General features: G+C 35.1%; 2 protein-coding genes and 1 long non-coding RNA gene across 4 annotated transcripts; 1 reads left to right on the top strand and 2 right to left on the bottom strand.

Moving 5' to 3' along the window:
- Window positions 1-5,561: 5,561 nt before the first annotated feature.
- Window positions 5,562-14,012, bottom strand: LOC111916470 (uncharacterized). The gene is made up of 4 exons (XM_052771250.1): window positions 13,788-14,012; window positions 6,330-6,522; window positions 6,051-6,223; window positions 5,562-5,990 (listed from the first exon to the last, which is right to left on the bottom strand). The coding sequence occupies exons 1-4, from the start codon at window positions 14,010-14,012 to the stop codon at window positions 5,562-5,564; spliced, it is 1,020 nt and encodes a 339-aa protein (XP_052627210.1).
- A 38,973-nt stretch (window positions 14,013-52,985) lies between these two features.
- On the bottom strand, window positions 52,986-54,688 carry LOC111916476 (ATP-dependent RNA helicase eIF4A). Of its 2 annotated transcripts, none has more exons than XM_023912143.3 (7): window positions 54,533-54,688; window positions 54,363-54,411; window positions 53,901-54,038; window positions 53,586-53,810; window positions 53,464-53,503; window positions 53,261-53,358; window positions 52,986-53,154 (listed from the first exon to the last, which is right to left on the bottom strand). In XM_023912143.3, the coding sequence occupies exons 1-7, from the start codon at window positions 54,583-54,585 to the stop codon at window positions 53,137-53,139; spliced, it is 621 nt and encodes a 206-aa protein (XP_023767911.1). In that variant the 5' UTR covers window positions 54,586-54,688; the 3' UTR covers window positions 52,986-53,136. The 2 variants fall into 2 exon arrangements, with proteins under 2 accessions (XP_023767911.1, XP_023767910.1); XM_023912142.2 differs by having other exon boundaries at window positions 54,335-54,468; window positions 54,533-54,674.
- A 3,267-nt stretch (window positions 54,689-57,955) lies between these two features.
- Window positions 57,956-59,069, top strand: LOC111916463 (uncharacterized). Its single transcript, XR_002858527.2, has 2 exons — window positions 57,956-58,153; window positions 58,537-59,069. It is a non-coding gene; the product is annotated as an uncharacterized LOC111916463 (long non-coding RNA).
- Window positions 59,070-72,089: the final 13,020 nt, after the last annotated feature.

Below are 72,089 nucleotides of genomic sequence, written 5' to 3'. Positions count from 1 at the left end.
AGGATGTTAGTCATTGAATTGTTAGTGTATAAACCTTTCTAGCTTTAGCCAAATATGTAGTTAGCTCAGTTTTGGCCCAAGGCCCTTTCGTGTAATGTGTATATATGTTTTGGGTTTTACCCCTTTTAAATCATGTAGAGGTTTATTCTCCATAATAATGGCATGACATTTTTTAATGTATTTTTTTGGGCTTGTGACTTAAAATTCCTTAAGTTTATCTGATTTTGTTGATTTTGTCCCTATGACGATTTTTTGTTCGTTAATGTCCAAAATTTTCCAAGTTTTTATTTTTCATTTTTGCCCTTGCTACCTATAATAGTAGGTGTCTAGGGACAAAATCGACAAAATTTAACAAACTTAAGGACTTTAATGTCAAATTTGGAAAACATACATATGATAAAAACATCTAAGATGTATAAACTTGAGGGTTTTTTTGCAAATTTGAAAAACATACTTAGAGTAAAAACATAAAAAATTTGTAAAAAGGACAAAAATGAAAAAAACTTGGTAAATTTTGGACACTAACGAACAAAAATGGTCACAGAGACAAAACCAACAAGACCTGACAAACTTAATGACTTTTATGTCATAAACCATATTTTTTTGTATAGTGGTTGGTGATTATTTTTTCATTTTATGATGTAATAACCCTTATAAATAGTGATTAGTTAGCTTAGTTGGCTTAAGCTTCATATAACTCCTAATGTATATCTAACATTAGATATGGTAAGAGTTATCCAAAAGTACTCAATTTTCGTATGTGGTTATTGGTCGTATAGTCTTGACAACCATACTAAAGATTAGTCTCGGAAAAAATTCCGCTTGAGAACCACCATTCATGGTTGCGTCGACAACCAAGAGGAGGAGGGTCTGAAATGGTACAATGGATTGGCACGGAAAAGCTTATGTGTCATGTTGGCTTGACTGCCATTGATGATAGATGGCATTGGGAGTTTGAAGTATTGGGGACTTTCCCTTTGGATTCAGCTAGAAACGTCATAAATCATAAAAACACGTTAATAGTAGAAGAGTAGCCTACTAGATGGAATAGAACTGATAAAATCAAAGTCAATATCTTCATTTGGAATATATTGATTAATAAACTTCCAACTATGACAAATTTGGATAAGAAAGAATTAAAGTTGACATCACAATTTTTTCATTTTTTTTGTTGTTGTTTGATAGAGAGACAAAGTTAAAACCGAATTCGGTCGGATTTTCACAACATTCTATGTTAGTTATTTGATTATTTGCAGATAATTTTGTTTAAAAAAATTTATGCGGTTCCAAAATATATATATATATATATATATATATATATATATATATATATATATATATATATATATATATATATATATATATATATATATATATATATATATATATATATATATATATATATATATATATATATATATATATATATATATATATATATATAATATAATTTCCTTTGTTATGGACTGAATTCAGAATGTTTTATTTAACGGCTTTCAAGTGTATACAATCTTTTTATTTCTTAAAACATTATAATTCGAATTTATCATTTTTAGAATGATTATATCGTATTTTATGAAACTGATTGTTCTTAACAATTTATTTTCTGCGTCTTTAGAAAACCAAATAAATGAAAATGACAGAAAAATAGGGAAGTGAGAGCGTCGTCAGATATAGAGCGAGGTCACAGTATCACAGTTTCTAAAATTATGAAAGAAAAACAACTGTGAAACTGTTTCTGAAACCGTAGTTTAACATTTTCTTTGTTTTGACTTATTTACTTAAATGGTCCTTGTATTTTCACTGTAATTTCATTTCAGTTCTGACAATATAATAATTGCATATTTCATCCTTACAACAAGGCATCCTTAATGAATTTGATGTTAGTGTTATTCGTTTTGTTAAAAACTTAAAATGGTGACATGTTTATCTACTCTTTGAGATGGAGTTTCTTCTTTTTGATGAACTGAAACTGATTTATTGCAATCAAGTATAGAAATTATATTTTTGTATGAATTGTTAAAGATGAAGAGTATGTATTATTTTAGAAATTAAATAAGAGTAATGAAATACAAAGAGCAAAGAGCAAACATCAGTAATTAACTCGTGGTTTTTCGAGGCACAAGTTCTTAAACTAAATCTTAAAAAGTATATTGCAATTATTTTTTAATGTTATTAATTACTATTTTAGACTATTATTGGAAGAATAATATATTTTGGACTAGACTTGTAAATTGAGGAATAATCAACTCACAATAATCGCAATTTATTTTAATAAATTCTAGTAAAATAAAGAGTAAATTATTAAAAGTGTCTCCATAGTTTAGTCAACATTATGCGTTTAGTTTATAAACTTTTTATTTACTCGGACCGTCCAAGAGTTACTATTTTGTTATGTTTTTTTCCATATAAAACATAAACATAAAACATATGAAGAAAAGAAACAACCTTCAAAATAATGGTACTTGAAGTTTGATAGTTTTATATAGAAAAGTGACTTTACAAGCTCTAATGTGGGATATATCATTGCTATAATTGAAAAAAAAAAAAACAAAAAAAACAAACTAGCTCCTGTATCATCACCACCTTATATCATCATCACCTTATAATATGTTGATGATATGTTGGTAACTAGATCTAACATACATGAGATCAACATATTGAAAAATAAGTTTTCTAGAGAGTTCGAGATTAAGTAATTGGAACTTCAAGACAGATTTTAGATATGAGTATACTTAGAGACTAACTTATTGGTACTTTAAAATTCTCTCAACAAAATTATATTAAGAAAGTCTTACGAAAATTCAACAAACATATGCCAAAACTAGAAGCACGCCTCTTACAGCCAGCTGAGGCTATAAAAAATCACAAAAGATAGATGAAGACAAGGAAGAAATAGGTAAAGTTCCTTATGCCTCAACAGCTAGCAGCTTGATATATGTTATGGTAAGCACTATATCAGATATTGTTCATGCAGTATGAATTGTTAGCATGCTTATGTTAAATCTAGACAAAGAGAGTTGGAAAGGAGTCAAGTGGTTGCTATGATACAAGAAAGGCACTTCTAAGGTTGCCTTATGTTTTAGAAGAAAGAATGTAATCTTAGAAAGCTTTGTTGATGGAGATTTGGGAGGTTGTATAAATTCAAGGAAAAGCATCACATGCCATTTGTTCACCATTATGGGTACAGCCATCAGTTGGATGTCCATATTACAGAAGAGTGTTCTATTAACCACAAAAGTTGGGTACATTGTCATTACGGAAACTATAAATGGCCTTATTTGGTTAAAGAGATTTCTATTAGAGTTGAACATGAAATAAGAAGATTGTCTGCTTTATTATGAGAACAAGAATACAGTTCACCTGATGAAGAACATAGAGTTCCACACCATAATGAACACCTGCAGACGAGGTACCACTTTACTAGAGAACTAACAAACGATGGTATTATGTCCTCAAGAAATATCCTTGGTAGGAAGAATAAGACATGTTTACCAAGGTTGTGACAATATAGGAGTTGATATATATATATATATATATATATATATATATATATATATATATATATATATATATATATATATTCTATTAACCACAAAAGTTGGGTACATTGTCATTACGGAAACTATAAATGGCCTTATTTGGTTAAAGAGATTTCTATTAGAGTTGAACATGAAATAAGAAGATTGTCTGCTTTATTATGAGAACAAGAATACAGTTCACCTGATGAAGAACATAGAGTTCCACACCATAATGAACACCTGCAGACGAGGTACCACTTTACTAGAGAACTAACAAACGATGGTATTATGTCCTCAAGAAATATCCTTGGTAGGAAGAATAAGACATGTTTACCAAGGTTGTGACAATATAGGAGTTGATATATATATATATATATATATATATATATATATATATATATATATATATACTGATCAAAATATATCTAGGAAACCTAAATGCAATCAATAAAACTTTCCTTATAATGCATTCCTTATTGCTCAAGGAAATACTAGGAATCCTTGGATGAAACTTCAAGACTTGGATAGCACTCAAAGTAAACGAAAATCTTGACCAAAACATGCCATTAGCCACATGTGTTCTTAGATAATTCACCAACAATCACCCCCATGAATTTCTGAGTCAAGGTTAATTCTTGTATGCCAAGTAACGCTCTCATTTTCGTGAAACTTATCCGAGTTAAGACCTCCGTAGGTGGATCCGCATGTTTCTTGTCTTTCGAAACATGTTCAAATGTGACTTGATCATTTTCAACACAATCTCAACTAAAGTGGAATTGAGTGTGGATGTGTTTTCTTCTTCCATGAAAAACATGATTCTTTGATAGTGCTATTGTTGATTTGTTGTCTATAGGAATCAGCACCTTCTGTTTCTTCATTCCTGTCCGCTCAGCTAACAACTCCCTTAACTAAACTGGTTGAAACTGGTTGGCACGCAGCTGTAGTAGCAGCCATGAACTCAGCTTCACACGAGGAAAAAGATATTGTATCATGCTTCTGGGAGCACCAACTTATAGGTGAGTCACCAAGCTAGAAAACATGTCATGTCAAGGGCGTAGCCAGGATTTAAAGATAAGGGGGGCTTATATAAAAATTTAAAAAAATATTCGAATAACATAATCGAGTCTACAAAATTGAAAGAGATACTGACAAAGAAAAAAAATCGTCTAAATAGGAACTATATCAATCTTTGCAAGAACGCATCTTCAAAAGTTTTCAAATGATCATAAGCACCGATTCTCATACATTAACCTGTTATTATTTAAAGAACGACTTAGAACATAGATATATATGATATTATCTTCAATTGAGAAGAATACAATTAAAAAAATTGTAAAAGTATAAGAAATAGTACATTTCTCACTTTAAGTTGTGCCCGTCTTTGCTTTATAGAAGAAAAAACATCTATAAGTTTATCTGTGGAAAATGTATCAGCAATCTCTCTCTCTCAGTGTTAATAATCAGACAACTTCTAAGAAAATCATCATCCATGGTATTCCGAAGTCGCGTTTTCACGATTTTCATTGCTGAGAATGCTCTTTCAAATGCCGCAGTAGAAACGGGAAGCGTCAATATAATGTGAATCTATCTGTCAAACAAAGGATAAGTACCAGCCTTTCCAGTTTCATGTAGACCCCTACACAATTCCGAAAGTGTAGAAGAATTTTTCAATTGTGGGTGACTGCACACATCTAACTCATAATGTCGTAACTCAAGTTTCAACAAATGAATTTCGTGCTTTGTAAAGTCCAAAGGATAATAAGTTGTTACCAATTTACATATATCTTAAACATTTAAGGACTTTTTTGGATCTAGTGCAACACTGAGACGGAGAAGCTCTGTTATAGACTCATTAAATCTAGAATTCAACTGTTGCAACTGACTGTCAATAGCAGCAATAAACAATTCAACTCGGTAGTGATGCTCTGCAGTGATATTGTTTTTATCACACCTTGTCCGAATTACATATTTGTAAGTTTCATTCATATTAGAGACCAAAATGTCACTTCTTTTACAAAAACAAACCATTTGATCCAAAAGTCATTGCCAACCTTCATCTCTCAGTTTTTGAAGAAATATTTTTGTTGTGGAAACCAAGGCCAATGCATTAATAATATCTATAGATTTTTGTTGTAAAGATTGGCAAAGCTTGTCAGATATCCCCATTATATCTTTCATCATATGCAAAACAATGACAAAATCAAATGACATTGCATGTTTAAGTGCAAATATTGCAACACCTTTTTGAGAAGAGATAGAACCTTTTGTAGCAATGTCAGTCAACACTACACAAGATGGACCACAAAGTCTCATCAAACTACATATTGATTTGAAATGAGAACTCCACCTAGTATCTATAGGCCTTTGTAGTGATCGTATTTGATTTTTTCCTTTTCCACTCTCAATCTCATCAACTTGAATTAAATGAGAAATTTCAACAATTTGAGCATCTTGCAATTGATCATTATGCTTGCAAGAAGAACTTATGACATTAACTATAAAGTTTAAAGTTTTAAAGAAGTTATGTACCTCGGTCACATCTTTAGACGCTGCAACTAGAGCGAATTGCAATTGATGAGCAAAACAATGTATGTAATAATAATAAGGACATTCCTTTAATAATAAAGCTTGCAACCCATTCCATTCTCCACGTATATTAGTAGCTCCATCATATCCTTGACCCCATGCAAATATCTTGGACACTAAGATTATGATAAGACAATGAACACATTATCTCATTTTTCAAGCTCGATGAAGTTGTATCTTTGACATGAATCAAATCCAAAAATCTTTCTTTGACATGTCCACCTCGGTCAACAAATCTCACAACAATAGTCATTTGTTCTTTCTTAGATTCATCTTGAGACTCATCAACTATCAAACAAAATTTTGTAGTCCCGATATCATCACGAATTACTTTTTGTACATTTGTAGCTAAAACACATAATATTTCTTTTTTGGATATCCGGTGATGTGTACTTTGCATTTTAAGGAGCATTTTCTAAAACAACATCATCAATAGTCTTGTTATAAGAAGCAAGCAACTTTATAAGTTCAAGGAAATTCCCTTGATTTCTTGAGTCAGGTCCCTCATCATGACCTCTTAAAGCACGTGCTTGAAATGTTTACTATGTTTGTATATTACCCCAAAAGATGTTGTACCACGCAAGTAACAAAGAATTTTCTTAATAGCATGTGTCATACCCCCAAACCGGATAGTAAATTCGTCTGGGGATGGAACGGAACGCAGTATCACAATAATTGAATACAGCAAAACAAAAGTACAGAAATAATCATCATACATTATAATTAGATAAGTTACATGTTCCAAACGTTAATTGTTTCAAATCTAATTAGTGTATGAAAAAAAAAAGTAAACAAATGTGGCGTCTTCGCGTCGCTTCCCAAAAGCTTAGTCCCTTCTGACTAATGATTACCTGATAATAAAAGTGATTTTGAAAGTGTGAACATTACGTTGGTGAGTTCATAAGATTTTGTAATGAGAAAACTAAGTATTTCCTTTATAAAACCAGTGGTGTTCATAACAGGAAAAACAATATTTTTTTAATGTAGATGTAGTTTTAAAATCATAAAATCATAATGTAATAGTAAATCTTTACTTATATCGAGTATGAAAATGAAGTTTCATATTTGTGTAAGACTAAAGAGGATATTATTAAAACAATAGTTTTTTTGTAGTTATTTGTGAGTGATTATAAGCTTGATATCGATTATGTTGTGTGCTTGCCTGACGCTCTTCAAGCGTCGTGATATGTTAAGACATTTGTCACCCCAGACCCATATGTCGTAGTTATAGTGAACAACTATAGGTGGGGATTGTCAATCTCATATAGATCTATATACAACTATCCCATTCATTTAATATTTTGGTTACAATCCAGGAGTTACCCGGTACTTGTTTAGTACTATGAAGAAAATGTTTCACATAACCATTCAATGTAATCTTTGTCATTGTTTTCTAGTATTATGAAATCTCCTCTGCATTTGTAATTATCAAAAATGTAGTTTTAGTTATAGTATGTAATAATTATATTTTTATATAATTAGTTTTCATATATTTGTCGTATTTTCGTCGTTCGTTACATAAATTATACTTATTATAATTTATATATGTGCTTTCGTCGTGTTATCGTATTTATGCCTAAAAGATATTATTTATATATATATATATATATATATATATATATATATATATATATATATATATATATATATATTTGAAGCAAGTAGTTTTTTACATCTAAGACATTAAATATAACCAATAAAGCAAACAAAACAATTTTTGTAATAAGTGACGACACCTTACTAGTTTGTCATTTTATAAAAGTGATGCCAACATTCAAAATCTGGTCTTTTTGCCAAAATCATATGGTGCACTTTTTATAACTATTTTTACCAACAAAGTAATATTATGTATTTTTTTTGTTGGTGATATTGAAGTGTAAGATTTTTATATGTTATTTTCGCAAACTAAACATGAATATTAGCTTATCATGACACATTGTTCATGTAAAACACTTTTATAGCAAAATAACAAAACAAATTCGACAAACTATATTTCGAGACCAAAATAAATAGTTATAAGACTTGTGTCCCCCCCCCCCCCCCCCCCCCAAAAACATTTTAAAAAGTAGGAAAATAAGGGGTATGAACTCACCTTTTATGTTTTCCCTAGAAGATGGTGAGTAAGAGAGAAAGATTTAGTTCTTCTAAGCAAACATCTTCTCGTCTTTCTTATGAAAACTTGCCTAGGATTTTTGGTTTAATATAATGATATGGAAACTTGAAAGCTGCATGGAAATTTAACAATAATTCTTGCAAACACTTGGAAAATCCTTGAAACAACTTGAAAAGCCTTGGAGGGAACTTGAGAGAGTATGAATGAAGTTTGAAGATGAAATGGAGGTGAGGGTGGGCACTCTCTACCGTAAATAAGAGAGGAGAGGGGGAGTGGGTGGGTTGCATGGGGAAGTGGCATAGTAAGGCCTTTTGAATATAAAATTTAGGGTTAAGGCTTATAGAATATTAAATTTAGGGTTAAGGCTCTTAGGGTTTTATATTCTAATGTATTATGTAGGGTGGTAAAATGTGTTGTGTATTTGTATAACTTTGAAAGATATAATTACTAACTATTAAGTTAATCAATATTGTTGAAAATAATATTAATAAATGCGTAATTAAATCCTTTCCCAATCCGTTTTGTAGAAATATGAGCGTCTAAACGCGATAAATTTCCGGATTTGGAGTATTTGACATTTTACCGGAAAAATAAATGGAGTACAGAATTAAATACTAAATTGTATTATGTTCTGTAAAATGGGTTCCTACATTTTATACTTATTGTTTATGGCATGCTGTAGTAAGTTTAGAGTCGATACCGGTGTACATGTATCGTTTTTTGCGACTTAATCGTCGTAACTTTTGAATCCAAACTTTGTTTTAGATGTTCTATATGTCTACGGATTCATAACACAAATACATTGTTTTATGAATATTGCTTATATCAAAATAATATTTGTGTGAGTTATCGAATTTCTATGCTATTGTAGTATGTTATTCATAAGTAAAGCGTTTATTTAATAACTGATTTAAAATGGCCTATGTAGAGTTATAGATCCAATAATACATTAGGAAGGTTATGAAAATTACATTTCACCATTTTAACTTAGGTTATGCTTCAGCGGACTTTTGTTCACTACTGTTGATCAAAATTAACGGGTGTCACATGATCCCCCCGTTGAAGAGAATTTCATCCTGAAATTAGTTTTAGGTACCGGGCTCCTAGGGACTTTGAAATAGTTGGGGATATTTTTGTTTCATTTGGTCATCAGGTTCCCAAGTAAACTCAGGTCCCCGCTTAGCGTTCATGCTGACCTTTACTATTGGAATGCAACTTTGTTTCGTTTTATTGACTTCAATTATCCAGGATTTCGATCGGTTCTTCAATGAAATTCAGACTTTCATTGACCTCGATCTCGTCTAACGGAATGACAAGAGTTTCTTCGGATAGACATTTCTTGAGGCTTGATACGTGAAAGGTGGGGTGTATATTGCTAAATTCTTGTGGAAATCAGAGCTTCTAAGCTACAGGACCTATCCTCGCAAGGATCTCAAAAGGTCCTATATACCATGGATTAAGTTTACCTCGTTTTCCAAATCGTATCATCCCTTTCCATGGCGAAACTTTTAACAGTACTTGGTCACCAACCTGAAACTCCAAAGGTTTGCGTCTCTTGTCAGCATAGCTCTTTTGCCGATCTCGAGATGCCTTCAGTCGTTCCCATATATGAAAAATCTTCTCGTATAGTTTATGGGCCAGTGAGTGTGCTATTCGTCACTTGACCCCTACCCAATTGGGTATTGCCAACCTCAGCCCAATATAACGGTGATCTACACTTGCGTCCGTAAAGAGCCTAAAACGGAGCGGTCTTGATGTTGGCATGGTATCTATTATTATAAGAGAACTCAAGTAATGGTAGGTGAAAGTCCCGTGTCTAGAAGAAATCCATCACACAGGCACGTAGCATATCTTTTAGTGTTTGAATAGATCGCTCACTCTGACCATCTGTTTGTGGATGGTAAGTTGTACTCATATTAAGTCGGGTACCCAAGGATTTCTGCAACAATTGCCAGCATAAAGTGAACCGACTTTCTCTATATGAGATAATAAAAATTAGCACACCGTGCAGTCTCACAATCTCTTTGAGATACGTCCTTGTCAGCTTTTCCATCTTATATGTCTCTTTGATTATTAGGAAGTGTGCGAATTTGGTTAGTCTGTCTACAATCACCCAAATGGTGTTGAGCCCACCAGCAGTCTTGGGTAACTTTGTTATGAAATCCATGGTAATTAGTTCCCACTTCCACTCGGATATTTCCAGTTGTTGTAACAGACCTGAGGGCCTCTGGTATTCTACCTTGACTTTAGCACGTGTTCAGCACTTTCCCACATCAGTGGCAATCTCAGTTTTCATGTTTGGCCACCAATATAGCTTTTTCAGGTCCAAGTACATCTTGTCTAACCCAGGGTGATTAGAGTATCTCGTCTTGTTTACTTCATTTATAATCAATTCTCAAAGGCCACCGAGCTTTGGCGTCTAGACTCAATTCATAAGGTACTAAATCCCATCATCTCTGAGTTCAAAGTTCTTACCCATTCCCCATAGCACTTCATTCGGGGCGTTTTCAGTTTTCTAGTCCTTGAGTTGAGCATTCTTGATTTGCACGAAAAGATGTTAGTGTATGGTCATTGTTAACGATTATACCTGGATGGTAATGAATATCACATTCATAATCGTTTAACAACTCGACCCATTTTCGCTTCCTCGTGTTAAACTCTTTCTAGTTGAGGATATGTTGAAGGCTCTTGTGATCAATAAATATCGTACACTTGGTATCGTACATATAATGTATCCAAATCTTCAATGCAAATACCACAACACTTGTTTCGATGCGTCACAATACACAACAAAGTCCTCCGTGCCTTTTGGGAGGGACAGGATTAGGGCACTACACAACACTTTCTTCAATGTCTGAAAGGCATCCTTTTGTTTGCCATCCCAGTCAAAATTCACCCCTTTTGGGTTAACTTTGTGATGGGTTTAGCTATTTTAGAGAAGTTCTTGATGAATCTCTGATAGTAGCTAGCAAGACCCGAGAACTGGTATACCTTTGTTGGTGTCCTTGGTACTTCCCAGTTCACTATTACCTTCATTTTGGATGGGTCAGCATGTATTTCATCTTTGTTGACCACATGGTCTAGGAATGCATAATACTTCTTATGCAAGTACTTTTGTGCTTTCATACATGAGATGATTTAGAGGCCCTTGCCTTGTTTGCCACCGTACACAATGAGAGTTTTGTTGTTTGGCAGATTGAGTTGGACGGCTTTCTCGTGACACATGATGTTTGTTAGATGAGGGTCTAACCAATCCATACCGACTATTACATCGAAGCGCCCAATAGTCATTGGCATGAGGTTGATTTGGAAGATGTGCTTGGGGGTTCGCTTTTAGTAATTTTGTGAACTTATGACTAACACAACTTCTTTAGACACCACTATCAAAAAAGTATGTAGGCATAATAGTTATTGACAAGGAACATACCCATCATAGCGGTAGGCTCCTGCATGGCTTCTTTCGCTGCCATTGCCAAGACTCTGCCTTGACCACCTCCACTTGAACTCTTAGCCTTTGGAAAATCCCTCTTGTAGTGTCCATTTTCTCCATATCTGTAACAAGCACAAGTTACCCCTAAGTTGGATGCTTGATCGGTCCCTTGTGTCGAGGTCTTATAGACTTTGGAAGTATGCCCCTTTTGTTTGTAGTTGAAGCAATACACATCCCTATATGCTCCAACGCGATGATAAGTGCACCTGTCACACCTCGGAATATTTCTGGCATATTGCTTTGGTTGGTTGGTGGCGGTAGGAGTGGTAGCGGCAAGGACTGCCACCATTCCCTGTTTCTTCAAGGGTCCTTGTTGGGGTCTTTCTTTCTTCTCATTCCAAAATTTCCTCTTGTTGTTCCTCTCCTTAGGAGGGTCGGCTTTCTAAGCCATGATCCCCTAACGGATGCCCAGATCAGTCAGCTGATTAGCAATGCGCTTCACGCTGTCAAACATGGTTCATCAGGAGGAAATGACCATCCCTTGAATCTGTGGAGCCAAGCCCTGTATGTATCTCTCAGTCTTCTTTTAATCCGGAGTAACCATCCCTGGGCACAAGACAACCAGATCATTGAAGCGGTAGGTGTAAGCCACTATCTCAAAATCTTTCACGGTGAGATTCCAAAGTTCTTGTTCTAGACCTTGCATTTCACTCCTTGGGAAGTATTATTCCAAAATCATGACCTTTAACTCCTCCCAACTCATGGCATTTGATGTAGTGAGGCCCATAGTCTTTACATGGCCATTCCACCATGACAGGTTGGAATCCATGAAAGTGCATGTAACAAACTTTACCTTGCTCTTGTTCACGCAGGAGCTTATCTCGAATACTGATTTAGTCTTTTCGAACCTGTGTGTTAGTTCGATTACTCCTCCATCGCCATAGAAGTTCTTGGGTTTGTAGTTGGAAAACTCTTTGTAGGAGAAAACTCATGAATTTCCCCCACTATCATTGTGGGAACTGTTGTTAACGTGTCCTAATCCTTCCTGCCTATCGGTATGGTAGTTTACTACAACGGTCGCTACTCTTTGTACAATCATTTCTTTGATTGCGGCCACATCCATAGGTTTTTTTTTATTGGGGTTGGTGTTGGAGTTGGAGTTGGTGTTGGTCCCGTACGGACTCTTGAGCTTCATCTGAGTGGCATGACCTTGTTCCATGGATTAAGGGTTGAAACAACTTCGTAAGTAACTGTAGTAGTTACTATTCGTATTCCATAATTATGAGATGTTTTTCTTGTTTGCTTTCCAATGTTTTGACCAACATTATCTTTAATGTACTTAAGATAGTAAGTAGTGGTAGTAAGTATTTCACACACAATGCGCAAATGTCATGGCTTTAAATAAAAACGTAAACATCATAACATTTAATCGATTCGAATTACAATAGTTTTGGAGAGAGCATACATAGATTATCCTACTACTGCTAGACACAAGAAGAAAAAGAAATACAGTAAGCTCTAACGTAAAATGTGAGTAGTGTAATCACTTACTCAATATGCTAACCTATCTATCAGATGCCAAATTAGCGTAAAATATGTCTAGCCATCTCGCTCATCTCACGAGTAGCTTCTTCTGCCCTTTGCTCTACGGCCACTACCCTAGTCTCAGTTGCAAGGTCTTGTCGCTCCAAGGTGGCTACCCTCTCCTCTAAGGAGTGTATGTGGGTAGTAGTGTCCACCTGTTCACCTTATAGTGCTAGTATGGTCTCCCTATGGTGGTCTTGCTCTTTGTCGATGTGTCGAACTCATACTGTCTTGATTCTGGTCTCACCTCCGATCTCCATCACCTCATTGTTGAGGGTTTGTACTTGAGTGTCCATGCGGGACACTCGTGGTACCATAATGGTAGTGATTGATCTGAGAGGGTGCTAGGGCCCAAGAGGTGGTGCGATGGATGCATGCCAAATGCGGATCGTAGACCCTCCTCTCTCGCTCATGAGTGTAGTTGTGTCGCCCATAATGGAGGTGCATCCTGAATAGGAGTAGATATCAATGACAAAGTTAGTCTATGGATGGGTAACAACCTCTTGCGAGGAGTGTTCATCCAAAGAGGGCCTCCATTGGGGTGTCTATATACCTGAAAAGAGGGAGGTGGAAGGGGCTCATCTCTACCCCTGATGGGATAAGGCTCGTCAATGATCTCCCTGATGCATATATCCTCGTCTAACTCCCCCTCATAATCCTCTTCTGGATCCTCCTCAGGGTCTTCCTCGTGAATCTCCTCATTTGAATCCTCTTCCTCGATCCAGCCATTCACTGTCATAGCGGGATAGTAAGGGTCTCTATGGTGGAATCTTTTCATGTCTAAAAAAGATAGGTCACATAAGTGTGTGAACTATGAGACTTTTAATAGAGTAATTAGTACTACTAAGTTGTTAATGTAGATCCTTGATGGGTTTATTAAGTATTGTTATGTAGATTACTTGAGTTTTATATTGATGTCTACTACATGTCGGTCAAACCCTAGTCAGGTGTAGTTGATAAGGCTACATCTTCCCATGATTTGAAAACATGTTATACTAGGTCTATTCATAGTGTTCAACCCAAACTTTGATGTTCTTGGTTTGTTTTATTGAGACATTGCCTTTATTTGTGTGTGTATATACTTTTATATAATAATTATTATTATATTCTAAAGTATAATTTGTAAGATATGATTTTTAGTTAGAGGTATTAGTTCTCGTATCTATAGTTGTATTTGTTACATGGAATAATATACTTAGTTCGCTATAGACAATTGCTCTAATATCAATCTATCACATCCCCAAACCAGATGGCGGAATCGTATGGGGGTGGAACGGAATGCAGTATCACAATAATTGAATATGTAGAAACACAAGTACATAAACAACCATCATACATTATAATTAGATAAGTTACATGTACTAAAATTTTAATTGTTTCGAATCTAATTACTGTATGAAAAAAAAAAAAAAAAAAAAAAAAAAAAAAAAAAACATGACGTCTTCGCGTCGCTTCCCAAAAGCTTAGTCCCTTCCGACTAATGATTACTTGAGAATACAAGTGATTTTGAAAGTGTCAACATTATGTTGGTGAGTTCATAAGATTTTGTAGTGAGAAAACTGAGTATTAACTTTGTAAAACTAGTAATGTTCGTAACAGGAAAAACCGTATTTTCTTAAATATAGATGTAGTTTTAAAACCATAAAACCATAATGTAATGGTAAATCTTTACTTATATCGAGTATGAAAATGAAGTTTCATATTTGTGTAAGACTAAAGAGGTTATTATTAAAAGAATAGATGTTTGTTGTGATTATTTCTTAGTGATTATAACCCTGCTATCGACTATGTCATGTGCCTGCCTGACGTTCTTCAAGCATCGAGATATGTTAAGACATTTGTCACCCCAAACTCGTCGATCGTAGTTGTAGCGAACTATAGGTGGAGATTGTCAATCCCATATAGATCTATATACAACTATCCTGCTCATTTAAGATTTTGATTACAATCCAGGAGTAACGCCCGTGTTTCCGGGCCAGGCATTAATGATGATGTAATAGTCTCGGTTAACCTTTGTAACCCGTTTTGAAATAATAAGAATGTATTATTTGAGTATTATGTGTTTTATGCTTAATTTCATAGTTATGTGGCTTAACTGAATTAAGAATAAAAATAAGCGTGAAAATGAAATGTTAGATAAACCCAATATCGATACATGAAGGTGTAGTGGCCGTGACGAGGTTTCCGGATATATAAAGAATGCTGAAATCCGAGTTATAACGAAGAAGTTATCACTTGTCGAAGTTTCGCAACAGAATCGACACGACGCTGAATGACGTAAAATATGAATTTAAGATAGAGTGATATATAGCCTTAGTGATCTAAACGAAATCCGTTGAATATGTTAAACCGAGGGCGTGCATAAGAAGAACGTCAAAATCTGACTTCGTATGGGGAAGTTATGATTTTTCGAAGTTTCGACTTAGCAGTATGCAGCCCAAATCTCAAGATAGAGATCGAGTGATATTTGGCCGAAACAATCTAAACGAGAATCGAAGATCTCGTCGATAGTAGTCCTACAGTAAAAAGACAGATGAAAACGGACGTCAGATGAAGAAGATATAATTTTTTAACAGGGTTTTCCTTTCTCGACCTACTAAAATAATATAATAAAATTGAAAGTCAAAATTAGCCGATGGAGTATAAATGAGAGTTGTAGAGCCTAATCTCACCTACACGTGGATATAAAGAACATCGAAAACGGAGCTCGTATGCGAAAGATATGAAATTCTGAAGTTCGGAACACAAAAATCGAGGCTGTGTTAAAACTCACGACGTAAGCACAGACCTGACGCCTTCCAGAGCAAGTGGACGAGTGACGCATGCAGTGAACTACAGAGGTCACAACGTGAGCATTAGAAACTCACGATGTGAGGGTCAAAATCTAGACCTATAAATAGAAATCAAGGGTCAGCCGATTTTGGTTGCTCCTCCCTTACTCTCCCACTCCCAATACACTCTTTAAGCCATATTTTATACCCCCGAAGCCCTGGTATCATCCCGAGACCTGAAGTGAGTCCCGAAGCACAAATATCCCGAGAAGAAAAGAGTTTCCGAGCCGAAGCTCTGCCCGCGAAAAGCCCGGTGTGTGAAGTGATCACGGTTTCACCAAAGAATACTACTCATAGAGTCGTGGAGTTGTCCGATCATCTTCTGATCGACTGAGTGTATAGTCCCTTTCATAAACACGATTTTAGTACAAGTATTGGTTGAATGTATTATATCTATGATATGAGTGACTGTATATTCCCTTTCTTCTAACACATAGATATGAAGTATCTACTTTAGAATACGTGTTACGTGTGTATAAATATATGTGTGTATATATGTTATCTGGTTATTTGGAATGAGTATTGAATGAGTAACTTATCAGTTTTTAAGTTGCATATGAATGCATATGTATGTTGTTTTCTATAAAAGTGTTGGGTAGAACTTGGGTAGATAGTTGATGTGTGATAAACTGATGAGAGGCCTTGATGTTGTTGTTGTTGATCTAGTCATCTAGCGGAGTATGGATGACGACCATGGACTCTTTCTAGACAGTCCTGTGGAACGCTAGCAGGTTCATAACCTGTAGGTGTTATGAATAATGTGTTCACCGGTGTACTCTATCCCCCTCATGGTTGCCTTTAGGACATCTATTGTTGTGGAAACCCCTTGCAGTAATGTCCATCCCGATAAAAATCCAAGATTAGGTCCCTGGTAATAGATGTTGTTTTAGGGACGTAAAGTGAGGATAACAGGAATGGGTAATCGGGTTATTGTTGGTTGATGAAGTTAAATATAATTATTTATTGTGGGTTGAAAACCATATATGCTCACCAGGCTCCCAAGCCTGACCCACTCAGTCTTATTTGTATTACAAGAAGTGGCGCGAGGGCATAAGATGGATTAATCATCAAGTTGTTTTGTTTATAAGCCTATAGTTGTATATAACTGTTGTATGGCTTGTAATATGTATTTATGCTTTCTGCTCTGTATCGGAACATGACATCCCGAGGTTTTGTTATATAATGAAAATACATTTATTTATGAAATGCTTTGGTAAATATTATTTTATCATATTTTGTTTTTGTGAACAAATTCCGCAACTCTTTTAAATCGATGGATTTACTCTGAAATTATTTTAAAAGCATAAATGAAACCGGTCTTTTTCTGGCCATGATTTTGGGGATGTCACAGTTGGTATCAAAGCATTAGTTTAAGTGAACTAGGGGTTTGTAGCATTTCTAGACTTAAACTTAGAATGCTAAGTGAAGATCGTGAGATGAGTGTCTTTGATATTTTAGACACGAGCACTAGTTTATTTTAGGAAAGATGCTTGAAATGCCTTTATGTGTTAAATGTTATATGTTGCCATATATGATATTAGTTGTTCAGATCTACGGTTTGTTGCCAACTGGATCTGGAGACCTTATGTGTTTTGGATTCTCAGCGTAGGATTACGGTATTAGAACAAGCATGTAAATGTTTCGGAGTGATAAGGATGATTTAATTATCTATCATGATTAAGGATCTAATTTCACCTTATTCGGTGTATAGATCAAAATGGTTAGAACCAGAAGTGGCGTTGGAAACGCAGATGAAAACAGGAATCAACCACCTGTGATTGAGCGAGTACCTTTAGTAGCAGCAGCACCAGAGCCAATGACAATGGCTGGGGTGCAAGCCTTGATTCGGGCTCTGTTAGCCAAAAAAAAGGGAAGAAATGTGACAGATGTTGCACGAAAATAAGGACGAACCTATCATGCCCATTGAGCAACCCGTGCTGATTCCCGACCAATCGGAGGAAGGTAACAATAGTCGCATTGTGAGTCAAGTTGGGACTCAAGGAGAACGAAGGAAAGACCTGGAAAGGGGAAACAACAAGGATGGACGAATGTATAAGAATTTCTTGGGCGCCAAGCCACCAAGTCTTTCAGGAAGCCCAAAGCCTGTTGAGATTATGGATTGGATCTCTGAAATGCAGATGGTATTTGAAAGTTATGACTGTAGCAATAAACAGAAGACTGTCTTTGCAGTTAGACAACTGAAGACCGGGGTTTTGAGCTGGTGGAAGTTGTTGGCAGATACTATGTCACGTGGAGAAGCCCTGAAAATGTCATGGGAGGAGTTCTTGGAACAACTAAGGGTGCAGTACTGTTCAGAGATAGATCTGATTGATCTGAACAATGAGTTCCAAAACTTGAAGAAGGGGAGAATGAGCGTAGATGACTATGCTACTACATTCACTAAGAAAATGAAGTTATTTCCGTACCTAGTGCCAACATAATTCTCCAAGATCGAGAGGTTCGTTAATGGACTGCCTGCCGACTTTGGCCCAACAGTCAAGATGGCAACCACTCTGAAAACAGTTGTTCGAGCAGCTAAGAATGTGGAGGCCCAGCAGAACAAAAAGGGTATGGAAAGGATAGAGGTTGGTGAAAAGAGGAAGTACGATGGACCTTCGGGGTCCAACAAGAAAAACAAGTTCTCAAAGTCTAGTTCGAGAGGAGGAGGAGGTAAAGCGAAATGGTGCGACAAATGTAAGAAGAAGCATCACAGAAAATGTGACTTAGTGGCCACATGCTTCAAATGTGGATAGCCAGGGCATTTTGCCAACGAATGCACCCTCACCAAGAAAGTTTGCTATGGTTGCAGTGAGGAGGGTCACATCTCGAGGGATAATCCGAAGAAGAAGGAGGCAGCTAGACCCAATATTCCCCCAAAGCTGAAGGCGAGAGCATTTCAGATGACACTGGAAGCTACAAAAGATGAAGCTGATGTCACTTCAGGTACCTTTCTCGTAAACAAATTGCCTACCCAAATTTTATTTGATTTTGAAGACAACTACTCCTTTATATCGCATGGATTTGGTAGAAAACTAGCTTTGCCTTTCGATAGACTAGATAATGCTTTATTAGTCGAAGTTGATAGCGGCAAGTTTGTACCTTTTAGCCATCATATGAAAAACATCTTAATTGACTTGAATGGGAATAAGTTCCACGAGGAATTATTGCCTATCGAAGTAAACGGTTTCGACATCATGCTGGGAATGGATTGGCTTATTGCCAATGACGCCGAGATATTATGCAAGAAGAAGATAGTTAAATTAAACCCACCTGGAAAAGAGTCGTTTATGGTGTATGGAGATAAACGCAGGGTAAATTCTGGAATCATTTCGCTAATGAAAGCCAGAAAGTGTTTGGCCAAAGGATGTACATCACATTTGGCATTCGTGATCGATGCTACGAAGGAGAAAAAGGAAATGAAGAGCATTCCTGTCATGTGTGATTATCCGGAAGTATTTCCCAAAGATCTTCCCGGATTACCGCCTGATCGACAAGTAGAATTCTATATCGACATGTTACCAGGGATTACGCCAATAGTAAAAGCACCTCACCGATTAGCACCGACAGGGATGACGGAGCTGATGATGCAACTTCAGGAGTTATTGGACAAAGGTTTCATAAGACCTAGTTCATTACCTTGGGGAGCTCCGGTGTTATTCGTGAAAAAGAAAGAAGGTAGTATGAGAATGTGCATTGATTACAGAGAGCTGAACAAGGCAACAATAAAGAATAGATATATGTTGCCAAGGATTGATGACCTGTTTGATCAACTACAAGGTTCAAGTTATTTTTTAAAGATTGACCAAAGGTCAGGATATCATCAACTGAAGGTGAGAGAGCAGGATATCGAGAAGACTGCATTCAGAACAAGATATGGACACTACGGGTTTTTGGTTATGTCATTTGGACTAACCAATGCTCCAGTAGCATTCATGGATTTAATGAACAGGGTTTGTAATCCGTTACTTGATAAATCTGCGATAGTGCTCATAGATGACATTTTGATTTACTCGAAAAGCCAAGAGGAGCATGGCAGACACTTGAGAGAAGTGTTAGAAGTCTTGAAGAAGGAGAAGTTGCATGCTAAGTTCTCCGAATGTGATTTTTGGATTAGAGAAGTTCAATTTTGGGTCACGTGGTCAACCAAGAAGGGATAATGGTTGATCCAACAAATACTGAAGCTGTGATGAAGTGGCAACAACCGAAAAGTCACACGGAGATCCGAAGCTTTTTAGGATTAGTCGGATATTACCAAAGGTTTATCGAAGGCTTTTCTTCGATCGCTACTCCATTAACAGCTTTGACTCACAAATGCGCGACTTATGCTTCGAGTGATAAGCACAAAGAAGCATTCGAGTTGCTAAAGAAGAAGTTGTGCGAAGCATCAATTCTTTCTCTACCTGATGGAGTTGAAGACTTCGTTGTTTATAGCGATGCGTCTGGTGTTGGGTTAGGTTGTGTTTTGACCCAAAGAGAAAAGGTGATAGCATATGTGTCTCGACAGTTGAAAGAGCATGAAAAGAACTACCCGACTCATGACTTGGAGTTGGCGGTGGTAGTTTTCGCTCTAAAAATATGGAGGCATTACCTCTATGTCTCGAAGTGCAAACTTTTCACTGATCATAAGAGTCTCCAACATCTCTTTAATCAGAAAGAATTGAATATGAGGCGACGACGCTAGCTAGAGTTACTTAAGGACTACGACTATGAGACACTTTACCACCCTGGTAAAGCAAATGTTATCGCTGATGCTCTCAGTCGGAAAGTCAATCTTGAAAGAAAAAGCCCAAGAGCGTTGAGAATTGAAGTTGTCTTGACAATTGTGGAGAGTATAAGGAAAGCTCAATAAGAAGCCTCTGAAAAGAATGACCGAAAGGAGGAACGTTTGGGCAAAATGTTAGTGTTCGGTGTAAACAATCACGGACTAAAGGTACTCCAACATCGAATTTGGGTGCCTAAGTCAGGAGGGATAAGAGATCTTCTAATGGAAGAAGCTCACAAAACCATGTACTCAATTCATCCTAGCAGCATTAAAATGTATAGGGACCTAAAACCCTACTACTGGTGGCCGATGATGAAGCTTGATATAGCAAAGTATGTGGTCGAGTGTGTGACATGTGCAAGAGCTAAGCCACAACATCAGAAACCATACGGGAGTTTAGAACCTTTGCCTATACCTATGGGTAAATGGGAAGACATTACTATGGATTTTGTCACTAAGTTGCCCAGAACAAAGAATGATCACGACATGATTTGGGTGGTCGTTGCTCGCTTCATTAAGAGTGCGCATTTCATAGCAGCCAATGAGAAATGATCTATGGATATGCTTGCGAATTCTTATGTGAAGGAAATTGTAAGGCTTCACGGTGTTCCGTTAACGATTGTGTCAGATCGTGACATTCATTTCACCTCACGATTTTGGAGAAGTTTACAAGAGGAATTGGGTACCAAGTTGTGTTTGAGTACAGCTTGCCATCCACATACTGATGGTCAGAGCGAACGAACGATATAAACGCTTGAATATATGCTGAGAGCATGTACCCTGGAATTCCAAGGCAACCGGGATGAACATTTGCCCTTGGTAAAATTTTCCTACAATAATAGTTTCCGCTCAAGCATTAAGATGGAACCTTATCAAGCTATGTACAGACAAAAATGTCGTACGCTGTCTTGTTGGCTTGAGGCTGGGGAAAAGCAGTTTATGGGACCCGAGATAGTCCATCAAACTGCTGAAAAGTTGAAAATAATTAGGGAGAGAATGTTAGCAGCTCAGGATCGTCAAAAGAGTTATGCTGACAACAAGCGAAGACCGATCACTTATGAAGTTGGAGATTCGGTTTTTTTTTAAGTCTCGCCATGGAAGGGACATATAAGATTTGGAAAAAGGGGAAAGTTAAGTACAAGGTTTATTGGACTGTTTAAAGTTCTTCAGAGGGTTGGGAACCAAGCTTACAAGCTCGAATTACCCAAAGAACTGAATGGAATTCATAACATTTTCCATGTGTGTTATTTGAGGAAGTTCATGGGAGAAGTTCTAGACATGATTCCACTTTCGGGGTTGAGAAATGATGAGAACAAGAGGTTAATTGAAGAACCAGAGGCAATCGTTGACCGAAAGACTAAGAAGTTGCGACGCAAGATGGTCGAGTTAGTGCTTGTCCGTTCGAAACATACCAATGGGCCAAATCTCACCTGCGAGACGGAGAGTGGCATGATGAGTCGTTATCCGCATTTGTTTGTTGACGTGTGATTCTAGGGACGGAATCATTCTAAGGTGGAGAGAATTGTAAAGCCCGTGTTTCTGGGCCAGTCATTAATGATGATGTAATAGTCTAGGTTAACCTTTGTAACCTGTTTTGAAATAATAAGAATGTATTATTTGAGTATTATGTGTTTTATACTTAATTGCTTAATTGTGTGGCTTAAATGAATCAAGAATAAAAATAAGCGTGAAAATAAAATGTTAGATAAACCCAATATCGATACATGAAGACGTAGTGGTCGTGACGAGGTCTCCGAATATATAAAGAATGCTGAAATCCGAGTTATAACGAAGAAGTTATGACCTGTCGAAGTTTCACAACAGAACCGGCACGACGCTGAATGACGTAAAATATGAATTTAAGATAGATCGATATCTAGCCTTAGTAATCTAAACGAAAGTCGTAGAATGTGTTAAACCGAGAGTGTGCATAAGAAGAACGTCAAAATCTGACTTCGTATGGGGAAGTGATGATTTTTCGAAATTTCGACTTAGCAGTATGCAGCCCAAACCTCGAGATAGAGATCGAGTGGTATTTGGCCAAAACAGACTAAACGAGAATCGAAGATCTCGTCGATAGTAGTCCAACGGTAAAAAGACAGATGAAAACGGACGTCAGATGAAGAAGATATGATTTTCTAACGAAGTTTTCCGGTCCCGGCCTACTAAAATAATATAATAAAAGTTAAAGTCAAAATTAGCCGACGGAGTCTAAATGAGAGTTGTAGAGCATAATCTCACCTACGCGTGTATATAAAGAACGTCGAAAACAGAGCTCGTATGCGAAAGATATAAAATTCTGAAGTTCGGAACACAAAAATCAAGGCTATGTAAGAACTCACGACGTGAGCACAGACCTGAAGCCTTCCAGAGCAAGTGGACGAGTGACACATGCAGTGACCTACAGGGGTCACGACGTGAGCATTAGAAACTCACGACGTGAGGGTCAAAATCTAGCTCTATAAATAGAAATCAAGGGTCAGACGATTTTGGTTGCGCCTCCCTTACTCTCCGACTCTCGATACCCTCTCTAAGCCCAATTTTTATACCCCCGAAGCCCCGGTATCATCCCGAGACCCGAAGCGAGTCCCGAAGCCCGAAGATCCCGAGGAGAATACTATTCGTAGAGTCGTAGTGTTGTCCGATCATCTTCTGATCGAGTAAGTGTATAGTTTCTTTCATAAACACGATTTTAGTACAAGTATTGGTTGAATGTATTATATCTATGATATGAGTGAGTGTATATTCCCTTTCTTCTAACACACACACACACACATATATATATATATATATATATGAAGTATCTACTTTAGAATACGTGTTACGTGTGTATAAATATACGTGTGTATATATGTTATCTGATTATTTGGAATGAGTATTGAATGAGTATCTTATCAGTTTTTAAGTTGCATATGAATGCATATGTATGTTGTTATCTACAAAAAATTTCAGTAGAACTTGGGTAGATAGTTGATGTGTGATAAACTGATGAGAGGCCTCAATGTTGTTATTGTTGATCTAGTCATCTAGCGGAGTATGGATGACGACCACGGACTCTTTCTAGACAGTCATGTGGAACGCTAGCAGGTTGATAACATGTAGGTGTTGTGAACGATGTGTTCACCGGTGTACTCTATCCCCCTCATGGTTGCCTTTAGGACATCTATTGTTGAGGAAACCCCTTGCAGTAATGTCCGTCCCGATGAAAATCCTAGATTAGGTCCCTGGTAATAGATGTTGTTTTAGGGACGTAAAGTGAGGATAACGGGAATGGGTTATTGTTGGTTGATGAAGTTAAATATAATTATTTATTGTGGGTTGAAAATCTTATATGCTCACCAGGCTCCCAAGCTTGACCCACTCAGTCTTATTTGTATTACAAGAAGTGGCGCGAGGGCATAAGATGGATGAATCATCAAGTTGTTTTGTTTATAAGCTTGTAGTTGTATATAACTGTTGTATGGCTTGTAATATGTCGTTTATGCTTTCTGCTCTGTATCGGAACATGACATCCCGAGGTTTTGTTATATAATGAAAATTCATTTCTTTATGAAATGCATTGGTAAATATTATTTTATCATATTTTGTTTTTGGGAACAAATTCAACAACTCTTTTAAATCGATGGATTTATTCTGAAATTATTTTAAAAGCATAAATGAAACCGGTCTTTTCTGGCCGTCATTTGGGGGATGTCACACCAGGACTTAACCTACTACTTGTTTAGTACTATAAAGAAAATGTCCCACATAACCATTCAACATGATCTTTTTCATTGTTTCCAAGTATTATGAAATCTACTTTGCATTTGTAATTATCAAAAATGTCATGATAATTATAGTATGTAATAGTTATCTTTTTATATAATTATTTTTCGTATATTTTTAGGTGGTTTTGTAATAATCATGAAGGAGACAAATTTTGTCTCTAGTTAGTTTTTATAATAAAAGCTTGGGTTTTTATATAAGTGTGGTAAAATGTGTTGTGTATTTGTATAACTTTGAAAATATAATTACTAACTATTAAGTTAATCAATATTGTTGAAAAACCTATTAATAAATGTGTAATTAAATCATTTCCCAATCTAATTTGTAGAAATATGAGCGTCTAAACTCGGTAGATTTTCGGATTTGGGGTATTTGACATCTTATCGCAAAAATTAATGGAGTATAGAATTAAATACTAAATTGTATTACGTTCTGTAAAATGGGTTCCTACATTTTATACTTATTGTTTATGGAATGTTGTAGTACGTTTAGAGCCGATACTCGGTGTACATTTATCGTTTTCTGAGACTGAATAGTCGTAACTTTTGAATGCGAGCTCCGTTTTAGACGTTTTATATGTCTACGGATTCGTAACATAAATACCTTGTTTTATGAATAGTTCTTATATCAAAATAATATTTGTGTGATTTATCAAATTTCTATGCTAATGTAGTCTGTTATTCATAATTTAAGTGTTTATTCGATAATTGATTTAAAATGGCGTATGTAGTACTATAATATCCAATAACACATTAGAAAGGTTATGAAAATTATGTTTCACCATTTTAACCTAAGTTATGCTTCAGCGGACTTTTGTTGACCAAAATTGACGGGTGACACAGCATTTGCATGAAATTTTCTTGGACATTGCATGTAATGGCTAACTACTCCAACCGAATATGCTAAATCTGGACGTGTGTGCAAGAGATGTCATAAGCAACCTACTATTTTTCAACAATGGGTAGCTTCAGCTTCTGGTTCATCTTTAGCTTTTGACAGCTTTAGTCCTGGCTCCATCGCACATTAAGTTGCATTACGCTTTTTCATGTTTGCATCTTTTAGAATCTTCATAGGATAACTCTCTTGTTTCACCTTTACACAACCATTTTCTTGAAAAACTTTAGTTCCCAAGTAGCAAGTTAGTTCTCCAAGATCTGACATTTCAAATTGCAATGCCGTCAATTTCTTAAATTGGTTTATGAACTCTAGACTTGTTCTTGTCACAAATAAATCGTCTACATAAACTGTAACAATTATATATTCTCCATTTTAAAAGTTTCTATAAACCGTATTCTCTTGCATGCATCGTTGAAAACCGATATTTTTCAGCATGTTATTAAGCTTCAAATTCCATCCTCTTAGAGATTGTCGAAGACCGTATAAAGCTTTTGCCAATTTGTAAACTTTTGTTTCTTCACGTTGTTTTAAAAAATGTTGGGTCATATTTTAATGGTTTATGCTGGGCTTATAATTTATTATTGTATTTGGGATTAGATACACTTATGTTAGTGTACTAGTTGTGTTTTCGGTTATGGGGACGGAAATCACTATGGTGATTTTGGTCATCATGGGCTTGGGCCTTTTAAGGCTTTGTACTTGGTTGTATATATATCTTTTCAGTCGTTTACATGCTCTAGTTGTTCAATCTTGGTGGTATTCTGTTTTTAAGAGTATTCTTGTGTACCAGACAATTTCATTCAATAAAATCGTGTGCATTAAGAGATACATTCGAGTTCTTGAATCACTATTTGATTTATTTTCCGCATTCTTTAGATAGTTTGATTGATATCTTATTGAGCAAATTGTTTTGGGACTTACACAAAATCTTGCGATTGGCTAACGTACGCTTCTTCTTTTAAATCTCCATATAAAATTTCCAATTTTACATCCAAGTGATGAATCTTCCATCCGCCCGGCCGCAAGAGCAATAGTAGTCTTATTGTCTCGAGATGAGCTACTTGCACGAATACTTCATCAAAATCAATACCTTGCTCTTGTATATAGCCTTTAGCAACTAGATGTGCTTTGTTCCTTGTAATTGATCCACTCGTATTTCTTTTAATTTTTTACAACCATCTTAAGCCAATGGGTTTAGCATCTTTAGGAGGGAGGACAAGTTTCCACATGTTGTTCTTCTCGATGGAGTCAATTTTGGCCTTCACTGCATCGAACCAATTCTTATTCAATTTGGCTTCCTTAATATTCCTTGGTTATTCACCGAATCTCAACATTAAATGATCCACATTTAGCTCATAGTCATTCAATCTTCTTGGCAACATGGAAGTTTGAGTAGAGCGGGTGGGTGGGATGGAACATGCATTGTTATTATGATCATCACCGGGTTGCGATGGGCTGCTATCATCATGAGAGATATCTTTGGTTTGGTCGGTTTGGGTCAGATTTGAGAGTTGTTCGGTTTCAGCAGTAGTTGGGCCCGAACCACCATTATATTGGGCTACTTGATCATTACTCCACAAGAGCGTAAATGTACATGGTCCATTTCGAACATGATTTTCGGGTTCTTTACTACATTTTTATGTCTTATTTTCATCACAAATTGCATAGGCACTTACAATTATTTTATTTTCTCGTAGATTATATAACCGAAATCCTCCTAAATTGGGTTCCTTTCCAAAATACACCAAGGGATGTGACATATCATCAAGTTTCTTCAAATGTTATGAGACAATTCTTTCGTATGCAACACATCCAAATACTTTCAAGTCTTCAAGGTTTGGTTTTTCACTATAAAACTTCTTGAATGGTGAAACATCTATCAATGCTCAAGTTGGTGTTCGATTTATGATGTGAGTTGCATGACGAATTGTTTCACCCTAAAATTGGTTAGGAACATCTTTTGCTTTCATTAGGCACCGAGTCTTCTCTAGTAGAATCTGATTACTCCGTTCAATAATTCAGTTTTGTTGAGGTGTGTAAGGATCCATCAACATATGCATTATCCTTTCTTCATAACAATAACAGTTCAACCCATGTGATGTGAATTCTCCACCTCTATTTGTACGAAATATGTTGATCTCTTTACTAGATCTTTTTTCAATTGATGTCTTGAAACTCTTAATAATTTCAGATGCATCCCTCTTGTGCTTCAAAAGAAAATACCACATGTATCTAGAATAATCATCAATAAGAACTAATATATATATATATATATATATATATATATATATATATATATATATATATATATTACCCGCTTGGTTGGGGGGATCAACCGGTCAACAAATATCTCCATGCACCATCTCGAGAATATCTGTAGCTCTATACTTAGCTTTCTTTGCAAATGACTGCTTTGTTTGTTTTCCAACCATGCAAGATTCACAAATTTGGTCTTGGTGTTGCATTTTCGGTACCCCTTTAGCTAGCTTGTGCATCAAGTTTATCACGCCAAAATTAATGTGTCCAAGTCATGCGTGCCAAACACAAGCTTCTTCATTGAATTTTGATTGCAAGCAATGTGGTTTTCCAACTTTTAACTTTATTTTGTAGAGTCGGTTTGCACTTTAGAGGACTGCCATAAGAAAACTTCCATCCCCATCTTGCATGGTTAAGAAATCACCTCTCATCTGAATGTTACAACCAGTTATTGTAGATTGTCTAAGGCTAATAACATTTCAACTATGTGATGGGATATAATAAATATCCTTCATTATTTTTTTCTCGCCGCTTTCTCCTTCGAACAAAATCGACCCTTTTCCTTTAGTGCTAACGCATGATCCATCTCCAAATCTCACATTCCCTATTATATTCTTATTTAATTCAGAAAAATAAGAGTACTTGGCGGTCATGTCGTTGCTCACACCATTGTCTAAGTACCAAATTCCGTCTTCATCGGCATTTACTTCAAGTTTTGGAGAGATATATTTGTCTTCGTTCGAGAACACCGTTTCTTAAATTGTATTCATCATAAATAGCATCCCTTCTACATGATTTGTATCCCCTTTGTGTGTCTCATTAAGGCTGATTTTTGGTTTGATCCGGACATCTAGAAGCGAAGTGTCCATTTTTGTCACACAGATAACATTGGATGTTTGAGAAATCTCTTTGATCACATAGTTTTCCCTTTTTTTATCTTCAAGATTTTTAGAGGATTCCAAACAACCGTGAGCTTGTGTATTACCTCGACCACGTCCACCACCACATCTTCTACCTTGATTATTTAAATCCTGACCTATACCTCTTGATGGTTCATTGTTCTCGTTGGACCATTATGCTTTGGAATAAAGTAATTTGTTTTGAGTCTCGGTTAATTTGTCTTCTCTCTTGATTCTTTCTTCATAAGCTTTTAAGTGACCAACCGCATCTTCAAAGCCTATCATCTTAAGGTCCAAAACTTATTCAAGGGCTACAACTATGTAGACAAATTTCCTAGGAGGCTCGTAAGAAACTTCTTCACAAGCTTCTGTTCAATCATGAGCTCTCTAGTGAAGCAGATTTCAAAGCAATTTCGGATAATTTTGCTATGAAGTCATCTATATTTCTTGTGTCACTCGTCTTCATATTTTCAAAATATGTGTTAGGGTTGGTATTTTCGCTTCCTTTACCCGATTGGCTCCTAGATTTTGTCTTTTTATTGCATCCACATCTCTTCTCTAGTTTTTAGATTACCGATTTGAAGAATTAACTCTTCCAGAATCCATTAAAACAACAATCCTTTGAGGATGTTGTACTTTTTCATGTAATCTAGTTCGGGATCGATCACATCCCTAACGCCATGAATCCCAAGTAACACCTCCATGTGCATCCTCCAAATTGTGTGATTTGTGGACGTAAGGGTTGGGCACTAAAACGTCAATAAAGTCGTTTCCTTCACCAGAGGTTGTGATGATTCTCCTACTGTTATTACTAGTTTTCTGATTTTCTAATTAGGTTCCACAGGAACTTTTTTTCAGATTCAGATTGATCCTACAAAATCCGCCACTAGAATGATGGTTTTCTGAAGGTTTGTATCGATCGAATACACTCAAGTAAGAATAACAAAGAACGAATAAACAAAGAAAAGATTAAACTGAAGAACACATCTAATAACAAATATGCTTTGACTAGGAAATAAGGGTTGTCACAAAGAGAACGAGGTCACAAAGACGACACAAAGCATTGCCTAAGGGTTTCACCCAGAGGTTGATTATATATGATTACAATATCTAATATCCTACTATTTTGGGGATGTTTACCTATCTAAGTAAAATCCGATCCTAATCACTAAGATTACGAATCTGATATCTATTCTACATATACAACATATATCTACCTAATATACAAAGATTACTTAAAATACAAAGTTCACACTAACGCTGATATACTTGGGTTGGCGTTGGCGTTGGTGAGCAGCGTGAAGTGTTTGACTCATCAGATCATAAGGTGTCACCTTACAATCTCCCCCTATCTATTGATGTCAAAAATAATCTTCAACAAATTCTTCAGCTTTAACAAATTCTCTCCCTGAGAAAGTGTATAACACTTTCCATTTTTGGTTATCAGCAGTAGATGCAGGAAGAGCAGCGGAAAAAATCAGCGGTATCATGAGTTACAGAGGAATGATTGATGATAAAGAGATAATAGATTGTTTATATCTGATCCCCCATTAGATTTATCTCCCCCTTAGTTAAATAACATCTAGCGTTGATATAATTTTGTAGCTATACATTGCGATTAGTTCCGAAATGGTTTGCTTCAAAATGGTTCGCTTCCTTGTGTGCATCCCAAGATTAGAGACTATGATGGATTGTGATCGTTCACATCCATTCACATCCAACAGCAACCTGATTTCTAGACTACCAGGAACTACGATCGTTTGCATCCAATCTCAAACTGAATTCTTCTCATACTACTTTTTGCATTCAATACCCATTTTGATGATAAAAGCTAATCTTCATTTAGAGATTTTTGCATGGACATGAATGAACATTTATCTCCTTTTGACATCAGCAAAATTGATGTATTGGCGAAAGCAATCAGTGTGTCAGTGAATCAAGGTTGTAGCTCTCAATCGAGTGAGATTCTGATGTCTCTTCATAGCATGGTTTTGAACTACCATTCACTGACATGGTATTATGAAGCTTCATCAACGTATGGTTTCATATGTTAAATCATCAGCTTCTTTTATTAGAATAATAAAGGGAGAGAGTGTGATGAAGCATGTAATGCATTCTGGTATGAAATGTACCCATTGGCATAGAGTGTCAAAGTTTTATCACTGTATGGCTAATACAGTGAATCATCAACTTTTTAATAGAAGATTTGTTGGGACAGAATGGGTAGGTGCATGTAATACATCACGGGACGTGATATACCCATCAACACATATTTTTTGAATTCTCATTAGCCTTTAGTTTCATACACGGAATCAGAAAATTCTAAAGAAGAAAGTAATGCGAGAATGGATTGGTGCGTGTGATAAGTTACGGTACATAGCCAAACCATCAACACAGATTTTTCAAGCTCTCATCAGTGTACGGTATGTTACACTGAATCATAAAACTTTTAAGTAGAATTTAAGGGCATGAAGGGATTGGTGTGTACGATAGACTACGGTACATAGACTAACTGTGAATTATTAAGTTCTATAAAAAAGAGTAAGGACAGAATGGAAAGTTTCAATCAAGTTGAGGTGTAATCAGCATAAATCATAAACAGTGTAAATTTATCAACAAGGAGTGGTTGAACTTATGTATAATAAAGTTAAGTTTCAGTCCAGAATTTAAAATTCTCAATCAATTTATTTAATATTGTACACGACAAGAATGCTAAGAGGATAATACATAAAGAAATGGTCAACCGATGAATAGTTAAAAAGGAATATACAACTTTTTCAGAGAATTAATATGTAGCCTTTTTTAGGAGAATCATAAAAGTGGCGCTAGAAAATCTTTTGATTTAAAAGCTCATGAATCAGTTTCCTTTCTTCAAGAAATCTCCCCCTCAACACTATCTATGAAAGGATACACGAGCAAGATCAAATACATCAATCATAAAGCACAATTCAGAACAAACCAAGAAAGAAGATGCCTTTAACCATTGAGGTTTTGTAGATAGATTCCAAACTACATGATCACCAAGAACAAGAGAATAACAAGAACCAGTCTTTATAACCAACAATTTAATCGGCTCTAATCTGTGACACCATCAAGTTGACAAGATCAACACGAGGGCACTCGAGTCAGTAGATGAAAGTAAGACTCATTGTATTGATGGAGGCTTTTTCCATCAATAACAGTGAGTGGAGAAGAAAGAGGGCATTATCAACAAGAAGAACACATGATGACAGTATTCTCCTCAACAACCAGAGCATTCAGAACATTTTGCACGACACCAGCTCTTTCTAACTCTAGAAGGAGTAGATGTTGTTGGGTGACAACAAAACAAGTTAACCACTTACGAAAAATATCAAAAACAAACTTCGGTGAACTCATGAAAACTTCTGAAAATCATAAACCAAAAGAACACGATATTTCACGTGGTTCGGTCAAGGTGACCTACGTCCACGATTGAATGACTTATATATATATATATATATATATATATATATATATATATATATATATGTATGTATGTATGTATGTATGTATGTATATGTATATATATATATATATATGTATATGTGTGTATATATATATATATATATATATATATATAGAGAGAGAGAGAGAGAGAGAACTTTATTAACTTTTAGGAACTATTACAAGCAATCAAAAGTTATCTCACTTTGAGCTCTCACAGAAATCTAACAATTTACAATGATGGGGATATGAGCTTATTTATACTTGAGGGATCGGACATAAAACTCTAATAAACCAAGCCTATTGGCCCATAGGCCCATGAATGGTGACAACCAATCATATTCCACCATTCAGCATCTTCTGGAACATTCTTCCATGTCATACAGCCCATGAGCATCAACAACACACATGATGGACCACTTTGACCATAGTGGAGCAAAATGATGCATAGGTGGAGCATCATGATCGCTAACGGCCCAACATCCCTTATGGTGGCACAACATGGTGTATTTCTTAAGTATGATCATCTTCTAAGCATACATGGATCAACATGGCACAACAACGGAATCAAAATGGCGCAACATCATCTTCATGTCTCAACATATCTGTGGCTCAACATATCATTGGATCAACATCTTCACTTGGCTCAACATCAACATGGCTCAACATCACCTTGGCTCAACATCACCTTGGCTCAACATCACCTTGGCGCAAATTCAGACATGATTGGCACATCCTATTATCATTTGATGCAACATCCCTAATGATGGAACAACTTCCTTCTACATGGTGCAACATGATGCTCCATGTTTCTCCAAGTTGCTCCAAGTGCTCCAAGTTGCTCCAAGCCACTCAAAGTTGCTCCAAACCATCTTTTGGAAGATTCATTCCTTTGTCACTTGATCCGTTCCTTTGTCTGATGATCCATTCCTTTATTAGAAGATTTGTTCCTTTGTCATATGCTCCATGAATCTTAAGTTCTCTATTGTGATCTAAGTGTTCCATGTTGGACAAGACTTCATACCTCAACAATCTCCCACTTGAAGGCTTGAACAACTTCATCTACTATTCAAATTTTACCATTCCTCAAAGTAATCTCTCTCTCTCTATGTGTGTGTGTGTGTTTGTGTGTGTGCCAAGCCCTTATCTTCAAACTTCTGAAAGGCCAGTTGAATCCATGCAAATCTTCAACTTCTCCATTGTAACCACCATGTTGAACATATCAGTTTGATTCTTCGTTCTAAGGATTTTGTTTTAATTTTAGAGTTTCTTCATTGATTAAATCTTGAATAAAATGGTGCCTCATCTGAATGTGCTTTGTTCTACTATGAAACATTAGATTCTTTACTAATTGAACTTCACTTTGGTTGTCACAATGCAGTAGAAAATCATCATACTGCATTCCAAGTTCTGACAAGAAACTGTTCAACCATATGAGCTCTTTGGCCGCTTCTGCAAGCGTCGTGTATTCTGCTTCTGTAATTGAAAGAGCAACACTATTTTGTAACCTTGACACCCAACGGATTGATGTACATCCAATTATGAACACGTAACCTGTTTTGCTCTTTCCTAAATTTGCACATCAACCTAAGTCTTCATCAACGAACCCTTCTAAGGCTACTCATTTTCTTCTAAAACATAAGGAACGCTCAGATGGTCCATTTTAGTAGCATAGTAACCATTTCACTTCTTCCTAATGCTTTCTTCCTGGATTTGACATAAACCTACTCATAACTCCCATTACATGAGCAATGTCAAGTCTGGTGCAAACCATTACATACATTAAACTACCAATTATAGATGCATAGGGGACTTTAGCCATGTATTCTCTATCTTCTTTTGTTTTTCAGGATTGCTTCTTGGTATGTCTCAACTGACTCCCAAATGGTGTACTTCTAGCTTTCGCATCTTCGATGCTATAATTTTATAAAGATTTCTTGATATACTTGGCTTATGAAAGTTATAGTGTACTGGTAACTCTATCCCTGGTTATGCCCATGCTAAATATTTTTTTAGTTTCCCCTAAGTCCTTCATCTCGAACTCACTGGCCAACTTCTTCTTTAGCTTGTTGATCTCCTACATTTCATATCCAACAATCAACATATCATCAATACATAACAATAGGATGATATAAGAGGACTTGATTTTATTCAAATAACAGCAATGATCCATCTTACATCTGTTGTACCCATTCCTCTGCATGAAGTTATCAAACTTCAAGTACCACTGCCTTGGAGCCTACTTTAAACCATACAGACTTTTTTTAGTTTGCACAATAGATTTTCCTTTGAAATTGTGGGAAAACCTTATGGTTGTGCCATGTAGATGTCTTCTTCAAGGTTGTCATGGAGAAAATATGTTTTCACATCTAGTTGCTCTGGATGGAGATCTTCAGAGGCCACAATTCCCAAAACCATTCTAATTCTAGTCATCTTCACAACCAGAGAAAATATCTCATTATAATCAATACCTATCTTTTGTTGGAACCCCTTGACTACCAACCTTGCCTTGTATCTCTTTGTGCCATCAATCTCATCCTTAACCCGAAATACCCACTTGTTTTGCAATGCTTTCTTCCCTATTGGGAACTTGACCAAGGACCAAGTGTGATTCTTTTCAAGTGAGCTCAATTCTTCTTCCATATCTTTCTTCCACTATATGGATTCTTTCATCCTCAAGGATTCTGGAGAAGACTCAGGTTCACCATTCTCTATCAGCAAGAAGAAGTTTGTTGAAGGAGAATACATGACTGGAGTCCCTCATACTCTATTGGATCTGCAGATGGTAGGAGTTTCAGTTTCTACACCTTCATTCTTTAAGCTATTATCATCCATGCTCCTTTTATCTCCAGTTTCATTAGAGCTCCCACTGCTTCCTGAACTTTCACCTGTCTCTGGAGTACTGACAGTTTTTATAATTTCGTCTTTTGAAGTTTCTTCTAACTCAATTTTTTCTTCCTTTTCTGATTGCTTGTTACTGTTTCATCCCTTAGCAAATTCATCCTCATATAGCGCATTCTCATTGAAAACCACATCCCGACTTCTGATAACTTTTTTGTGTTTGTTATCCCAGAAGCTGTATCCCATGTTGTCCAACTTATAACCTATAAAGGTGCACTTCCTTGACTTTTCCTCTAGCTTGTCTCTCTTGGAGTCTTTGACTTTTACATACAAGACACAACTAAAGACCTTCATGTGTTTGAATGAAACCTCATGACTTCTCCATTCTTCCTCTAGAATCTTCAACCCTAAGGGAACTGATGGTCCTCTATTTATTAGGTGTGCAGCTGTGTTGACTGCATTTTCCCAAAACATCTTGGTTAAACTTGCATACAGTCTCATGTTATTCGCCCTTTCATTCAATGTTCTATTCATCCTCTTATCTACTCCATTCTGTTGAGGTGTTTCTAGAATGGTCTAATGCATCTGATTCCATGTTCATCACAAATATCAATGAATTCTTTGCTATAATATTCACCCCCATTATCAAATCTGAAACACTTGATTTTCAAGTTAGCTTCATTTTCAACCATCGTTTTCCATTTCTTGAAAGCACTGAAAACTTCAGACTTCTGGTTCAAGAAATAGACCCAAACTTTCCTAGTGCGGTCATCGATGAAAGTAACATAATAATGGGATCCTCTCACTGAAGCAACTAAAGTAGGACCATAAACATCTGAATGAACAAGCTAAAATTTCTTTGTCTTGGGTGGATTTCCTATCTTCGTGAAAGTAACTTTCTTCTGTTTTCCACGAACACGTGGCTCATAGAAATCCATGGTCACGTTCTTCATATCTATAATTCTTCCTTTAGAGGCAAGCATATCCATTCCTTTTTCACTCATTTGCCCAAGTCTCTAGTGTCATAGAGTGGATGCTCCAACTTCCTCAACAACATGTTCCTCATCCTTATAAACTCCCACCATGTAAAGTGTACCCCTCTTCTGATCTTTGGCAACCACCATGTTTCTCTTTGTCACCTTCCACTGATGATCACCAAAAGTGGCATGTTGTCCTTCATCATCAACTTGCCCCACCGATATAAACATTCTTTTCAATTCTGTAATAAACTTCACATTCTTTAAAGTCCACTTTGTACCCAAATTAGTCTTGAGGACCTCATCCCCAACACCTATAATATCAAGGCTCTTGTTGTCTACTGTCTGACCTTCCCTTGGTACTACCTGAAATTGTACATTACATCTTTGGAGTGACTAGCATGGAATGACGCACCATAATCCATGATCCAGAATTCAACTGAGTTTTCAACTACACAGATAAGAGCATCTCCTTCAGAGTCTAATGCAATGTTCATCTCATTTTTGCCTTTGTCTGCAAGAGGCTTCATACATTGATTCTTGAAATGGCCCGTTTCTTTTCAGTTCCAACAGATGATGTTCTTCCTGTTTTTTAATACACCTCTCTTCCTCGACTTTGATCTTCCTCTACCCCTACTCCCTTTGTTGAACTTCCTCCCTCTTTCCTCATTACTAAGAAGTTTGTTAGAAGATTCTCCAACATTTCATCTATGTAACACCCGGTTTCAAGTATGGTATTATTTTCGAGTATGTATGGTAATCTTCTTTGGAAACCACGATGTGGTGAAGCCTCACAATGATGTGGCGATGAGTTTTGGGCCGTGTGATTTAATGAACCACCACGAAATGGTGATTGCGCCACGACGTGGTGGTGGCTGTTAGGGAAAACCTTAAATTTTAAGGGTTGATCCCTATTTAAAGATCCTTAGCCCCCTTCTAGCCTCCTCCCATCAGCCTCCATCTCTCAAAATCATACCTTGCAAACCCTAGAGCCGTTTTGTGATTTTTAGCCTTAAAAGTGTGAGTTTTGCTGCTTATGAAGGAAAAGGTGGTAGAAGACCTCATTGGGAGTCTAAGGCAAAGAAGATCCAGGAGTTCACCATCCTCTAGCATCTCAAGGAGGTATAAAGTCTTCATCTTGATGAGTTTATGAGTAGATCTATGGATTTTTGCATTTCTTTCTCTAAGTCTTGTTGCCTTGGGTTGTTGAACTTCATAAAGCTTGCAACTTTATGAGTCTCCAGGCCATTTGGGGCATTTGTCTCTTTGGATCTAGTCTAGAATTGAGTTTGACGGTCATGCATGAAATCTTTGCCTTTTTGCCCTATTTTGACCTAAAAAACGTTCAAGACATGCATTGGACATGCATGTCTGAAAAACACCAAATTTTATGGTGTTAGAGACTCTCTTGTATCTTTTGGTCAAGTAACCCCATGGATTGGACGATTATTGGTGAATCCATGAAGTGTTTTAGACTTTAAAAGTTGAGGTCTATGCATTTGGAGGGTTCTATTGGATAAAGTTGGAAACTTTTTCCATATAGACCCTATTTTGGACTAGATCTGAGTTGGAGACCTTTTGGAATCAAATGAGGTGGTTGAATGCAACAAGTTGCTGAAAACCTTGTGACCATGACACGGCAAGGCCATCGCGACGTGGTGGCGAGGTGGTTCGCGACTGTTTTTTCGTATCCAGCGCCACGGCGTGGCAGTCAAGCTGAGCTGACTTTTCTTGACCTTTTGGCTAAGTTTGACTTAAAGGTATTTTGGCTATTTTGGGATTTTGATGGAAATTGGTCACTTGGTGGTTGTAGGCATTGAGTAGAGAGCTGAGATTCAGAGTCGGACTTTGTCAGATCTGTGCAGCTTGTGAGGTGAGTGTTCCTCACTATACTATTTGGGTCGAAGGCACTAAGGTCGGCCCTTTTGGATTGATTATCCTAATTATTGTGTGATTGAGTATTATAGTGATCTGTTAGATTTGTATCATGGTAGATAGGATAATGTTATGCTTATTGATTTGTAAGATCTGTCTGTTTGTCTGTTGATTGATTATATGTTTACGAGTTATGTATATGTCGACATGTGTGTGTGGTTGGGTTAAGGCGGTCCTTCTTTGTGATGAAGGCCAACAGACCCAGGGATGCCTGGATAGACTGAAGGCCTATGAGGCTGACCAGTCAGGCCAAAGGCCCGAAGAACGGTCCTGACAGGCTGAAGGACGGGTGTGGCGTTCCAGACATGCTGAAGGTTCTGTATGCATGTTGTTGATATGATATCTATGATTATGTGTTGTGGTGGTATTTTGGGGGGAAATCACTAAGCTTCGGACTTACAATTTTGGATTATGTTTCAGGTAACTCCGAGGATCGCGGGAAGGCGAAGGCATGATCGTGCACCTCCTCATGTTTTTGTTTTATGATTTTGCGATTTCTCTGATGTGAAACTTATTTTGAAAACAATTTGTAAAAAATGATGGTTTTGGGTTGATTAAAAAGTTTAAAATTTTCAATAATGTTATGAATGTTACAGTCTGCATACATCCTCACCAAGGATTAAGTCATATATGTCTTTGAATGTCAGCTTGGCACCTCCAACTGAGCTACTGACTGTTGTCATTGTTCCTAACCAACTTTCTGGTAATGATGCTAATAGTAGTAATGCTATGACTTCTTCTTCAAATTTAATCTCAACCGATGTCAACCTTGATAGGATTAAATTAAATTCATTGACATGATCAGTCACTGAGCCACCTTCCTTCATCTTCTGATTTACCAATTGTTAAATCAAGTGAACCTTATTCACTACTAAAGGTTTCTCGTACATGTTAGATAGCGCTTTGATCAACCCATAAGTTGTCTTCTCATTTAAGGGTTTTAAGCAACGTTCTCTGCCAATGATAAATGCACCACACCAAGTGCATGTCGATCTAACAATTGTCAATCCTCCTTCTTCATAAGAAGCGGCTCCTCTTCTGACAAAGGTTCACGTAAATTCTTCTGGTAGAGGTAGTCTTCAATTTGCATATTCCAGAAACTAAAATATTTTCCATTGAACTTTTCGATCTTAACTCTTCCATCTTTAGCCATAGCTCTGATACTAGTTTTTTGGGTGATAACAAAACAAGTTAAGCACTTCAAACAAATATCAAATATAAATTTCGGTGAACTCACGAAAACTTCTGAAAAATTTAAATCAAAAGAACACAATATTTAACATGGTTCGGTCAAGTGACCTACATCCATGGGAGAAAGAGAGAGAGAGAGAGAGAGAGAGAGAGAGAGAGAGAGAGATGATTTTATTAACTTTCTAGAACTATTACAAGTACTTAAAATTGTATCTCACTTTGAGCTCTCACAAAAATCTGGCAATATATAATGATGGGGATATGAGCCTATTTATACTTGAGGGATCAAACTTAAAACCCTAATGGGCCAAGCCCATTGACCCATAGGCCCATGAACGGTGGCAACCAATCATATTATGACATGTAGCATCTTCTGAAACAGTCATCCATGTTATACAACCCATGAGCATCAGCAACACACATAATGGATCAACTTGACCATAGTGGAGCAACATGATGCACAGGTGGAGCATCATGATCACTAATGGCCCAACATCCATCATGGTAGCACAACATGGTGTATTTCTTAAGTATGATCATCTTCTATGCATACATGGATCAACATGGCTCAACAAAGGAATCAATATGGCACAACGTCATCTTCACGGCTCAACATCTTCTTGGATTAATGTTTCCTAGGCTCAACATCTTCACCTGCTCAACATCTCCTTGGCTTAACATCACCTTTGGGCTACTTCAGACATGATTGGCGCATCATTGTTAGCAACGTGTCGCAATGCCTAACAAACAAATAATATAAATAAAAATACTGCTCTAATGCAGTAAGGGGTAGTACAGGAACGTAGGGTCGAATCCATAGGGACACGTCTTAAGGTCTGTTCCTCTCTTCCGTAAGGCACTCACTAAATTAATAGAAATTAAAATGGGGGAATTTTTTGACTATTAAAACTAACGTGGATAGAAATTTATAAAAAAAATGCAACTTAAACACTAGAACAAAATTCAGAAGGTAAAAGCAATTTCACTTTCGCGGTGACTCTCCTAATCATGCAAATAACCTTCAACACAATACTTGAATTGTGCACTGTTTAAACTGGTACTGAAAATCAATAATAAGCTCTAACAATTTTCTTTTACTAAAATGTTTTCTTTGAATTAAACCTTACTTTTTACTAAATTAACTAAATAAGCTCTTAATTAATTTAGAAAAAGAGCATTAGACACAGTGTAAAATTCCCAGTAAAGTTCAATACTTCTCACAAGCTCGAAAGCGTAAAGACTTGTTTGATCAACTTATATTAGAGTTAACCCTAACACATAATTAATCTAATATCTGTTACTTTTACTAATTAATAAAGAAAGTTATAGATCTAAACGAATCAAATAATTGGAATGACTTATTAACAATTAAAGTGGCCAACAAAAACTAAATCAAATGTTCAGTTAAGCATAAAACTGAACAAACTGAACAATAAACACAATAAAAAATTGTGCCTAATTATTACTTGCACAAAAGGTCGAGTCGTTTGTGACACTGAAATCTAAGGTTTTTTTCCTGACATGGCTAAAAACGAATTACAAGAAGCAGAAACAAAATCAATTTGACAAATCTTACTAAATGAAAATAAAACTCGAATCGTGTTCTTCATATCTGTTTAGAACTCAAAAACCTCTGGAAATTGTCACTCAGTCGTCTGGAATGACAAATTAGGTTGGTGGGGTGTTTTTCAAAGCCATTTATATGTCCAATCAAAAAAGCGGGGAAAATATGTGATCGCATATACTGATTCTGTGATTGCCTTTTTTATTAAAACATGTCCTAAAGTGATTTAATGCAATACGACACCATTTTGGAGCTTTTCAGGACTTCGAGGAAAAACTATGATCGCATTTTTGGACTTTTTCTTCCAGATCGGATTTTTGCATGTAGAAACCTCAAAGCAAGTATGCGAGCATAATTTTCGACCATATATATGGAAAATGAGATCGCATTTCTTTATTCCTGCCTCATTTCAGTCGGGATTCTTCCTTTAAATCTATTCCTGATCATTCTTCAGCATCTTTCCTTAATTCCATCTCTAATAAAGCTCCAATGGTCCCTAGAACGTATCCCGAGATGTCAAATGTGTCAATGTGCTCCAATTTGCCCTGAAAATCATAACAAAAGTGAGTAGTGTAGGCATTCTAAAAATATAATGAAAAACGCACAATTTATAATAATATTAGGGGGATATTTAGCTTTTTATAGAAAAATACCGAGAAAAATATGCTCAAAGATGCATAAAAAATGCATCGCACAATGAAACTATCATTTGGCACAGCATCCCTAAGGATGGCACAACTTCCTTGCGCAACATTATGCACCATGTTGCTCCATGTTGCTCCAAGTTGCTCTAAGCCACTCCAAGTTACTCCAAACCATCTTTTGGAAGATTTGTTCCTTTGTCACTTGATCCGTTCCTTTGTATGATGATCCATTCCTTTCTCAGAAGATCCGTTCCTTTTTCACATGCTCCGTGAACCTCAAGTGCTCCATTGTGATCTAAGTGCTCCATGTTTGACAAGATTTCATACCCCAAAAGATGCAGATCACTTGTAGATAAAATATTGATAAACCTAAAAAGAAGAATAAAGAGAAAAGAAAGCACATATAAATATTAGATATAAAAATTTAGCAAGCTATGTATTTGAAAGAAAAATAAAGTACTTTTTTGTGTTTTTGTTTTTAAGAAAGAAAATAAAAGCAAGGTTTTTCAAAGCAAGCTAAAAATAGTTAAGTCATTGAAAGCATGACGAGATCAGCAATCAATTTATTCAGGGTCCTCCCATCCAATGCCTTAGTGAAAATGTCAGCCAATTGATCAGTGGATGAAATGTAGAATAATTCTACTTTGCCCTTTTGAACTATGTCCCTAATGAAATGATGACGGATGTCAAAGTGCTTGGACTTTGAATGTTACACAAGATTTTGAATCATTTGGATGGCACTCTTTGTGAAGTTGAAACCAAAATCTTGAAGTTGGTTTTGAATCCAAAGAATTTGAGCACAACATCTTCCAACAGCTACATATTCAGCTTCGGCGGTAGAGCAAGCTACTAACTTCTGCTTCTTGTTGGACTAGCTCACCAGTCTATTTCCCAACATTTGAGCTCTTCCTGAAGTAGTTTTTCAGTCAATCCCACACCCACCATGATTTGAGTTAGTGTATCCTACCATCTTAAACTCGGAGTCATGATGATACCATAACCTAAGATTGGGTGTATGTTTCAAGTAACGAAAGATATTTTTAACAACGAGAATATGAGATTCCTTAGGACATGATGAACAACGAGCACAGAATATGGTGGTGAACATAATGTCAAGGTGATTAGCAGTAAGATAGAGAAGTGATCATATCATTCCTCGATACAAAGTTGCATTCACATCAACACCAGTTGGATCAACGGAGATAGACACTGATGAAGACATTGGAGTCTTCGTTGGTTTGCTATCAAAAAGACTGGGGGTGGAAAATCAAGCCATCATGTATTGTTTTTGTCTGACAAGACACGACAAGGTTTTATGTAACACGAACACGAACACAACACGATGTCGTATTTGTTAACTAACACGAAAACGAACCAATTAAAAAACGAAAAACACGACACGACACGACACGACAAAGATAATTTACATAACAATTAGTTTATTTAATTAATATTAAATCATACATAACACGATAAACAAGACAAACAAATGTTGAATCGTGTCAATTTCGTTTCGAATTTTTAACACGAACAAGACACGATATCGTGTTTTTTACACTTCACATGAACACTACACAAGCACAAATTCGAATTTCAATTTTGTCCCAATTTCTTTTCATGTCGTGTATTTTTGTCATTTTGTGTCATCAATTACCACCCCTAGGAAAGACCAAACTTCTTCAGTATGTCTGCAATGTATTTAGCTTGACAGAAAAGTATCCCATCAGTGAGTTGTTTGACCTACAAACCTTAAAAAAAAAGTTAGGTTAACCATTATAATCATTTCAAATTTCTTGGCCATACCCTCAACGAACTCAGAAGTCATTTTTTCATCAGTGGATCCGAAAATGATATCATCGACATACACTTGAGCAAGGATGATATGAGATTTCGATTGCTTGATAAATAGAGTGTTGTCAAATTTTCCTTGTTTATATCCACTCTCTGGAAGATAACTAGCCAATATGTCATACCATGCCATGGGTGCCTGCTTCAAACCATAAACAGCTTTATCAAGACGATATACATGATTAGGAAATTCTTCACTTTCAAACCTTGGATGTTGTTTTAGAAAAACTTCTTCTTGAAGATTCCCACGTAAGAAGGATGTCTTTACATCCATTTGGTAGACCTTGAAGTTCTTGAATGAGGCAAAAGCAAGGAACAGACAAATTGCCTCAAGTCTAGCTACATGGGCGAAGGTTTCTTCATAGTCCAAACCTTCTAGCTGACACAATCCTTGGGCCATAAGTCATGCTTTGTTTCTAATAACAATTCCATCTCCATCCATCTTGTTTCCGGAGCACCCAGTGAGTACTGATAATAGTCCTTCCTTGAGGCCTAGGAACTAGATTCCACGCTTGATGACACTCAAACTCATTCAGTTCGTCTTGCATAACATTGATCCAGTCAGCTTCTTTGAAATCATCAACAACATTCTTTGGTTCGATCATCGAGAAAAAGTTCACAAACATGCAAAAGTTATTGTTCACTCTGCTACGAGTAAGAATATCATAATTGACATCTCCAGTGATTTGAGATTATGGATGATCTCGAAGAATTCTAGGATTGGAATTTTCATTCAAATTATTTGAAATTGAATCTTACTGATTTGAGGAGTTCGATGGTTATGGTTCTTCAGAGACGACAGCCTGATCTTCAGAGTCTGAATGGGAATTGACAATTTGATAACTATTATGAACAACATGATCAGTGACATTTGGCAAAAACTCAGGAAAATAGTCTGATGGACTGAGAGTGAATTCACTTAGAATGGAAGGTGGATGATCAATCCGGTCATGGATGAATGAATCTTCATCGAATGTTACATGATCAGTTTCCTCAACAGTTTCCCTTGAAAAATTGAATACCCTAAAAGCCTTTGACACACTAGAGTACCCTAGAAACACTCCTTCATAAGATTTCACTTCGAAAATTAAACGCTGATCTCTTTATTTCAAAATGTAGTAGACATATCCAAATACATGAAAGTAAGAAATGTCAGGTTTTCTTCCCTTAAGCAGCTCATAAGTGGTTTTCCCATGACACTTTACAATGATGGAACGGTTTTGAGTGTAACAAGCTATGTTGACAGCTTCAACGCAAAAGGATAGAGGAAGACAAACTTCAACAACAATAGAGAAATTTTGAGAAATCCCGAAATTTGAGCAAAAATCTTCTAGAGAGGAATTTCTAAATTGGATGCCATGATCACTTCGTAATTGCCTAACTTTATGATCATAAGTAACTTCCCATTGCTTGATGAGAGAAATGATTTCATCAACAGCATAACTTTTCCTTCTAAAAAAGATCACTCATGTAAATCTTGACTATTCATCTACGATGACAAGAGTGCACTTCTTTCCAAATCTCGACTTGACTAGAATACAACAGAGTTGCATTTAATAGTGCCATATCCCTTTGTAGCTCCCTTGTCATTATCTCTATATGTAATAGTTTGTCCATCTTTTTTACGAAATCATCCAGAAGTGACTTGAGTCCTGTCATATATCTTAAACAACCACTATCTAAGTAACAAATATGTTCTTTACCATAAAAAACTAAAATATACAATTAGTATCCACTGCCCCATTTTGCAATGGGTCATTTAAGAGAAAATATTATAACAGACATCAGGGAGACAATTTAAAGAGTTTCCCTTCTTGATTTATTTATTTTTCGAGTCAAGATGTTGTCAGCGCGAACAAAGCTTTCTTCAAAGGTACAGTCGTTGACTCCGTGAGAAGCATCACCACACCGATAACAAACTCTTGTTCCATAATTCTTTCTTTTAATGTTAGAACTTTTATTTCTTTTGAAAATCAAACTTAAGGAATCTTGATCATTAGATTTGAAAACTATTGCTTTAGTTCTGGACCAAGGAGTGTCATCGATGATGTGCTCAGATGCCATTTGGTCATGGGACATAGAAGAGAAGGATGAATCATCTGAGTTAGAGAGCTTTGATTGACCTATAGATTCAGTTTTGCTAACAAAACACTGAGGAAACATGTTGAGAATTTGGAGAGTAAAATGAGTGAAAACGTTTTTAGTGTGTGGGTGTGTGTGGGTGTTTGCGTCCGAACACACCTTAAATGGGGAGGGGAAAGTTTATTGGTTAATACTTGATGGTTTCATAAGTGTCATGCATGGGGACATGGAAGGTAATTGCATGCATGGTGTGGTTGTTTGTTGTGTAATGAAGTGTAAAGCAATGAGTTGGCACACATTTGTGTAATTCTTTTTCTTTTTTTGCTTGACTATTTCCAAAACCGATTTTCCTAATTTAAGGGAGGGGTTTTTGGTTTTAGGGTGGCCTAAAACACCCTTCGTTAGGGTTTTCAGTCCTTGTAGTGTGGGCTTTCGGGTTTACTATGGCCCATTGAGGTTTTCGGTTTTTTGTTCAGCCAATTCAAGAGTTTTCGGTCTCAACAAGGCCTAAAGAAAGGTTTTCAGCCTAGGGTTAATTTTTTTGGGTTCTGAGCATAACATCATTCCTATGGTGTACATGCAACCCTAATTGCTTTGATTAGGTTTTTCTAACTTGAACATACAACTATGAATACCAAAGCAATAACCCTAAGACTAACATATAAAAATCAAAATTGACATATAAACTAGGGTTTAGATCTTACCTCTCTTGTAATGTAGCAATAACAAGTTCACCTTGAATGTCCTTGACCTTTGAAAGATTAGTGCCTCAAATGTTGCACCTCTAATGGAGTCACAAACACCACTAACAACAAGGAAGAATAAGAGAGAGAGAGAGAGAGAGAGAGAGGAGGAGGAGGAGGAGGAGGAGGAGGAGGAGGAGGAGGAAGCTTCAAAAGTTGGCTAGGGTTCCTTCTAAGGCATAGGCCGATTTTGAGAGCCATTGGGGTTCCTTTTATAGTTGAGGATTTCTAGGGTTATCAGCTTGGAAACCCTAATTCCCTTGCTTAGGCCCTAAGCAACATATAGACTCCCATTGGACAAGCCTTGGAAGAAATCTTTATGGACTCTCATATAGATTTCGTCCACCTTATACCAATAAGGTCCATGATCCCAAACTATAAATATTACTGATTTACATAATTAGTCCCCTCTAATTTAATCAGTCTCTTTAGATCACCAAATTAATTTCTGATCAATACTAATTAAATAATAATATGATTTCTCAATTAATATATTATTCTTATAATATATTAATAAATCATAATTAATCCTCTTTCTCTACAATTCATCCTATCAGTTGCTATGGTGAAGGCAACCCAAAAGGACCATGCTCGTAATCAAATCAAGTACATACCAAAATAGTTATGGGCTTAGACACCTAATCCAATTAATTTGGGACGAGATTTCTAAGCACAAGCCAACATTCGTTTTTGTTTAGCTACTGGATCAAATTTGGGCTTACATGAGGTTATTACTTCTTGATTCTTAGTGTATGCATGTATGTACGTATGACATTGTCATTTTTGAATTTCAATAGTTTAATGCAACAAGGTTACATAGAGAAATTATTTGTACATGAATCACAATCTCAATCCTAAACTTGCTAGATGTGACACAATACACTCAAGTGTGAATAAAAAAGAAGGAATAAACAAAGCAAAGATTAAACTAAAGAACACGTATAATCACAAATATTCTTTCAATAAGAAAGACGGGTTCTCACAAAGAGAACGAGGTCACAAAAACGGCACAAAGCATTACCTTAGGGTTTCACCCTAAGGCTGATTATATACGATTACAATGACTAATATCCCACTGATTTGGGGATGTATACCTATCTAAGTAAAGGTATGATCCTAATAACTAAGATTATGGATCATATATATATATATATATATATATATATATATATATATATATATATTCTATATATGCAACGTATATATGCCTAATATACAAAGATTACTTCAATTATGAAGTTTATGCTGACGCTGATATACTTGGGTTGGCACTGGTGATCAACGTGAAGTGTTTGACTCATCAGATCATAAGGTGTGACCTTACATTTTCTGTTCAGGTTTCCCATACATTTGCTAAGAAAAAAGGTTTTGTAACATCCCAAAATTTAAGGCCAAAAATTTCATTTTTAATATTAGAAAATCTTTAATATCTTTGTTCCAGACATTGAAAACATTTCATTTAAAACAAATATCAGAGTCTAATCCCAAAGATCACATAATGCGGAATAACATGGGTGAATGCGTTGCTATCGTCCCGAGCTCCTATTTCTTGAAAGCTGAAGATACCTGAAACCAAAACTGTAAATTGTAAGCACGAAGCTTAGTGAGTTCCCCAAATACCACATACCATACATATCAACTGGTCCATACATGCCATACATACTGTGAGCCATACATATCAAACATATCCATAATCAAGTAAGGTGCTATGTGCCAAACATATTCTTGCCATTATGTCATGGACCACACGTGGTCTTTCAAGCCAAGCCTGGGGCCACCCCCCTCGGTCTTACAGACAAGTGCCAAGAGCCACCTCCTGGTCTTCCATGCAAGCATCACAAAGACAATTAGCATACATACTACTCTACTTAGCTAATCAGCATACAGTGTGCCAGGAGCCACCTCCTGGTCTTTCATACATAATAGCATACAGTGTGCCAGGAGCCACTTCCTGATCTTTCATACATATTGCCTAGGGCTAACCCCCGAGTCTTCCTATCATACATAAACTAAATGGGCCAGCATTGGTGCCTTAGACGCATACAAATAGTGAGGAGACTCACCTCACAAGCTTACTGTAGAACCCTGCAAATAACCCTTTGTTGCTAGGTGACGGATCCCCGAACTGCTGATCTCTCGACTTCCCGAGGTACCATTACCCAAAATGACAATTAGCCCAAATCAATAATCCTCCTTAGGTTAAAATGACCATTTTACCCCTAGTGTAACTTGGTCCATATCTAAGGCCCGAAGCCATAATACAAAAAGGCCCAACACTAAGTAGGCTTTACAAGTCCACTAGTGGCCCACTGATGGCCTAATTTGCTAAATTGGGCCCAATTCTTCTAATGGGCCTTACCCTAAGCCCAAACATATTCTTGGCCCAAAACATCTGACTTCTGATGGTCCACTAAGCCCCAAATACCCAAAGTCCATTGCTTGGCCCAACCCGAGGCCCAAAACACACCGAGCCCATAATTGATGAGTATGTGGGGCGTACTCTTCTGTACGCTAAGCGTACAAGCTGAAGGTGGTGTACGTTGCGCGTACCTGCATGTACGCCCAACGTACTCCTCTGTTAAGCTACTTTTCCCATTAAGTGCTTAATACTCCATTCCAAAAGCTACAATTAACAATCCAAGTCCTCTTCAATGTCTTAATCCATAAAGTTGATTACTTGGTGACTTGCAACCCACCAAATGAGCCCAAACTTGAAATGTGACAACAAACTTCCATGAAAAGGGCTAGATCTCATGCATGGTCACAAATGAGCCCTAAAGATTGAAACTTTACTGCATATGGGACTCATATGAAACTAAGGATGGCAACCCTAGACCTAGAAAACGAGTTGAGTCATAAAGGTCCATTCTTGGGACCTTAAAGGTCCAAAAACTCCATTAACATAGATCTAAGCATACTTGAGGAAAGTTTCAGACTTTATACCTCAAAATGATCTAAAATGGAACCACAATCTTGGATCTACTGCTTCCCCTTTGATCCACCACCTTGCTATACTCTTCACTTGCTTGAAAAATGGCTTCACAACACCAAAATGCTCTCTAATGGCCTCCAAAGCTCCAAGAACACTCAAGGGAGGGTTAGGGTTTCGTGGTGGTTGTCTAAAGATGAGATGGAGGTTGACCCCTAAGGCATATTATTACTTTTTTAGTGACACAACCCTAAAATTAGGGTTTTAGAAACAATGAGCGTACGTTGGGCGTACGCCTCTCCACACCCGTGACCATATAACCTTATACGTTGGGCGTACCCAGCTAAGCACACGCATGCATTCCTTGGATGCATGGGCTGCCTTGTCACAAAACTCCATTAAGGGCTAAATTTGACAATAACTTCAAAGTGTCATAACTCCTTCACTCTAAGTCCGTTTTCGATGAACTTTATATCAATAAAAAGGTGGCGAGAAGCCCTACGCTCCTAGCTACACCCCAAGCCTAAAACCTTCCGGATAATACCCGAGACCCATAAAAGACCGAATCACCCCTACCCTTTGGCTTCCAGGACCACAACCGAGTACTTTCAAAACGGGGTGTTATAGGTTTACTCAAGTGTTTTCTACATGCGATCAGGTTTTGATAATTGAAACACATCATAAAATATAAGATCTTGCACGTCTTTTGTCTCCATACAGTAGAAAGATAGATTGCATGTCTTTGGTCTTCATAGGGACAGGAAACAAACAAAAGAAAAAAAAAAAAAAAAAAAAAAAAAAAAAAAAAAAAAAAAAAAAAGGAGACAGGAACAGAAAGTAGAAAAAGTTGTTGCCAAAAAAAGATATGGCAACTTCTGTCACACAGCTCCTTCTACACAGGAGAACTTTTTTCTCTGATTTGGCTTCCTATTGTCGTAGAACACACAGTAGAAAACAGATTCTTCACAACAGAAAAAACACAACAAAACACTCTTCGTCTATACAAGTTTTGATCAGCTTCTTTCACACGAGCTGCTTTCTTCAATCACACAAACAGAAAAAAGAAAACCACACGATATCTGATGCTCTGATACTAATTAAAAGCGGTAAGAACTTAACATGAAACCAGAATAGTATGTTGCATAAACTTAGACACTTTTATTATTGAAGAAACTAGCCCAAAACTTCAATGCAATTGATTATAGGAACCTAATGAAAATCTGTATATATACTGATCAAAACACATTAGAATATGTCTAGGAAACCTAATGGTAATCAATAAAACTTTCCTTATAATGCATTCCTTATTGCTCAAGGAAATACTAGGAATCCTTGAATGATACTTCAAGACTTGGACAAAAGTAAACCAAAATCTGGACCAACATACGCCATTAGCCACACAGCCACATCTGTTCTCGAATAATTCACCAACATCAATAAAGATGGGAGTTATAATTTCATGTTTAGATTGCAGCAAATTGGTTGATTAACCTCTAAATAGGAGATTATTGAGTTGTGGAGTCTGATATAACCCTTGACCTCATTGTTGCTATTAAGGAACTAAGTTATATAGTCCAATATGCTCCCTGACCATCTACAAAATGAGGTTCGTAGTTGAAATACTTAGGTGTTTGTTTATTCTTAAGCAAAAGGTCTGTAGTATGTGGACCACATCTGCAAATATTTACAGTAGAAGAGATGTATCAAACGTCTGCAGTTTGAAGAAGAAAACTGTTTGTTTTTTAACGTCTGTAAACTGCCAAAATAAACTAAATATTAAATAAACTTTTTTTTTAACTTGAAATAGTTTTTCAATATTTTTACGACTTTATTATAATTAGTTAACAAATATATATATATCAAATTTTATGTATTATTGTATAAAATTAAAATAAAATTGTACGAATTCACGGATATATTTAATAAAAAAAAATAAGTTTTGGTCGCAAAGCTATGCCTAAATATTGTAATTAGGGATTAGAGAATTTAACACATAAAATAGATGGAAATAAACTTTGATTTTAAAATAAAAATTTTCATAATTTTTATTTTACTATTATTCAATTAAATCAATTAAAAACTAACCGTAAATATTGTTCCAATGAAATAGATGATACTATATATATATATATATATATATATATATATATATATATATATATATATATATATATATATATATATATATATATATATATATTTATATATTTTAAAATTTAGCACAAAAAATATTAGACAATATTAGGATTATTTGTATACCTATATAAACAATTCCAACTACTAGTATTATAATTAAACATTTACTTATAAATTTGTCGCAAAGGAAATAGTTGTGTCGTCGAACTCTTTTTTCTTGAAGTATTGTACGTAATTTTCCAAATTGTTTATCAAAGATATCTATGTTTTAATTTTTTTTTTTTTTTAAACAAAAGATATATGAGTTTTTTCAGGCTAGAAAATGTTAGAAGACTTTGGTCAACATCCGCGCCACGAAGAGGACACACAGACGTTTTTAGATCTACGGTTTTTTAAAAACAAACAGTCTGCAAAGGCTAATATTGTACAAACAAAAAAAATAAAGAAGATCTAAAACAAACAAACAAATAAACAAACATCTCTTCTTAAGGAGTCATGGTATTGGGTAACAAGGTTGCGGTGCTCGGTTCTAAGGAGTTGCTGTCCTGATCGGCAAAACTATAGTGCTCAACCAAACCAAATGGTGACATCTTGGGCTTTTAAGGCCCATGTTCAGTCCTAAGTCAAGTTTTGTCATTATAAACATCTTAATATGCCTTAATAACCCTAAATAGAAAGAGTTTGTGATTACTCTATATTCTACAAATCTAACAAAATCTCATTCTAGTTCGCCTATGAATTAGCATAGTTACTCTAATCATATAAACAATGCAAATCATTGTGTTCCTATTTTTTGCATCTTTAATGTTTGTTTTCATCATATCTTATACCTAATATTTCTAATACTTGTAATTCTGTGAAAGCCATTTGCAAGACAAGAAAAAATAAAGTTGGGAATGTTTGATCGTCGATTTTACTTTATTCTACCTAGCATTTTATCATGATAAATAGTTATGTAGTATATGGATGGGATTTACTTCTATTCTTTGGGAATAATGGTTGTAGGAACGACAAATGATAGAAAATGCATGAAAACAAAGCAACATATTATGAGGAAAGGTGTGGAAAAAAGAATTGGATTTCAAAGCTTACAAGCGAAAAAGACTTTTTTTTTTCAACCTCAAATGTTAGAATTGTCATCAACAACTCATCACCAACATGACATGATCATTTATTCATCATTGTACAAGTGCATCACATCCATGAAGAATCCAACCAAAATCAAGATGTGTTTTTTATGGTGAGGTTATGATGATATTAGATTGGTTTTTCTTGTTATTCTGAACAAAGAATGTCTTGCTATGATAATTTGAACATTATTAAGGTAAATATACACAATTTGTGTTTATTTAAGGGAAAATGACTTAGGTGGGTAACTACCTCTTATCCGTGTTCACATATTGGCAACTTCTTCTTTTTTGTACATAATAAAGCAACCAACTTCTTTTAACTGTGTAACATCCCAAAAATCATGACCAAAAATTCCGTTTTTAATTTAATAATAAAACCATAATTGTCGAACCATTAATTTAATACCCCGGCACCAGGCCCCGCCCCACATCAGGCCCCGCCTGACATCGAGCCCCGCTCGGTATACAGATCTGTCTCTCTTAGCCGGTAAGCTGTCCTTTTTTGTAAACAAAATTTAATTTGGAAGTAAATCGTAAATTGGCCTAAAATATTTAGACTTTTTCGCAGATTTCCTATTTATTATTATCGAAAAAGAACCATAATATCATTATTTTATACATTGTTTATCCTTTTGGACTTGTAGAACACCCCTCATGAGATTTTTACTTACATTTATTTGCGTTTAAACCTTTTTAAAGTTGAGTTTTTTTTTTCTTTAATGTACTTATTTTCAAAGTGTATTACTATTTTCAAAAGATGCTTAACATAAATTTATTTAAAACACAATAATATTAATATCATATCAAACAATTAAACTAGAAAAAAAAAAAACAACTACAAAATAAACGAATCAAATCTCTCAAAAGTCTAATAAGATAACTTTACTTAAAAATCACATGTTATTGTTTTAACAAAATAGTTCTTGTAAATTGTAATCATATAAAGGGACTCATATCTATGATACCTGATTACCAATTCACTTGAAAGAAACCCCAAAAAAATGTCTTTAAAACATTTCAAAAATCTGTTCAAGAAAAAAACACAAAACCAAATTCAAATATTCAAGCAAGAAAAATCTTTGGTTTGTATTAAAAAAATGAAAATATTAAAAAAGAATAACAAAAACTTACATTTATTGGCATTTCTGCAATCACAAGATTGCTGCTTTCCTCAATGGTTTTAAGTGCCACCACTTCTCCCCCAACAACCATGTTAATCACAATCCCATCTACATTATTCAACAACATAACTTTTAACTTAAGATATTATTTTTATATAATTATTAATTAATAAGTAAGATGTATTAATTAAAAAAAAAAGATATGGAAAAAACCTGTAGCCAAACATGTTGTCATTCGCCTCATATATGTTTCCTGATAAATATCACAATTCAAAAATCGTTTATCAAATTGGATCCATTTATAAAATGTGGTTCATATAATTGTATAAAAGTACCTTTTTTGTTGGGAGTTCATAGTTTATAAGAACACTAGAACTGATGGATGATTCTCCTGAAGCAAGAAGAGGAAGACAAGAATCAGTTGCAACTATCATATGAGATTTCTGTTCTTCCTTTTCATCTCCAGATTGAATGGATGCTGAATTTTGATTCCATTTTGTTGTTGCATAGCGAAATTTATCTAGAATCAATGCACGTTCAGCTTCAGTAAGGTCACTATACTGAGAAGAAAAGGTTCAGAAAATGATGATAGAATGTAAATTATTGACCTTGAATGCAAAGATCATAAGAGAAAAAGGCAGATGAAATACCAGAGGTGTAACAGTGATGTAAGAGATGTTGGAGATGGAAGAACAAACAGCATCAAGCTCATCTCGTGTGCTGCAACAAACCACCATTGGCAGCCATGGCCGACGCCCTGCCATTTCTAATAGATCCACCAATGTCTCCTGTCGATTTTCACTAAAAGCTTCAATAACAATCTCGAATTTTCTCCATGAATGTCGTATATACTTCCAAATTGCAGAGAAATATTGAACTACGAATCGGATTATAGTTGAAAAAATACACAATTTTCACCTCCGGATTGAGAATTGAACTTAATATGAAAGATGAAGGATTTTTCGGGATAAAATTGAGGAAAGATCTAAATGAACATGGAGATAGAAAGTCGTGTATGTGGTTGAATTTTATAAAGGGGATAAAATGAATTGATGATTCCGAATAAGAAACGATTTTTCTTAACTGAAACGTAAATAGAGCAAGAGATGGACCATCTTAAACTGGATTCTGTCGACGGCGAGATAGAAATGGCGTTGTGGACTGCAATATACACAACATGATTCATCAAATTAGCTTCTCTATACATTGTCGCTCTAGCTGTGAAAACAAAATAGTTTCGAATCAACAAATGAATTACAGTGAAAAAATCAGATTCCGATACCTAATAGAAGCGGGAGCAGGAGAAGGATGTGAAGATGCCTCCATTAACTCCATCTCCGGCGAGAAACTCCGGCGAAAGAAAACCCTACCGATCCTTCTCTTTGCAACGCAGTCAGGCAATAAGGTTTTACCAGTTCGTCGAGCATCGTGACTTATTTTAAGTAGTTTACAAAAGTAGTTCTTAGGATTAATTAATTGTCATATTTACTCTTTTTTCTTTCTATTTTTTCTATAAAGGTCCTTATCACTTGGATTTTTGCCCTTTTAAAAATGAGTTATAACTTATAATTTATAAACAAGCCATGTGGATGGAGAGAAAAAGAAAGGGATAATGACTTTAGGAGGTAATTAGGTTTTTAGTTTGTCTGTATTAGATTATTAAGGTTTTTTTTGTGCGTATTATACCAATATGATTGTTATTACTGTTTAGAAATAGTCTTTTTTATCGGTTTCTTTCTGTTTAACCGGTAAAAATGACTATTTCTAAAGGATGATAACAACCATATTGGTCTAATACGCATAAAAAAAAAAAAAAAAAAAAAAAAAAAAAAAAAAAAAAACCTTAATGACCTAATACGGACAAACTAAAAACCTAATTACCCTCCTAAGTTATTATCCCACAAAAAAAAAACTCGAACATGAAACTTTTGCAATGGTTTTTGCTACATAATCCTAATTGAGGTATAGAAAAAAAAATCTATAAAAATATTTGAGTTTGATATTGTGACGATATTAAGTTTATTTCAATCTAATTATTCGATTTTATTATCTTACATCGAATCTTTTATATTTTTATAATATTTATAATTTTGTTATTAATATATACAATTTTTAAAATTATATTTGAATATTATATGTGATATTATAAATACGAAGTTGGTTATGTAATCAGTGTTTACATCATAATCCATAATATTGATATATATTACTTTCATAATTAAAATTGCAAAGTTGGACTCTCAAGCTCCTAGCATTTCGTACTCGATTATCCAAGTCGACGGTATGTCGAGTTGATGGCACCAGTATTCAACCACTTCTTTAGTTTCGTTCATCTTTTGTCTCTATCGTCTCACCAATTCTCGAGTCATGATCATCTCTCACGTTTTTACCGTGTGAGAAGTAGTAAAAGTTCCAAATGTTGCAAAGTAGCTAAAGTTGACAAAGGTTGCTACCTAATCGAAGTTATCTAATAAAAAGTTGGAACATAAAGACAATTCTTGAGTTCATTACAACACTTAATAGGGTCGATATTCTAAATAGTTTCTTTTATAACGACAATAACATTAAAACTAAAGAAGCTAGAAAATTATATAGCACATAGTATAGTATGATTAATAAACCAATCAAACTAACATTACCTCGGCAATTTAGCTATATACTTAATCTAATTGAAAGTCAGAAAATTGAATATCATCCATCGTTCTCATCAGATTGCACCTCTGCTTTTTGAAAATGATATCGTTCCTAACTTTCCATAAAGGCCACAACACTATATAAGCCAAAAAAAAACAATTTACATCTCCTTTTGTCAACCTTTCAAATAACGTCGAAATGAATGAAGAAAAGCTCACAAGGGCAACACCTATAAGTCAAGTCTCGACCAAGCACAAAACTACTTCTCCAAACAAAACAATTCACTTTCAATGAGATACAATTAATCCAATTGAAAGAGATATCAAGGCTTCTGGAGTCAAAATCACCCATGCACATTCCTAATATGCTAACCAAGAAATATCCATTTGCATTATCTTTAAAACTCCAAGAACTAATAGATGAAGTCAACCTTACAATCTCAATTTCATGTGCAACTCCACAAGTTGATTCGTCTCTGTGCCTCTTCTCAGCGGTCTATTCGAGCACCACATCGTCCCCATGTATTATGTGTTTACTTCTTTAAAATGACACGAAGACAAAAGAAAAAAAAAAAACAAAACAAAACAATAAAAAATAGTCCAAAGTTCTATGAAAAGTGAAAACAAAAATTAAAAAAAGGTTCTTAAATATGACAAAATTATTTTTTATTAGGTTCTTTTTACCCCTACTCTATTTTCATTTAATAATATTCTTCATTTTATTTTTTTCTTAAATAATTAATCATCAATTAGTCTTGCTTTTTAAGTAATCATTATCATATAATTATTATACATTAACTTTTATACTTATTTCAATATAACTTAATCAATAAAACTTTAAGATTGTACTATAAATACCCATTCATTCCATTACTATCACAACACCATAATGCACAAGCATTATTACACTTACATTTAAGGGGTACACAACATTGAAATGGTACTTATAAAAATTACAAAATTTTATTATTTAATAATTATATTTTTATTATTAACTTTACTAATAATAATAATAATTTGTCGTTGTCGTTATGATAATCTATAATCCTAACAAATATATATATATATAATCTTTTTTACCTAATTTGATTTCGAATAACTAACAAAATTTATTGTATTTTTTCGGAATATAAATATTTTAAATTAATAGGTATCCAATCCAAAGATGCAAGTCGTAGAAAATTAAAAACTAACAACTTGTTTCAAAAATATGAGAAATTAAATCGATTCTTATTTTTAATGTCTATAAATGTTCCTACCCAATTAAATTATGAAAAATGTTATCATTTCATATTTTTTTAACTAACTTGTTAAGACTATATTAGAAATATATCAAATAAAATTAAATTGAATGGTGATTTGTCATAATTTTAATGGTTAAAAATAATTGTAGGCATAAAATATATGAGGTAATTTAATTTCTCCAAAAATATAACTTCAAATTTGATTACTATTATTTTAACTATTTATTATATAAATATGATAATTTTTAATATTATCACTTAAATTTAACTTTGTATATCACCCATTTTCAATTTCCCGTAATTGAACGACATAAGGAAGGCTAAAAGCCAAAATATATGCCATCCCTTCTCGTTCTTTCCAAACCTTCCTTTCATCTATCTTCATCATTTTCTAGATCCTTCCAATCTTTTCTTTCACTTATCTTCATCATTTTCTAGAGTCTTCAAAACGCTTCCTCTATTTATCTTCACCTCTTTCTAGATCTTTCTAACCTTTTTTTTTCATTTTACTCTCTCCATACTAAACTCCAAAGAAAAGTATGAAAAACATATTTCGTTTTTATTTTTCTGCTTCCACCTCATAATAAATACTAATAATTCACAAAATATCAATAAACTACAAAATCAAAAATGTTTCGTATATTGTTCGAATAATTATTTTTTTATCAAAAATAATATAATTATTAAAAGTATTTTACAGAATAAATTATTATTTTATATTAAATATTCAAAAAAATATCACCTTCATCTTTGTGCATTCAAACATAAATATATCTATTCAAAATTGAAGTACTCTATTTATTATTCGTTCAATTTCAAAGTATTTTTTTAACATACTTTATGCATTAAATGTTATGTTATTAAATATATCCCTTAAATTCAACATTAGAAATTTTATTTTGCGACACGTGGCACAATTTTGTTCACAAAATTTTCAGCTTCCACACTCGTAAAGTAGTAGCAGGGATTCGTTGTTCGTTGACGTCTGCGAATAAGAGCATCTCCATTCTCCAATAGCCATTGAAGGTAACCTCCATTTTCTTCTATTCTCCGTTTCAATTTTAAATCGAATTTTATAGTTTTCATTACTAATCAGAAACTTCTACATTCAAAACTGTAATTTAAATCAAAGTTTTTTTTTTTTTTCTCTTATCTTTAAAAACACAAATTCCTACAAGATCAAACAGTATGATACTCCACTTTCCATCTCTCTTTTTCCCTAAATATATCGTTATTTTGATAAATTACAATTTGCACCCCAAAGTTCTATAATTAGTTATTTTTTTATTTTAGTTTTGTTTAAATCTTTTTTAGCTTTAGTCTTCCACTCAATTACATGTCAATTAAACTCTCTTAAGAAAATGTAAATATTATTAAAACTTTTATAAATTATATTAACTATCATACAGAGTCATCCGATGATCTTCGCTTTCTCAATCTGAATGACTCCAATTACTCCGAAGATGAAGAAGAACTATGATGCCCTATCAGTGAGGATGAAGGATAAGGTGAGAAAAGCCACAAGAAAGGCAACATCATCTTCATCAAAAGAAATTGATTTTATCGGATGAAATGATTAACGAAATTTCTGGCAACATAAACTTGTTATGTTCATACATATAATATATAATGAGCATTTGGAATTCGAAAAAGGAAGTGCGAAGAATAAAAATTAGAGCACCAAAAATGAAGAAGAGAAGCCAAGGGACTGGGGGTTAAAACATTTAATCGCTGAACAAAGGATCGAAGAAGCTCAGATGGCGATCCCACTAATGCAATTGAAAATTTAAGGGTAATACTAATGGTGAGTTCCTTTGAATACATGTTAAATTAATATATTACAATATAGTACTGATTTTGTAAAATATTATTATTTACATTATATCCGTAATTCATAAAATTATAAAATATTGAAAGGTAAGGAATAATATTTCTTGTCTTATATTGCACATACTTTTAAGATAATATTATACATGGGAGTCACTCTTCTTAAATTTTATGATAATATTATGTATGGTCATTATAATGGTCAATTCTTTAAGCTAAAATAGGCGAATACTTGTACGTTGTACAGAATATAATAATATATTTGAAATTTTTATAAATATATATTTTTTAAATATATCAATGACATTGTTAGTAGTTTTTATATAATAAATTTTATAATAAGTTGATATAAACATTATTTGTTTCAATTATATGATAATGTAAATATATTTTAAAATTATATAATCATAAGTGTCTTAATGACGTCTACCTGCAGGTTACTTATAAATAAAATTAGATATAATATATGATTTAATGATATTTATAGTTGTTATGATTAATTAATTTTAAAAGTTTATTTGCTTAAGATTTTAATTTCTATCATTGTAATTATTTAAAACATCAAACATTGTTTTTGTTTTTAAAGACAACCATATAACTTTTGTATATAATTTTACTTTTAACTATTGTTGTTGTAAGTTATTTAAAATAACGTATTTCGAAATTCTTATTATTTTAATTTGGTTTAAGAAATTTAACGTTTTTAAAATTTATATGATGAATATTGTTAGTTTCTATGATTGTAGTTATTTAAAACAAAAAACATTGTTTTTGTTTTTAAAGAAAATATTATAGTTTTTTATATAATATTACTTTTAACTATTTTTATTATAAGTTATTTTTTAAGTTATTTATTTGAAAATTGTTAATGATTATAAAAACAGTTTCATGGTTTTTTTTGTTAATTTAGGATTACAATTTAGGTTTAACACTATAATTTATAATCTTTAACTATTTATAAAATAGTCTCTCAATTTTTTTCAAGTTTAACTGAAATTTTGATTTCAGTTAATTGTTTAATATTATATTGAAATTAATAATTTAATTATTTTACATCAACTCATAAATTATATAAATGTTGTGACTTTAAAATAATAATTGCTCACATACGATAACATATTTAAACTAATAAGTTAACTATAATATGTTAAAAAGTTAAAGTCATAATTTTATAAATAGAAATATAATATGAGATTTTAATATTATAGTTTATTCAATCGTTTGAATGACTTCTACCCGCGAGTTACACATAAATAAAATTAAATATAATATATGGTTTAATGTTATGTATAGTTGTTGTTATTATTAATTAATTTTTTAAAATTTATTTGCTTAATGTTTTAATTTCTATTATTGTAATTTTTTAAAAGATCAAACATTGTTTTTTTATTATTTTAAAGCTAACAATATAATCATTTATATTGAGTTATTTTTAACTATTGTTATTGTAAGTTATTTTAAGTTACTTATTTGAAAACTTTAAACGATTATAAAAATATCTCTAGAAAAATATTTTAGTTAAATTGATATTACAATTTAGTTTTTGCATTTATCACTATAATTTATCACTTTTAACTATCCACAAAATATTCTTTGGTTTTTTAAGTGGAGCTGAAATTTATATTTAAGTTGATACTGTAATGTTATATTTAAATTAATAATTTAAGTATTTTGTCCAAACTATTAAAAGGTTGTAACTTTAAACTAACAATAGTTTATATACAACAACATTTTAAAACTAATAAATTAAATATAATATATTAAAAGTTAAAGACATAGCTTTATAAGTAGAAGTAAATACATTATTTTAAAATTGAAATTTAGTTTATTTAGGTTTGGTATTTCTTTAACTTTATTAATCAACTTATAATCATTATTAGAAAGACACAACAATTTATCACATTTAACTATTTACAAAATATTTTTTGGGTTGTTTAAGTTAAACTAAAATTTATATTTAAGTTGACCATGTAATGTTATATTTAAATTAATAATTTAAGTATTTTATACAAATTGTTCCAAAATTGTATCTTTAAAATGATAATGGTTTACATTCAATACTATATTATAACTAATAAATTAAGTATGATATTTTAAAAGTTAAAAAAAACATAACTTTATAAGTAGAAGTAAATATATTATTTTAATATTGAAATTAAGTTTATATATGATTACACTTTAGGTTTGATGTTTATTTAACCTTATTAACCAACTTATAATAATTATTATTAAAAAGAAATTGAAAAGTCATGGGAGTTTCAAATGAATGTGGTGAAAATATATATATATATATATATATATATATATATATATATATATATATATATATATATATATATATATATATATATATAGGAGTTTCAAATTAATATGGTGAAAGGAAAAATGTTTCATTTATAATATAGTATGATATGATATGATATGATAGTACATAGTCATTATGATGACCAACTTTCTAGAATAAAATAATACCTAGTTGTTATGTTAGATAAATCTGAATGATAGCATTATACCAAGTTGATACTTTGAATATCTTAACATATATATATATATATATATATATATATATATATATATATATATATATATATATATATATATATATATGTGTGTGTGTGTGTGTATGTGTGTGTGTGTGTATTTGTGCTTAAGTTATTGTATTCTAACTAATTGTTAAAGTGATTAATGCATACTATTAAATTAAAGATAATTAAAAAATACTATCTAATTTCATTATAAATGTATTTTAGTCAATTAACATAAATTTAAAAAAGAAAATTACAGATTTTAAGAAATAATTAATTCTCTAAACTTTAAAAATCTGATTTTTGGATAATAAATATATTAATTAGGACATTCTAAAAGAATGTGTTTATGATCATCTTGAAAGAAACATTAAATTTTGACATAATACTCTAAACATATATTATCAAGATTAATAATTTTTAATAAATACAAATTTGATATTAAAAGAATTTTAATATCTTAAAATCAATAATTACATTCATTCTTAACAAATACAACTATGAACATACATAAATGACATTCATTCTGAAAGAATGTAAGTAATAATCTTTAACAATTACGTTTATTCTTTAAGAATAAAAATTGAAATCTAAGTAAAATACTAATACATTCTGGCAGAATATATGTTACTAATCATTCTGACTGGAAAAAAATATTAATCCATTCTGATCGAATATTATTGCCTTACTTTTAAATCTTCTTCAGGCTCCAAATCGAGTTTTCATTCTTCACCTAGCTTCTTTTTATTTACTTGATGTTATTTCTTTCAGGCTTTATAGTTCCATAAGAATTTATAGCCTTGCTTCAGCAATGTCTATACAAAAATAAAAACAAATTGCATCAAATGCTTATGTGGAAAAGAAAAACCACCAACAAAAGAGAAGCTCAATACAAACATAGCGTAAAAAGGAACCAACAGCAAAAACATACCATAACTCTAGGAAAAACCCACCATACTACCACTAAGCAATAACAAACAATTGCACACAAGCCAAAGAACCAACAACACAACAAAAAGAAAAAAAAACACCAGGGTTAAAAAGGCCAACCACCCTAAAATCCATTACGGACAACAAGAATCGCATATGAGCCCCAGCAAAACCAAACCAGACAGCTACGAATCGAGCCAATCAAAACTCAAACTTAGGGAAACTCCATGAAACAAAAATGCATAGGAAGAATCCATAGAAACAACCACACCATGGAAATAACTAAGAAAAACTACAAGCAAATAGACAATGAACGACCAAAGAAAGCAAAACACACACACACACACCACAAATAGACCCCCACCCCCACCCCGAAGCCACATGAAAGAAAACAATCGAATTACATCCAGAACCTTAACATCATGTTCCTAGTAAATTTAGTAGGATAAGTTAAACAAAAAAAAAGTAGACAAAATTGCAAAAATGGTCCCTGTGGTATGCATTTTTTTGGGGTTTTAGTCCAAACTCCGACTTTTTTGGATTAGTAGTCCTTTTGGGCTAGTTTCGTTGCGGATTTAGTCCCTCAATAAGCTGAAATGACTTAAATACCCTTGGGGTATTTATTTTCTATTTTTAAAATCAGTTTTTAAATGTTTAATAATTATTTATTCATTTTAATAATTGAAAATTAAGAGGACCCACCTCCCTCTCCCTCTCTCTCTCTCTCTCTCTCTCTCTCTCTCTCCAAATAGAACCCATCCAAGATCGAGGCGGTGGCTATAGGTCCGTGAACCTTGCTAACACTATGTTCTTCTTACCTATTTCCGATACCAGAAAAGAGCAAAGCAAGATTATAGGTTGTTGAATCACTTGGGCACATAGTTCTTCGGTTGATAAAGGTGGAGGTTGAAGGTGATTATGAACACAAAAGGAAGAACACAAAATGAACCTGGAAAAAAATCTATCAAAACTCACATCCCCATCTTCAAACCTCAGGCACCATAATACTTTTCTGCATTCATCTTCTTCAACATACACAGAAATACAGACTTGTTGATCCAACATACACACACACACACAAAATGCAGCCATGGCGTGTTCGATCCCCTTTCTCAAGTTTGGATTTCAAACTTGCAGATACGAGCCTCTCATGATATCGTGTTCTCGATTCACCTTCGATTTTAGTTCTGATTCTCGTGACCCAATCGAGTTATGGGATGATTCAGCTTCGATTTTATTTAGTGCCATCCTTTTTTTCTTTGATTCCATTAACCCTAAAAATATAAATGGTATGAAAACACACATACAAAATCAAATTTTCAGAAATTGATTGTTCTTGAAGACCCATAATCCTTTTTCAGATTTAGACATTGATTTTGATTTTTAGTTCCAGAACCAAACCCAAAAGTTTGATTGTTCTTGAAGAGCAAACCCAGAAAATCGGTTGTTCATCCACATTACCTGTTAATTGATTTCCAAAAAAGAAAAATTGATCCTACCCAAGAATGTGAACCCATTTGAATCGATTTCCAAAAAGAAAAACAAATCCAAATTGAGGCGTGAAGATGCAAAGAAAAGACGATGTATAACAATGGATTTTGGGGTAGAAACTATGCTCCTCTTGTTCGTGATGCAGAGAGAGAGAGAGAGAGCCCCTTTTTATTTTTTTAATTATTAAAATAAATAAATAAATATTAGATTTAAAAAATAAATGAAAGAAAAATGGAAAATAAATACCCCAAGGGTATTACAGTCATTTCACTATTCACAAGGACAAAAAACGCAACGAAACTAGCTCAAAAGGACCACTAATCCAAAAAAGTCGGGGTTTGGACTATAACCCCAAAAAAATACATACCACAGGGACCAAATTTGCAGTTTTGTCAAAAAGTATGATAAAGAAAAATAAAAATTGTTCCATTGTAGCACAAAAATAAATGTTGAGATGGAGAATAAACGGTTATAACGAAAATCTTTACTGTAATTTAGATAAAAAAAGCTTCTTCTACAAACCTGTGACCATGTTGTTGTTAGTTTAATCGAAAACTCGAGGCATGGAAATGAATCTCTTCCATGTTAATTAGGATGTCTGACAGCTTAACCTTCAAAATTTATTCGACATTAGAGTCAACAAATCAAATGCTTGGAATTCGCAAACCTAGAATCTGGAAGAAAATGAGCAAAAGAGAAAATCCCCACCCCGAAGCCACATAAATGTGATTTGATGTGGGGTAAAGCAAAGAAACAATCAAAAACAATCAAATTTATTGTAAATCTAAGTGATTTGAAGTCATGAAGAAAAAATAAAATTGTTTTAAATAAAAAATTACAGAAGTGGAAGGTGGTCGCTTGATGACGGTGGTGGCGACATTAGGGTTTTTCTGATAGAAGCACCAACGAGACTCCTCGTCTTCCGATGTATTACCGTTCCTTTTTTCAACCGAGCTGCCCCTTGCTTCATATCAGGTACCAAAAATACCCTTGATCATAATACACTTTCCGGATGAGATTGTCTCCGATAAAGAAAGAGGCGTGAAGGATTTGCAAGTGACCTGGGATTTTCCCATCGGAGTAGAGAAATCGAGAATTGGGGATTTAGAGAGCAAGATGTGGAGAATGTGGAAGAGAGAATGCACGGACATAATAAACTGATTTGTGATTTAATGGGGTAGGGTTATAGAGATGGCAACTTGAATAAAGGGGAAATCCTTTATTTGATTAATAACGTAATTAATTAATAGGTAATATTACTTGTTTACACTTATTGCAAGTTTTGAAATGATTGTTCTACGATTATTTCTATATCCACACAATAAAAAGTTATAATACATGAACCTCTCTCACTTTCAATATATATATATATATATATATATATATATATATATATATATATATATATATATATATATATATATATATATATATATATATATATGTGTGTGTGTGTGTGAAATCAAAACAAAGTAGTTCAAAACAATGGATAACGAGATTGAAGAACGATAAACATACTAAAAAGCTAAACAAATTTGTGTTAGGTGAGAAGGATATTATTCATCATTTAGTTGATTAGCTTTTAGGTAACCCCATCTTATTATGGTTAAATCTTAAGTGAGCAAGAAAATATGTATATATTTATATGGGGCTGACACCACTACCTGCGGTTGCTAGCTACAACCTTGATGATCAAATCACAACAAACATAACTTTTGAAACCATTTTACGATGTCCGATGAAACGTTGTGTGTTGGCAGCTATCAAGTCGAAAGCTCGATTATAATAACTCATTGTAACGTTCAACCGCTTGTTTTGTATTTCGTATTTAGTTTACATTTTTCGTTTTGTTGTCATATATCCGTTTAAGTAATGTATCTTAATTTTGATTCAATTTATTTTAGAACTTTAATTTATAAATTAATTTTAATTACTTGTCATTGTCAATAACCGATAACAAAAATTACCAGTAAGTTTAATTTTGTATATCACCGGTTGGCATAATATTTAATATTATCACTTAAATTGAACTTTGTAATTTGTATATAACCAGTTGGCATAATATTTAATATTATCACTTTAATTTAACTTCATATATCAGTATACCACCACTGTATACTTGAATGACATGAGGAAGGCTACAAACCAAAATATATTTAACTTACATGACACCCCTTCTCGATCCTTCCAAAGTCCAAACCTTCCTTTCATTTATCTTCTTTTTTTTTTAGATCCTTGCAACCATTTCCTACATTTATCTTCATATTTTTTAAATCCTTCAAAACCTTTCCCTTATTTATCTTCGATCTCTTTCTAGATCTTTCTTAACCTTTTATTTCTTTTATATATTTTTTTGTTTTTTACTGTAACATCCCAAAATTTAAGATCAAAAATTTCGTTTTTAAATAAGTTGTTATGAAAAGCAACAGTATAAAAACATTCCATGTCAAAACCAAAGTATCAATAATCAAAACATGTTATCATTAAAGCACATCAGAGTGTAATCACAAAGATCTCATGTGTGGAAAACATAATATGATGTGCGGCAATCGAGCCGACTCCATTCCTTTGAAAACAAAGTACCTGAAACCAAAACTGAAAACCGTAAGCATGAAGCTTAGTGAGTTCTCACATCATACCACATACCATATACACATAATGTCAATCCCTCGGTATCTTTCAACCGGTACTGGAAGTTGGACTACCATTCGGTATCTTTCAATCGGTAATCGGGAGCTGGCCTCTCCTTCGGTATCTTTCAACAGGTAACCGGGAGCTGGCCTCCCCTTCGGTATCTTTCAACCGGTATCCGGAAGCTGGCCTCCCCTTCAGTATCTTTCAACCGGTATTCGGGGACTATTTCACCCCTACCACTACCACATAAATAATCTAGCATAAACACATAAATCACATACTTCCTAGTATATCTGGGAGTTGGCCTCCCCTTTGGTATCTTTCAACCGATAACTGCCTTCGGTATCTTTCAACCGGTAACCGGGGAATATTTCACCCGTACCACTACCACATAGTAACATATCATACTAACACATAAACATAACAGCTAGTGGCATACCAGAAAATTATCACAAAGACAATCATCTAACAAACATCTCCTACTAGTGGGCCGACATTGTGGCCTTAAACCCACTTCTACTGGAAGGTAACATACCCCACACTGCTGAAGTCCACTGCCAGTGTAACATCCATAAAATTCGAGCCAATTTTAAATTTTTAAATCATTTAAAACCATTCAATTATTACAATTTGTTTTCAAAATAGTTTAAACATCAGAGTTCCCAGAAATCAAAATCATCAATCGAGGAAGTGTACGGTCACGCCTGTGCCTTCTCGCGGTCATCTACTGAACTTGAAAGAATAAACTAAAACTGTAAGCTTGAAGGCTTAGTGAGTTACCCCTAAAATACCAACCTCACATCGATATAACCATATAATATAAACATATGAGCAACAGAACAACCATGCATATCGAGTCTACAGTGTGACTGGTCTGCCCGCACCGGGCCTTCAGTCCACTCTCTGAGTCTACAGTATGACTGGACCGCCCGCACCAGGCCTTCAGTCTATCTGGCCCACTCTCCGAGCCTCGGCACGTATGGACCGCCCTCTCGGGGCCTTCAGCCTATCCGGACTGCTCATCGGGCCTGCGGCTTGACTAGGTGCCTTTCTGGGCCTGCAGTCTATCCGGTCCGCCCTAGGTATGTTGGCCAACAGCACGAAGCAGGACCCGCCTCAACCAAACCCCCATACCAATCAAACAATCATGTGTACATAAATATCATATGTTATCATGTATATAACAGATAATCATACCGATCTAACATATCACTAACACATCAGCCATCCTATAACCAGGATTCCGACCTAACCGATCACTAACATAACATCATCCTATATACCAGGATACCGACCTAAACCAAGCCACTAACATAATACCATCCTAACTACCAGGATGTAGATCTAGCAAATCAATAAACATATCAAGCAAATACCCGGATACAACTCCGATAAAGGGCTGGCCTTGGTGCCTTAGACCCTATTGATAAAGTAAGGATAACTCACCTTGCACTACCGATATGAACTAAAGAATCGAACTCTTGAATCGCTGCCTCACCAAAATTCCCGAACAGCTGATCTCTCGACTCCTAAGGCTATCAATACCAAAATATCACTTAGTTCAAACAATAATCCTCCTTAGGGTAAAATGACCATTTTACCCCTAGCCCAACTTGGTCCATATCCAAGGCTCAAAATCATAATATGAAAAGCCCAACATTGGATGGGCTTCCCAAACCCACTAGTGGCCCACTAATGGCCTAATTTGCTAAATTGAGCCCAATCTCTCTTATGGGCCTTACCCTAAGCCCAAACATCTTCTTGGCCCACATTATCTGACTCTTGATGGCCCACTAAGGCCCAAAGGACCAAAACTCCCCCGCATGGCCCAAACCGAGGCCTAAAATCCATAAGGCCCATAACTGATGAGTACGCTGGGCGTACTCCTATGTACACTAACTAGCCAAATGGTGCGTACGCTGGGCGTATCTGCTTGTACGCTCAGCGTACTCCCTTGTTAAGTCATTTTCCCATTAAGTGCTTAATACTCAGATTCAGAAGCTACAAACACAAATCCAAGTCCTTTCCAACGTCTTAATCCATAAATCCACTGACTTTGTGACTTTGCATACCCTAAACAAGTCCAAACTCCAAAAATGATATTCTACTTTCATGAAAGTGGTCTTAACTCTTGCATGAACCCATTAAGACCACCAAGATGACAACTTTCTGTCCTAGGGAGTCATTTAGCACTAAGGGTGGCAACCCTTAGCCTAGAAGCTGGATTTGGACTAAGAAGCTTCAACCTTTGGACCAAAATGACTTCAAAACTAAACCACACTAGATCTAAGCACTATTGGATAAAGTTTATAGCTTTATACCTCCAGGTGATCTGAAATGAAACCCCAAACTCGGATCTACTATTTCCCCTTTGATCCACCACCTTTCTATACTCTTCGCTTGCTTGGAAATGGCTTCACAATCACAAAAATGCTCTCTAATAACCTCCAAAGCTCCAAGGACATCCAAGGGAGGGTTAGGGTTTCGTGGTGGCTGTATGAAAATGAGAGGGAGGCTGATAATTCAGGTGATATGTTCTTTATATAGCTACATGCTCTAAAATTTAGGGTTTAGGGTCTCTAAGAGTACACTGGGCGTACCTCTCGTACGCTGGGTGTACTCCTCCCCATATCCGTGATCATTTACTCAACTACGCTGGGCGTACCCAGCCGGACACGTGCATGCTTCCCTTGCATGCATGGGAATTGCTTGCCAAACATTTCCATTAGGGACCATTTATGCTAAATGCTTTAAAGTGCCATAACTTCTTCATTCTAAGCCTGTTTCCAACGAACTCTATATCTGCGAAAAGGTGGCAAGAAGTCCTACGCTCCTAACCACACACACAAGCCTTAAACCTTCCGAATAAATCCCGGGACCCTAAAAGACCGAATCACTCATACCCTGGGCCTTTGAGACCGCCACAAAGTGCTTTTCAAAACGGAGTGTTACAGCCAAAAATCCTTAACTGTTGCCCTAGCAACTCCTCAAGCTATCAATACCACAAAATCACCCAATCAACAATTGGGTGCTAAACCGTGATCCCTAATCCATACTTGGGGTAAAATGACCATTTTATTTGTAACATCGTAAAAATTTACAACCAATTTAAACTTTTCAAAAACAACCATATTCATTAAGTTATTACATAAAGGTTTTCAATTCATTTATTATAAGAGTATCCCAGAAACATCAACATAAAACTGAGGAGCGGTACGATCACGCCTTCGCCTTGCCACGATCTCCTGAAGTACCTGAAACAATACACTGAAACTGTAAGCCCGAAAGCTTAGTGAGTTACCCCCAAAATACTACATACATCACATACGCCCTTCCAGGCCATAACAACACATACGCCCTTCCAGGCCATAACTCCATAGGATCTTCCGATCCATATGTCTCAGGGGATTTCCATCCCATAACTCTATTAACCTTCTGGTCCATACTCTGTTGACCTTCCGGTCCATATCATCTTGACCTTCTGGTCCTCACCATACATAGCATACATAGCACATACATAAATATCATCTTAACCTTCCGGTCCTTATCATACATGACATACATAGCACATACATATCATATAACCGCATATAACATGATGACCTTCCGGTCCATAACATATTGCTCATATCATAACATAACACATACAACTCTAATAACATCTAACAACATATATCTCATACTCTTCATAGCACATAAGACCTTCCGGTCACACATATACCATCCTAACTATCAGGATACCGACCTTAACCAGGTCCGTAACGTATACCATCCTAACTACCAGGATGCAAACATAGCAAAGCAATAACATAACAACAATACCCAGATTTCCATCCGATAGAGGGCCAACCTTGTTGCCGTAGACCCTGTCAGTATAGTGAGGATAACTCACCTGCAATTGCTGACTGAAGAATAAGATCACGCAGCTCTGACCACAAACACGAACTCCACCACTTGACATTACCAAATAACCAAAACCAATATATACCAATAATTACCAAAATACCCCTGGAACTCAACTGGTCAACCCTTGGTCAAAGTCCAAGTCCTCAGTCAAAGTCAACCTTCCTGGTTGACCCTACTCGCCGAGTCAACCCGTTGACTCGTCGAGTTCCCATACTCAAAACTCCCATATCACGACTCAACTCGCCGAGTCACCCCAAGACTCGTCGAGTTCAACAATCTCTGAGTCCCATCCTGCTCAACTCACCGAGTCGTCCTTCGACTCACCGATTCACGGCTTAACTAGAAAAGGTTATGGTTCCACGACCAGACTCGTCGAGTCCAAGAACAGACTCGCCAAGTCCAAGGCAATCTTCAATAGACTCGCCGAGTTGTTCTTCCAACTCGCCGAGTCCACACGGGACTAACCTACCCGACTCGTCGAGTCTTCTCCCAGACTCGCCGAGTCTACACGGGTTATTCCATAATCTGAAATTACAGAGCTTCTCCTTTGCTCCAAACAATAGATCAGGGTTCCGATGGTTCATTAGCAACATAAAGTTGCTACCTTTACGTGCTTCCAAGACCCATTCACCAAAAACCAAGCTAAAATGGAACTTAACTCATTAGGGATGGCTTTTGCATAGCTAAACAAAGGGCTTTCTTCACATAGAATCCATATAGAACTCAGATCCGGAGTTTCAACTCCAGATCTAGCTCATGCATTAAGATCTTATCATAAATTCCTCCAAACAAACCCTAAAGCTCCATGAAAGGTGGAACTAGAAGAAATAAAGACAATATGATGAATCCTTACCTCAAAACAACCTCCAACTGAAGAGTAAACCAAATCTCCCCCAGCCTCCTTGATCCAAGCTTCTCAATCTTTAAGACTTCCTTCCTAAATCCACTTATCAAGCTCCAAAATGCTCCCAAGGCTCTCACTTATGATTTTAGGGCTGCTGATTCTCAAGGGAGTAATAAGGGGCCAAAATGGGGGCTTAAGGCTCCTTAAATAGGATGCAAACCCTAGGAATTAGGGTTTCTCATTCCAGCATGGACTCGTCGAGTCCAGCCTCCTCGGCAAGTCTGATCACTTAACATGTGCCCGACACACGCTTAGACTCGACGAGTTGCAGCTCCTACTCGCCGACCTCCTCTTTATCAAAATTACACTTTACCCCCCCCCCCCCCCTGAACTCTTGATTCTGACTTGGGATGTTACAATTCTCCCCCACTTAAATTAGGCTTCACCCTCGAAGCCTGCTGCATCACACAATCCAGATAATGCTCCCACAATGCACCTCCTAGTATCAATCGACCCAGGTTCCTCCAAACACTGCTATCAACCTCTATAAATTCCAACTCTTCCCTCACAGAGTCATGACAACTGCTTCAAGCCGACCACCAGCTTCTTTCTCTGACAACCATACTTATCAACCAATGATCACCGGATGATACTTCCATCCTTCCCAAATCACACAATCACTTGTCTCTTGCAAAACTAGATATTACCATGAACCACCGGGTCCTGACCCGATACCAACTACTACCCCTTTCCTCGCTTGTCGTAACTTTATCGAATTTACTGCTGGGACTTATCCCGCTTCCTT

This window comes from Lactuca sativa, chromosome 4, assembly GCF_002870075.4.
Source record: "Lactuca sativa cultivar Salinas chromosome 4, Lsat_Salinas_v11, whole genome shotgun sequence".
In the NCBI taxonomy this organism is placed as follows: Eukaryota; Viridiplantae; Streptophyta; class Magnoliopsida; order Asterales; family Asteraceae; genus Lactuca; species Lactuca sativa.
The sequence above is the reverse complement of the archived record's forward strand: the minus strand, read 5'-3'. Positions and strand labels throughout refer to the sequence as shown.

Excerpts from the sequence above, each read along its gene's own strand:
- LOC111916476 (XM_023912142.2), bottom strand. The coding sequence starts at position 54,457 with ATGTATAGAGAAGCTAATTTGATGAATCATGTTGTGTATATTGCAGTC. Across the intron at positions 54,039-54,334 it reads CTTGCTCTATTTACGTTTCA|GAGACATTGGTGGATCTATT; the intron begins GTTAAGAAAAAT and ends GAAAATCGACAG. Across the intron at positions 53,359-53,463 it reads GACAACATGTTTGGCTACAG|ATGGGATTGTGATTAACATG; the intron begins GTTTTTTCCATA and ends TGAATAATGTAG.
- LOC111916470 (XM_052771250.1), bottom strand. The coding sequence starts at position 14,012 with ATGAAAAGATTCCACCATAGAGACCCTTACTATCCCGCTATGACAGTG. Across the intron at positions 6,523-13,787 it reads TTCCACCTCCCTCTTTTCAG|AAAATGCTCCTTAAAATGCA; the intron begins GTATATAGACAC and ends ATGTTGTTTTAG. Across the intron at positions 5,991-6,050 it reads CGTCTAAAGATGTGACCGAG|CATAATGATCAATTGCAAGA; the intron begins GTACATAACTTC and ends TCTTCTTGCAAG.